General features: G+C 39.9%; 2 protein-coding genes across 3 annotated transcripts in view; both read right to left on the reverse strand.

Annotated features, from left to right (window-relative positions):
- Positions 1-22,894, reverse strand: part of LOC307119982 (tripartite motif-containing protein 16-like) — a 29,656-nt gene extending 6,762 nt beyond the window's left edge. The window contains exons 1-3 of one of the 2 annotated variants that reach the window (XM_079806798.1): positions 22,213-22,883; positions 12,992-13,087; positions 12,672-12,905 (exon numbers count right to left, since the gene is read on the reverse strand). In XM_079806798.1, the coding sequence (XP_079662924.1) occupies positions 12,672-12,905; positions 12,992-13,087; positions 22,213-22,785 (903 nt within the window). In that variant the 5' untranslated portion in view covers positions 22,786-22,883. Of the gene's footprint in view, positions 1-12,671; positions 12,906-12,991; positions 13,088-22,212 lie in introns of both variants that reach the window. The other variant, XM_079806799.1, reaches the window with a different exon arrangement.
- An 8,752-nt stretch (positions 22,895-31,646) lies between these two features.
- Positions 31,647-54,096, reverse strand: LOC307122524 (uncharacterized protein). Its single transcript, XM_079810522.1, has 3 exons — positions 54,038-54,096; positions 49,832-49,977; positions 31,647-34,258 (listed from the first exon to the last, which is right to left on the reverse strand). Exons 2-3 carry the CDS (start codon positions 49,914-49,916, stop codon positions 33,099-33,101), a joined length of 1,245 nt encoding a protein of 414 aa, XP_079666648.1. The 5' UTR covers positions 49,917-49,977; positions 54,038-54,096; the 3' UTR covers positions 31,647-33,098.
- Between the last annotated feature and the right edge of the window lie 6,852 nt (positions 54,097-60,948).

The following is a 60,948-nucleotide window of genomic DNA, read 5'->3' on the forward strand; positions in this document are numbered from 1 at the left end:
TCTGTTGACATTTGACAACTAACGTTATGCGTCGCTCGGTCGCTCCGCTGCTCTGATTGGTTGTAGGTCTATCCAATTGAGGTCTTTCCTGGTTCGGTTGAAACACGCCCCATAATCACAGCCCAACGGAGCAGAATCAGACTCATATTCTGACTAGAATTGAGTATGACGACGTCAGGCTATCAATAACCTGCACTACTATCAGATTTGATCTTTAGTAACTCTCCTCAATCCAGCACTTTCACAGCATCAGCTTCACTCTTCTCATATTCTTTATATCATGTTAGAGCAATACAAGGCTGTAACTATGTATTGAACATTGGTGGGGCCCAATGGAAGTTTTTTTGTTTCGTTTTTTGAGGGGGGATGGGTGGTCTTCTTATTTAAAGAAATTAAAGGAACACTCCACTTTTTTTTGAAAATAGGCTCATTTTACAAGTCCCCTAGAGTTAAATAGTTGAGTTTTACCGTTTTTGAATCCATTCAGCCGATCTTTGTATCTGGCGGTAGCACTTTTAGCATAGCTTAGCATCAGTGTTGGGAATAACGGCGTTATAGATAAACGGCGTTACTAACGGAATTACTTTTTTCAGTAACGAGTAATCAAACGAATTACTGTTTCTTCCGTTACAACGCCGTTAGCGTTACTGAGGAAAAAAATGCGGCGTTACTATAATTGAGCTCATTGAAGCGGTTTTCATCCGAACAGGCTCTCTGTCAGTCGGACCTGCAACGCGCGCGCGCGTGTGTGTGTGTGTGTGTGTGTGTGCGCGCGCCAGCCATGCGTGTTGGGGGTTGGGTTGGGTGGTACACATAACTGATGATGATTGGTGGGTTGGAGACAAGGTTGAGGTTGATGGGTTGAGTTCACACACACACCTATGACGCACACGCATATGGACAGTCAGCGATGGCAGTCCAACGACTTCAAAGGTAGCTTCGCAAACTGAAAGTATAAACGCTACTTTTCCCTCGTTGAGGTGAAAGGTAAGAATGTTTATGTAACGTGCAGCTTATGCCCAGGAAGAAAGAGTCTCTCCACGTCGGTGGCAAGTAATTCTATTTCTAATCTAATGAAGCCTCACGTCATCACAGCCACAACATTAGTGGCTAAAAACCCAGGTGATAACGTGAGCTCCACTACCAGATGAGTAGTAAAGAAGTACTGATACTATTTACACAATATTTACACTATAGTAGGTCTACTGATAATATTTACACAATATGTACACTATAGTAGGTCTACTGATAATATTTACAATAATATATTGAATTTGATAGGTGTCTCTCACATTGTCCCACAGCAACATTACAATAGTGTACATTAATGTACAATGTTTTATAATAATAATTTATTCTATTTAGTGTCCAATTCATTCATTTAACATATTTAATATTGGGGGCATCCAAGTTATTTGACATATTTGAACATTTGAAGAAAAAAAAAAGTAACACATTAGTTACTTTCCCTGGTAATTAGTTACTTTTATAATGATGTAACTCAGTTACTAACTCAGTTACTATTTGTAAGAAGTAACTAGTAACTATAACTAATTACTTTTTTAAAGTAACGTGCCCAACACTGCTTAGCATACATCATTGATTCTGATCAGTCCATTAGCATCTCATTCAAAAAATGACCAAAGACACTTTCAATATTTTTCCTATTTAAAACTTGACTCTTCTACAGTTACATCGTGTGCTAAGACCAACTGAAAATGAAAAGTTGCAATTTTATACACCTATATGGCTAGGAACTACTTTCTCATTCATTCCTGCGTAATAGTCGCGGATACAAAACTCAACTATTTAACTCTAGGGGACAAAAAAAGTGGAGTGTTCCTTTAAGTAATTAGAGGATTAAAAAGGATTTAAGGGAATAAAGAATTAAGAATGGTAAAAGTAGTTCCTAGTCTATAATTATATATTTATGAAGTAATCCATTTTAACTCTTTGCAAATAATATATTATTTCAAAAATATGGACACATTTACTCTTGTTTTTTTTGTCTAATATGTCAAAATGTAAAATAAATAGCATTTTCAATTCAAAATAGCAAAATTACATGAAAAAAGTTAAGTAGTTTGCATCACTGTGTTATTGTGGGTCGTTAAACATATCCATTATAAAACAGTTGTCAAATATTAAATCTCTAGCTATATCTTTTCATCCACATTTAATTACCTTTATTTAACCAAGAGAAAAAACTCACTGAGATTAAAATCTCTTTTACAGGAGTGTCCTGGCCAAGATAGTCAGCTGAGTTTGCATGTACAGTTATACATTAAGTTACATATAGACATAAAACATACAACCAATTAAAAACAATTACACACCATTAATTTACTCTCAAAATTATGTAGTAAAATTTTGAAATAACTACATGTCACCAGTTCTTTTAGTTTCAACTCAGTCTGGAGATAATTCCAAGCTGAGGTTGCGGCATATTTGAAAGACGTTTTACCAAGCTCAGTTCTGGCAAAGGGCACACAAAGATTATAATTTGATTCAGAACATAATGTATAATTGCCTTGTAGTTTCCGTTTAACCAAACAACAAAGATACGTTGGCAGATAACCCAATATAGCTTTGTAGATCAGCAAATACCAATGCATTTTTCTTCGGATGTTCAGCGATGGCCAAGCAACCCTTTTGTATAAATCACAATGGTGTGTTGAAAATGTACAATCAGTAATAAATCTCAGAGCACCATGGTACAAAGCATCCAAAGAGACGAGAAGATAAGAAGGAGCATGCTGGTCCCCATAATCTATAACTGGTAAAAAGGTAGCAGACACTAATTTCTTCCTCACATTGAATGAGAAGCATGACTTGTTTCTAAAATAAAATCCTAATTTTTTCTTGAGTTTTTGTCTCAAGTATTTGAGACAACTACTTGAGGCCGTAGTGGTACTGTGCCCTTTACGGAATCCAGATTGATTAATTGTCAGAATATTATGATTATTTAGATACTGTGTCAATTGCTCACTAATTAATTTTTCCAACAACTTTGAGACAATACATAGCTTGGATATCGGTCTGTAATTATCCGTTAAAGACGGATCGCCCCCTTTTAACAGAGGAACTACAAAAGCTGACTTCCAAATCCGTTGCATTTTGTTAGTTAATAGAGAAAAATTAAATAAATATGCTAACGGAGAAGAAATAAAATCAGCCGCTAATTTTAAAAACAATAAGGACAATTGTACAATAAACAATAATAACAACACACACTTTCACTGTAAAAAAAACAACAAAAAAACAACAACCCTCAAGACCCCCTCAATGCCTATGGGGGTTACGGCCCTAGAGCTATATGTGAAGTTTTGAACTTTTGCTATCTGGATGCTCAATATATCTTTCAGAAAAATGTTTCCCAAGAGATTTCCAGAGCTGAACTGCATTTCTGTCTCTTTTAACAGAAGATGAGAGCCTGACTGATTATTATATAAAAAACCGAACACACTTCAGTCAACGGCTCATTCTGCGAGACACGACCAACTGCAGAACCTCAGACTGCTCTGAGTGACGTATATGGGTTCTGCGGTTCTGCAGTTGGTTAATATTGCATTCTGCTCTCATGAAATGTTTCTCTGTGGGTCCCTTGTAGAGTCCTGCATTTCAGCCAGAGCCCGATGGGCCCCGACTTATTTACTTCCCTAGGGCCGGGCTTCGGGAAAATTTTTACGTCACACCTCACACGAGCCTGTTTAAGGCTTATCCTTCTTATATTAATTAATTAAAAGAAATTATGAGATATGCTGCGGTGGTGGAAACAACACGAGACCATGCTACCGTGACCGTCAAGACTGGACGGTCCCGCCAGCATCAGTGAGCGTTCCTTCAACGCAGCTGGAAGAGTTATGGTCTTTTTACAACACTTAACGTTTTCTCTTATCAGATATCTATGCGATCGTGAAAAGACCACCAAAATTCTTTTGAGATGGATTTAAATTTATAGGATTTATAGGCTATATGACAGATATGATGGCGCTATGCAACATGTGTCACAGCAAATGAGTAAAGCAAGTCAACACGCAAACTGCTGCAAGTGAAACTGAGGGTGCTTTCACACTTGGTTCGATTGCCTGGACCGAACCCGGGTTCGATTGCTCCTCCTCCCCCGCTGGACTGTGTTCATATTATATTATTTGGTTCCGAACAGGGGTGCGTTTGCGTCATCAAAGCAGCAGCTGTTTACCCGGTTGCTTAGTAACGACAGCGAGCGTGAAGGCGGCGAAATGCATAGTGTTGCTCACCTCACTTTTATATTTTAGTTTTTTAACCGTTGGTTTTGTTTCTAAAGCTTCAGTACGTAATGGCACTTGCGTCTATATGCCGCAAATGTACTGCAAATGCTCTAAAAAACGCTGAAGACGAGCAGAAATGAGATTTACAGCTCTCTGCTTGCAGTATGTCAGTCATGCGCGTCAGGAAAATGAGTGAAATACACACAAACACACATTTTTATCAAATCATACGTCATTAATAGCGGTTCACTTCCGCGCTTTAGTACGATTGCGTTCACATCAGCAGCGAACCGTACCGGAGTTCACATGAACCGTAGACCACCCTTTTTAAGCGGACTCTGGTACGGTACGCGGGTGCGCACCCGAGTTCGGAAGACCGCGTTCACATCATCCAAACGTAGCGAACTCTGACGTCAATCGAACCCGGGTGCGCACCAAAACTGCTAGTGTGAAAGCACCCTAAAAGTCAGTCTTAGATGCTCAAAAACACAATCATCTTCATTAAAACTAATGAGACTAAATGCTCTTAACACTGCTTAGCTCGCTCTTTCTCCTATTGCGGTCTTTGATTTTGAAATGAGCTGATGAATAAAATGCAGCTCATATCTGTTGCTTTCGTTGATGTGAACTCCATTAAATTTGCATATAGCATGAACATTGAAGATAGGATTTATATTAACTTTGCAGAGAGGTTTAAGGTAAGACAACCTAAATGTTATTTGTTTTAATTTTGTTTATTAGTTTAGATTGTATAGGCCGTTTCATTTGCGAGCGCAGTTGTGAGCAGCATCAGCCTGCTTCAACTTGACAAAAATGCCTTTTTACTGTGGTGGTGATAGTAAACATTTAAACTAACATTGTGATATGTTTGAAGTGTTTTATAAAAAACTTTAATTTAACAAACAAAAAATTGAAGGAAATATAGCTACGTTGACATTAAAAACAAAACTGAACTATTTTAATGGCTGCAACAATATGTAATAGGGAGAATAAATAAAAAAAAACACAGGCTCCAAAGTAATTTGATCCGGCCCTTCAAGTAGCCTAGTGTGAGAAAGACATCAATTTTGTTCAGTCGGACAACGGCCCTACAGTTATGAAGTGATGCGCGTCTGGTCCTTGCAGCAAGATCTGCAGTCGAAGAGCATGAGTCACGTGATGAGTGTAAAGAATATAACTTGAGAAGACATTTTAAGACTAGCCATGCTAACTTTGGGCTCAGATGCTCGGCAGCAAAACATTTTGGGCCTATCTTCGTGCTATGAAAAATTACGTCTTACCCTGAATGGAGCTTGTACAGAACAAGAGAGAGCTACGTCAGCATCCTTGCGAGTGGCGTGGATATTAGGGAAAAAGTAAAGGCCATTTACCGATCAGAAAGAGGAGGCGGTTACAGACAAGAAAACCCGAAACTGCTTGCTTGATTCAATCAAGAAAATTCCATTAACAGACACCTCAACTATAAGGAGAGTGGCAGCCCTTGCATCGGGGAGGTCTTTGAGACTCTCTTGGACGCACTGAGGAAGGCAATGGTAATGTCTCTTGCAGTAGATGAATCGGCTGTCAACAGTGAAGTTGCACAGTTGTGCCTTTATGTGAGATTTTTGACGGCAAATGCTTTCGGGAGGATCTACTTGGACTGCTTCCTCCTTCGGAGAGACATGACTGGTAAGGTGATATTTAATGCAATTGTTTCATTCTTTGAGGAGAACAAGCTGGATTTGGGACATATTAAAGGTCCCATGGCATGGCATTTTTCTATTATTTTATAATGTTTCCTGAGGTGTACTTATATTGTTAGTATGATTTTTACATCAAAAATATGTCATAATTTAGAAATAAAAGGCATTTTTTCTATACTGTTATTACCCCTCTGGCTGAATGCCCTGTTTCAAGGGGCGTGTCTGCTGCGAGACTTCAGTGAAAATGCCCACTGTTGTTATTGGCTGACATCTTTGCATTTGAAATGAGTGTTAGATTATGTTGTGGAGGGGGCGTGGTTTAGCGAGGCACTGCATGCATGAGAGAGAGAGACTGACTGGGCACTCATGAACCACGGAGAGCTGGAGGACGTTTTATTGTAACAGACTTCATTGTAATATATCTTAAAATTTGTTTTTGTGTACATTTTTTACATTTCTGTGCGTTTAAATAGGTTTTAGGTCTGTATTATCTGTGTAAATAAGTAGGGACTTTTATTTTGACAGGTTTTGCAGTCTACGGAGCGATATAAATAAAGAGAGAGCGCTAGTGAGAGCTCGCGGTTCATCATTCAGTGGGTTTAAGCTGATTTAAAATTTACAGTTTGTTTAGCACCCCCCGAAAAACAATAGGTGTGTATGTGCTTGTTTACTGTCATTTGTAATGAGTATGTTTGTGTATCTCGCTGTATTGTTTGTTATTGATAATGCTATGGAGAGAGAGTTTGTTTACGAGATTTTAATGCGCACTTATTTTTTGGATCGGAGAGTTCTGAATAAACAGTCCCAGTCATGTCGACTCTCTGTCTTCCACCTTTGTAACACATGTAATGTACCATTACAGACGTCGAGATGAACGAATCGTCAAAGTGTTGATTATAGTATTATTTTATGATCTATTCCTATCACATGAAAAGCTGCAGTGATGAGCATTGAGTACACAAGCAGTCTGTTGATCAGTGAATGCAGTGATCTCGTCATTGCAGTGCATTTTCTCTCACAAAATGCTTTCACCACAACAAACAGCAAACACGACATCGACATGAATACAGTAGCTTTGTGCAGCATAACAGTGTCATCCAGACATTATAAAGAGTGTTCTTATATTTATTTATTTTTATTTTTTTTTATGTCTGTTGTACTTCCCTACATGCTCCTTTATTCAAATATTTTTCCATCCCCACACCCAGTTACACACACACACACACACACACACACACACACACACACACACACACACACACACACACACACACACACACACACACACACACACACACACACACACACACACACACACACAAATCGTACTGGCCATAATGTATGTTTTGTTGGTCTATGTAATTTTCATCTAATTTCTCATTTGTAAATATTCTACTTGTCTGTTTGCATAATAAAAAAAATAAAGAGTGTTCTTTGATCGCTCTCTGTAGTTTAATCACTTAAAAAATGGATTTGTTTCATGCTACTAACAGAAACGATTGTTTTAGTCACTGGCTTGAGTCACTGATGCATTACGCTTAGGGCATCAAGATGGCGATCATTAAACGATCTAGAAAGAAAGTCTGAGTGAACTTGAATGATTAGCTACACATCATTAATGAACACTGTTACTCACTGTTTGTGGCGGTGCTGTCGAATCCATATGGTAAAGTCTGTTTGTAAAGCCTGTGCTGACATAAACTGAATCCATTTTCTCCGAATGCTCTGGGCGGGCAAAGCAGAGGAAGGGGAGGTAACGTTTCCCCATATGACGACATAACAGGAAAATCAAAGCTTTCATTTTCTCAAAGGCAGAGAAGGACAGCCAGAAATCGGTTTACACCTATCTACATTTCTAGCCACTTGGGGACCATATACAAGCTAGGGGAACTCATATTAATGTTAAAAAAAACTCATAAAATGACATTTTCATCTCATGGGACCTTTAACATGCTAGTAACTTATGGTGCATCAGCAATGGGCAGGCGGGACACAGGACTTATCTGCTTGTTTGGTGGCTGTGGCTCCACAGCTCAGATCGCTCAATTGTAGTTTTAATTTTGTCACCTATTTTTAATTTAGTCTTAAGGTGATGATACATAGGCCTGTCACGATAACAAATTTTGCTGGACGATAAATTGTCCAAGAAATTATTGCAATAAACAATAATATTGTCGTTCTGAGACCATTTTCATCTAAAATAATGATAATGGCATAATAATGCAGGTACACCTTTTCAAAGATCAATAAACTTTTATTTCTAAAGACTATTTAACACTGAAAACGGAAAGCATTTTAAATATCCACAATAAATGAACAAAATAACCAAAACAAAAAAGCAATGGACTCTCAGTCTGTTAACAAACAAATGCTCTTGAATAAACAGCTGGAAAACTGCAGCGGATGATTGTGTTTTAGGTTGTGCTGGGAATCGATTAAAAAAAATAACGAATTAATCACATTTTTTCTGTAATTAATCACGATTAATACGTTTTTAATGTTTTGATATTGTAATAATTTCAGTTACTCTCCAAATTAATGTAGAAACAACTTATTGACAGCATATTTTAAATATGTGTTGTATTGTCATATTTTTATGAATGAAGGCCAGTATCACTGATGTCTCTATGAAACATTAATGACGTTACATTACAGTATTACTGAATGCTCCCAATTTCAACATTTATTGGGCTTTAAAAAAAACAAAACATTTAATTTAAGTGAACTTAAAACAATCTTTACATAAACCCATTATAATAAATGTTATATTTACCCGTGCCTTCCCTGTTAGACATAAGCAGAAATGTAATAGTTATCAAACACCTTTCTTAACTGCATAAATAATAAATGAAATATAGATTAATCATCATTAAAGCTACACTTTCCTCTGTTCCTGTTGTTCTGTGATGACCATTAATGACAGGCATCATCAGTGCTGCTGTCACTTTAAGAACGGCCGCTGACGAACATGACGCGGATCTGACGGATTGTCCCGTGCATCTCATTTCCTCACAACTCTTTAAGTTCATTTAAGACGTTATTTAACTCATTTAAGACTCCTAATATGAGAATACTCAAAATTATCTGTGTTGTTGTTATTGTTTGTTCATGAGCAAAAGAGAACTCGATGTGACCAGGAGACGCGAGTCTGTCTGTGCGTCGAGAGAGTGTGTGTGAGGTTGTATGTATGTGTGTGTGTCAGAGTGTCCCTTGATTAGCTGACATGAGACGCAGCCACACAGACAGGACATTGACATACAGCGTGTTCTCTTGTGTCTTGTCACGCTTAGAAGCATTTACATGTATAAGAGCGTGATCATATAATGTAACGCTCGGCAAAAATGCTGGACGCTGGAAATTCTCTCGGCCGGAAAAATTATCGTGCAAATTTTTTTAAATTGTGCGATTAAAAGATTTATTGACTATCGCGACAGGGCTGATGATACATGGGGCAACTTTTTTGAGCAATGTTGCTGGGCAATGTTACAAAGCAATGTGTCACATGTCTGTCTCTGTGCTGCACATGTGGTATTTTGGGTTATTTCTGTCATGTGCGTTCCTGTCTTCAGTCTTGACCCCACCCCCCTTGTTATCTGATTATTGATTAATTTGCCCCACCTGTTGTTCCCCATTACCTCCCTTCTTTGTCCTCTATTTAATCTCCTAGCGTCTTCACGTCATGTTATCATTTGGTATGTCTTGTGTTCCTGATTCCTTGTATGTATTTCATTTAGTTTAGTTTTCCCCCTCATGGGTATTTTGTTTCTGTTTGTTTTATTTTATTATTTAATAAAAACCACCCTTTCTTCTTGCGTTTGAGTGCTCGCCTCTTCACTGCACCAGCAGCTGTGACAGAATGAACCACCCAAACATGAGGACTCAGCATGAGGACCGTGGCTAGGCCACGCATGAATCCATTATCCTTTAATGTACTAAAAACATGTTTAAATCAGTCCATGTGAGTACAGTGGTTCAATATTAATATTATAAAGCGACGAGAATATTTTTTGTGCGCCAACAAATCCTAAATAACGACTTCTATAGTTATAAGTCATACTTTTGTTTTTTTGGCACACCAAAAATATTCTCGTCGCTTTATAATATTAATATTGAACCACTGTACTCACATGGACTGATTTAAACATGTTTTTAGTACATTAATGGATCTTGAGAGTTTAAATTACATTGATGGCTATGCAGGCCTCACTGAGCATTCAAGAGATTTCATTGAGATTTCAACAAAAAATATCTTAATTATGTTCCGAAGATGAACGGAGGTCTTACAGGTGTGGAACGGCATGAGGGTGAGGAATAAATTACATTATTTTCATTTTTGGGTGAACTAACCCTTTAAAAGAGACAATGGACTCTACCATGGCTATTATTAACATTAGTCGTTGCACTTCCAGCTTGCAACACCGCCTTTCCAGCCAGTTGTTGTCAGTTAAGTCTGCTCAATATAATGACTTGCTTATCCACAATGACATTAGATGGCTAAGTAAAGGAAACGCATTTAAACTATTTTGCGAACTAGAGGATGAAATCCTGGCATTTCTCCAAAATTCAAAGCAGAAAAAGGCTCAAACTTTTCTCACGCTTATGGGGAATGGGGAGTTTTCCACTGCCGTTTGCTTTTTGAGTGACATCAGAGAGCAGAGATCAAGTCACGCAACTTGAGGAGAAACTTCACGCATAAAAAAAAAAGAATTACATTGCGCACATCAGGTCAACAAATCACAGATGTGATGACGGCTTTCATAGATGTTTTGAAAACAAACTTTGCTGATAAGTCCTTAGATGACCTATGACAATCATTAAAGGTGGCAGGTTCTGAGATGTTTTGGACACATGAAGTCAGCCTGGAGAAAGTCCCTAATTCAAGGGGTCTCGCCATTTTTGTCCTCACAATGTTTGGCTCTACTTACACCCCTCTGGGCATGATGTGGCTTCCGCAGCGGCCCTCCCGGACACGCTTTCCCAGCGTTATCCAATTGTCTGCTGAGCGGGTCTTGCGGAACAGCAGTGTGACTCTCCCTGCGTGAATTTCCCCACCTGGTTCAGACGGGGTCTGAGGGGCTTTCGCTGGGCGCTGGAAGTGGTAGTGACTGTGGAGTTTTCCAAAGGGATCCCAATTCGTCTGTGATGTCCGACGTACGTCGAACGTGACCGACTGAAAGGGAACGTCTCGGTTACGTATGGTAACCCTCGTTGCCTGAAGGAGGGAACGGAGACGTACGTCCCGTCGCCACAGTTGCTGTACCATCACAGCATGGCCGAGTCACTAGTTCGGCTCCTCAGTGAGAAACAATAGTGCGCTGCTCTCGCTTCCTGTCGCCCCCATCAAAATTCCAGAAATATACATGTATACAAAAATGATATAAAAGTGAAATAAAAATAAAATAGTTTACTCATACGATGTGCTGGCTGTTAGTAAGAGCCTCAGCTTTTAATAAAAACTGGCTTTGATTGGTTAACTATTTTATATGTTCTTCAATATGTTTCATGCGGTTTCATGCGTGAGGGACACCGGACAAATGTATGTCTATCTGAGTCTAAAAATACACAGGCAGCATGTGACCTGAAGCTGGTCTCTAATTGGTTCTTAAAGATCCTCCTCCGGACGCAGGTCGTTGTGTCCCTGGCGAATCAGAATTGGATGCGTGTTATTTTATCCAATCTGATTGGTTCTTGTCACCTGTCATTCAACTTTCCGTTCTTGGCCACTAAAGCGAAAGTGCGAGGGCGACACCGTCACTCCGACTCCGCCAAAACCTTGTTAGGATGATCAGTTTCGTAGAGATGGCAGCAGTTAAACCAAATTCTTTCACAAGGCGTTTGTTGGAAGATCCCGAACCGGACCAACGCGATTTACAAATCCAGCAGCAGGCCAGTGACAGGACGCAGCTGCACTCGGAGCTCCACGCGCTTGTTATGAGAAACGTAAGTGGCTGGCTGGATGTGTTGTTAGCAATGCCCTTTATTGCTTACCCTGTCTTTTATTTCAAAGTGTCGGTACTGAAGTTTTGTGGACAACAACGGGGGGTAAGAGACATCAAATATCTGACTGAATTATGCAAACGTCATGACACTACTGAGATGACTGACTTTAATCAGAGAGTCATAGAGAAATTTGCTGCCCAGAAAGAAAGGAGAGCAAAATGTATGGTCAAGTAGTCAACATGCTAGTCTGTTGTGGCTGTTTTCTTTTGTTTTTAATTTCCTCATTATTCAATTATATGTGGGAAATGAATGTGTAAAAAGATAAAAGTCAAGACACCGTTTTCTCTTTAATGCTTGAATTTAGTCAACATGCATCTTGATACTGCCCCGCCACCCCAAAAATAATTATCATCAGCCGCCACTGGATTGCGGTTGTAGTTTTTATATTTATGAACTTGTTTTGTTATGTGCACTTAAGTCTGTTAAATGAGTTAAATTCTAAATGAGTGCAATGTGGCTCTCTGATTTACCCATTTGAATGTAGAAAAAGCCTAGGCATCTTACAATGCACTGAAGTTATGCAGTTTCAAAATACAACATGAGCATGTTCAAATGTAGGGGGAAAAGGCTACGCTATGGGCTCCTGTATTGATGTTTTGTCATCACTCATATTGCAAGCCATATCTCTCCAGCCCCTCATCTGGCATGCTTTCATAAACTGGCCCCCATGACAAACTAATTGAATAGCCCTGTTCTAGATCTTCTGATCTAGTGTCTTGTTCTTCTAGATCTCTGTTACCTGCAGGAAATGGATGTGATCCTGTGTGTGTGAAAGCTGCTCCAGCTCAGCGTCTCTCCTCCTCAGATCATTGATCTCCTGCTCCAGTCGCTCCAGTCGTCCTTCAGCTCGACTCACTGCAGTCTTTTCCTGATCTCTGATCCGCTGTGTGGCCTCAGAGCGGCTTCTCTCAATGGAGCGGATGAACTCAGTGAAGATCCTCTCACTGTCCTCCACTGCTGTCTGTGCAGAGCGCTGTTAGGACACACATCACAATCACACAGTGGCTTCAGTGAGTCCTTACTGAGGCTTCTCAAACTTCTCTTCTTCTCCAGACTCACCTTATGAGACTCCACAGCCTCTCTCAGCTGCTGCCGATCTATCTCTCTCTGCTGGATTCTCTGCTGGAACCATCTCTGTGTCTTCTTCAGCTGGTGCTAAAGCACAAACCAATGACAGCAGAAACATCACATTCCAGTATCAGTGAAGTGCTGAGACTGAGGGGTTAAAGATCTTGCATGGTAAGATTATAGGTTCATTCATAAGTGCCAACATTATTTCATCAATGCCTAGTTTTATAGGGCGAGTTCACTCAGAAATATAAATTATTTCATTGTTTACTCATTCTTATGTCTTTCCAAACGTGAAACTATGATTTTCTCTTTCACAAACACAAAAGGTATTCTGAGAATGTATTTGTTTCTTGAGCCCAAATCAAATATGGTGACACGTCAATAACATCAAACCTCACAGGATCACAGAGCCGGCCCAAGGCATAAGCGAACTAAGCAGATGCTTAGGGCCCCTTTGGCCTCCAGGGGGCCCCCAAGAGCACATTAAATGACTTTTTGCTGCATGTTATTTTTATGATTGAAATCGCGAAATGGCCTTAAACAATTACTAAATAAACTGCAAAATGTTACGTTTTCTAATATATGCACGGATTGATTCTGACAGCGCTGCACAAGCTCGCGGCACCATCGGCTGGACACTATTCGCTTGTTAGCCAGGGTTCAAAGTCCAAAGTGTGAGAAAAATCGGCGCTAAAATGTAGGCTACTCGTCAGTTGCCCGGTAACCTTTTTTATGAATGGATGGATTTGCTAATGGATATGGTTTAGTGTGAATATCTTGTCTGACGTGCTGCATGTTTTTGACGGAGCAGGCAACACTAGCATAGCTTCCAGTTTCTCAGTAAATGTTTTTCTGCAAGTGCTATATCGTCCCCTTGGAATTATAAATTGTGTAGCCTAAATTTTGGAATTTTATATTTAGAAAATAAAAAGGTTCTTTCTACACATTCGAATGGAATGCAACAATTTTAATTTTATTTCCGGCAAAATAAAAGCTCTGTTTAATGTTTGAAAGAAATCAACATTTCTTGTTTTTAAAAGAAGTCTCTTCTGCTCACCAAGGCTGCATTTATTTGATCAAAAATTCAGCAAAAATATTAATTATTATTATGGAAAACAGCTGTTTTCTATGTGAATATATAGTACACTCCAAAAAAAAAGGTACTATTTAGCACTAAAAGTGGTTCTTGACTCGTAATCATAGGAAAACCTCTTTAAGTGCTATATAGCACCAATCTTGGTTTTTCAGTGGTTCTTCAGCGGTTCTTTGGCTGATGTGCTATATAGCACCGCTACCATATACAGAACCTTTTAAGATATGGTGCTATTTAGCACCAAAAGTGGTTCCCCATGATTACGACAAAGAACCACTTTTAGTGCCATATAGCACACATTTTTTTTTGTGTAAAGTGACATTTATTCCTGTGATCAAAGCTGAATTTATCATCATTGCTCCAGTCTTCAGTGTCACATGATCCTTCACTAATCATTCTAATATGATGATTTGATGCTCAACAAACATTTATGATTATCAGTGTTGAAAACAGTTGTGTACAATATTTTTAGGATTTTTTAAAAAGCTTTCTATTTCAGAGAAATGCTGTTCTTTTGAACCTTCTATTCATCAAAGAATCCTGGGGAAAAGTGAGCACATACTATGGAGACAGATTAGCCTCATTAATAATTCACGCAAAAAACAAGATGCACACATGTGTAGCCAATTTCACATGCATAAAACCAAATTCACGTGCGCAAATTAAAATGATACATTCATAAAATACATTTCACAAATGCAAAACACAATTTGTAGATTTACAACTGTGCACAAACTTCTGAATGTTTAAAATGTACACGCTCATCCTGTAATGTGAATGTGCAAATCGTCATTCACGTGTGAATTGCTTTGGATTTGTGCGTGTGTGTTTTTGAGACTTTCCTGGCAGGACTCTCCTCCCACCCGGATCAGTCGAACGCTTTAGCCAATCAGATTTAAGCTTATCAATCAGCCAATCATTATCGCGTGGGGGCGGGCCCGGCCCACCTGCTGTTACGTCATTAGCTTTCGACCACAAGCAGAGGTAGGCTATGTGCAGTGTGATCGGTTCATTTCTGTGTTTACTGAAACGAAGAAATTACAGATCAGTTGAAGTGATAGTTTATTAACTGCTGTGTGAAAATAAACATTTATGTAGCCTATTGATGGATTCTTATGTTTACTTCATAAAGAATTATTCATATGCATACCATACAATGCTAGGATTGTCTCCATAGAAAGCATTACAATGGTTTGAATGATGAGAGATGGTGTATATAAATAGACTATTATGAAAAGTATAAAGTTTTTGGATATTTTTCACTTGGTCTTGTTCTATTATTTAATTAGGAAAGAGCAGTCACAGCAGTGTGTTTGTACCTGAATGTCATGTCCACCACACATTCAACTGATGATGATCATTTATGGAATGAAGTGCATACATTGGAGACCATGTACGTTTCATCTATGCTTTGTTTTAAGCTGCATGTATACAGTTTTATTGTTTCAGATTTACAAGACAGATGATGTATGAAGTTGCAGAGACAACCAGTACCTTGACCTTACCATTCCTACTGTAATTCTTTCAAAACACTCATGTTGCATCCATCCATTTTGACTGTTGTTTCAACAAGAGGTTTAAAGTCATGCATTGTTACTGTATTAATGTACACACTGAAGGAATAAAGCCCTGCTATGCATTATTAAACGTTCTTGCAACTCAGAATTAAAAGATTCAAAGATATTTGCTACAGTTGATGTATATGTTTTATTAATTTGAAAGTTTCTGAATCCTTTGGGAATAAAACCAATATGAAATGACTTGGCCATGATTAAACCCAAAAAATTCACCCAAAACTTCTATCAATCCTATCAATGGTTGCTATATCTGCTTTGTTTCAAACATTCTTCCAAATATCCTCCTTTTTGTACAGCAGAACAAAGAAATTCATACAGGTTTGGAACAACTTGAGGGTGACTAAATGATGAACTTACAATATCAAGTATGAATAAAAAGTATAAAGAAGGACAACATGTATTACAGATATATGTGTGTGTGTGTGTGTGTGTGTGTGTGTGTATATATATATAGTAGATTGATAAGTAAATCAATATTTATGGCCAAATGATACATTTAAGTGCAATACATCAGGTGAAAAGTTAACAAATGAAATGTGTTTAATCTAGACCTCTCGCTGTCAGAACAGATAACAGATTTTGGTTTGATATTTAAAACAGTCAGCAGCACGTAGTATAATGGGTACAGGCAGATGAAGAGCAGGAAGCAGGAGATGAAGTGATGGTAAAATAATTGAATATAGTTTACCGAGTAATCTTAGTTGCATGATGTTAATTGCATCTTTTATCTTTGTCTGATCAGCATAAAAACTGCTTTTTTTTGCCAGGCAAAGTAAAATTTATGCTTCACAACATTTTCCTGTGACATTAAAAACCTTGAGATCACAATACAGCTCAGAACATGAAATAACATGTGTATTGAATAGATTAAGACATTAATACAAAGTATAAAAGAGAATAAAGAAACTGAAAATACAGGGGAACAATAATACTTTAACACTGTATACTGTTGCACAAATGGCATAATATCTGTCACTAAACAATGAGTGCTCATAAAAATAAATCTCGATGAGGTTAGTGCTAAGTGGGATTCGCCACTCAGATGATTGTTTTGCACTCATTTATGTGATTGTAACTGAGAGAGATGTCCGTCTCTGTACCTGCAGCTAAAATCCAACACAACAAGCATCATTTTCCTCTTCATATGGGACATCTGATTACCACAGCAGTTGCTTACATCTGTTAATATTTAATAAACTATCACTTCAACTGATCTGTAATTTCTTCGTTTCAGTAAACACAGAAATGAACCGATCACACTGCACATAGCCTACCTCTGCTTGTGGTCGAAAGGAAGCTGATGACGTAACAGCAGGTGGGCCGGGCCCGCCCCCACGCGATAATGATTGGCTGATTGATAAGCTTAAATCTGATTGGCTAAAGCGTTCGACTGATCCGGGTGGGAGGAGAGTGCTGCCAGGAAAGTCTCAAAAACACACACGCACAAATCCAAAGCAATTCACACGTGTATGACGATTTGCACATTCACATTACAGGATGAGCGTGTACATTTTAAACATTCAGAAGTTTGTGCACAGTTGTAAATCTACAAATTGTGTTTTGCATTTGTGAAATGTATTTTATGAATGTATCATTTTAATTTGCGCACGTGAATTTGGTTTTATGCATGTGAAATTGGCTACACATGTGTGCATCTTGTTTTTTGCGTGAATTATTAATGAGACTAATCTGTCTCCATAATATTCAGCATAAGAGACCTCTATAAAAAAAATTAACATCCCAGTCTGAACTGTAGTACTGTAAGACTTACTGTAAGGCTTTGAATATTAACACCTGAGCACTCTTGTGGGTTTGCTACTGGTACAATTAAAAACCGTATTGGGGTAAAAACCTGACAGGCAGACATGATGTAAGCAACACAGCTACAACTATTAACATTGATACTGGGTGAGTGAATTATTAAGAATTGACAATAGTCAATCGTATTGGTGTTACAGAGGGGCCCCCAAATCAAATTTTGCTTAGGGCCCCATAAGGGCTTGGGCCGGCCCTGCAGGATCATGCATGTCACATGACTAAACATGCTACCATATTTAATTTTTCTACCTTAATGTCCTTTTTGAAGATTGAAATAGAGACCTGCACTCCCGCGGGACTACCGCAAGTCTCATGGGTCCCAATCAAAAAGAGTATGGCGCGGAACTAGATTTGATGGCCGAGTGCGGGCGCGGGAAGTAAGGTACTCGTGTGTGGGTGTGTGTGTGTGTGTGTGTGTGTGTGTGTGTGTAGGTTCCGGGAGAATAAAACTATTTGTGGGACTAGAAATATCTAAACATAAAACATCTAAAAACAAATATTCATCTATTCATTGTGCAGTCAGCTTCATTAAGGAGCTTTGTGAGATCGCGATGAACAGAGATGTCAGGTTTTTAGAAATTATTAACCCCCTGGGGGTCTTCGGTCATTTCTGACCCGAATTCTTTTTTTTTTTTTTTAAATGTTAAAAATCGTAGCTTCATCGGAATGGTCCAAAACTTTGTGACTTTATTGGTACTTGGTATATGAACACAAAAAAATTGGGGACAGGATTTGAAAAGTCTAAGTTGTCGTAAAAAAAATAGTCACACTCAGGGTCTTCGGGTCAAAAATGACCCGCATAGGACATTTTTGTGCATACAATCTTCAAATCAGCCAGGATGCAGAAAAAAAGGACTCAACAGTGAAGGGGTGAATCTCTAAAACATCAAGAGTGCAAAACAGACAAAAAAAACTCACACACACACACACAAAAACACAATTAGCTTTTGGAATGGCACGCGTTAATTTGTGTGTGCGTGTGTTGTTGTGTGTATAAGTGTGTGTGTGTGAGAGTTTTTTTGTCTGTTTTGCACTCTTGATATTTTAGAGATTCACCCCTTCACTGTTGAGTCCTTTTTTTCTGCATCCTGGCTGATTTGTAGATTGTATGCAGAAAAAAACTAATTTCCCATTCATTTCCTATGGGGGTAATTTTTGACCCGAAGGTCCTGAGTGTGACAATTTTTTTTAACGACCACTTAGACATTTCAAATCATTTGGGTGTTCATATAACAAGTACCAATAAAGTCACAAAGTTTCAGACCATTCCGATGAAGCTACGATTTTAATTTTTTTTTTATAAAACGCAAGATCCACAATAGTGGTAAAAATGTGCTATTGCGTGATAAAAATGCTAAATGTGTCCACCTGATGGCACCGATCTAATTAAAAAAATTGCTTTCATGAGGCCTTGGCTTGACTCTAAAATGAAATACAGTTTTAATAAAAAAATTAAAAAAAATTATATATATATATATATATATATATATATATATATATATATATATATATATATATATATATATATATATATATATATATATATATATATATATATATATATATAAATATATATGTATGTATATATGTATGTATAAATGTGTGTTGTGGCGTCACAAATGCTTCGCTGCATACCCCGGTTGTAACGAGTGGTTATTTCAGTCAAAGTTGCTCTTCTTTCAGCTTGAATCAGTCGGCCCATTCTCCTCTGACCTCTAGCATCAACAAGGCATTTTCGCCCACAGGACTGCCGCATACTGGATGTTTTTCCCTTTTCACACCATTCTTTGTAAACCCTAGAAATGGTTGTGCGTGAAAATCCCAGTAACTGAGCAGATTGTGAAATACTCAGACCGGCCCGTCTGACACCAACAACCATGCCACGCTCAAAATTGCTTAAATCACCTTTCTTTCCCATTCTGACATTCAGTTTGGAGTTCAGGAGATTGTCTTGACCAGGACCCACACCCCTAAATGCATGGAAGCAACTGCCATGTGATTGGTTGATTAGATAATTGCATTAATGAGAAATTGAACAGGTGTTCCTAATAATCCTTTAGGTTTATCCTTTAATCCTTAAGTGTATAATGTTGAATATAATGTATAGTAATGCAATGGGAGAATATTTCTGTGTCCTGATAATATAATTACAATAATATAATTTAAATAATAATAATAAAAATCTCTTTATTTTGGCTTAAAATATAACAATAAATATTGTATCGTGACCTTAGGATCGCGATTTGTATCAAATGGTGACACGAGTGTATCGTTAAACCGCTATTAAATTACTAAGAAACTACTGAATTGAATAGCACATGTATAATTTTAAAGCTTAGAAACTTTTGAATGCATCTAACCATTTTGATCAACTCTTAAAGGTCCCATGGTATGGCATTTTTCTATTATTTTATGTTTCCTGAGGTGTACTTATATTGTTAGTATGATTTTTTCATCAAAAAATGTCATAATTTAGAAATAAAAGGCATTTTTTCTATACTGTTATTACCCCTCTGGCTGAATGCCCTGTTTCAAGGGGCGTGTCTGCTGCGAGACTTCAGTGAAAATGCCCACTGTTGTGATTGGCTGACATCTTTGCATTTGAAATGAGTGTTAGATTATGTTGTGGAGGGGGCGTGGTTTAGCGAGGCACTGCATGCATGAGAGAGAGAGACTGACTGGGCACTCGTGAACCACGGAGAGCTGGAGGAAGTTTTATTGTACGATTTGATTTTGTTTGTTTCAGAGTTCTGAATAAACAGTCCCAGTCACGTCGACTCTGTCTTCTTCCACCTTATTCTACGAACTTTGTAACACATGTAATGTACCATTACAGCCGTCAAGATGAACAAATCGTCAAAGTGTGGATTATAGCATTATTTTTTAGATCTTTTCTCATCACACGAACGGCTCCACAGTCTGTTGATCGCATGAATGCAGTGATCTCATCATTGCAGCCCGTTTTCTCTCACAAAATGCTTTCACCACAACTAACAGCAAACACGACGTCGATATGAATACAGTAAGAGCTTTGTGCAGCATAACAGTGTCATTCATTATAACGGCAGTTTGGGCAAGTGTGCGGATACACTCGCAACGTGTGATTGACAGATCCAGACATTAAGATCCAGAGTGTTCTTTGATCGCTCTCTGTAGTTTAATCACTTAAAAAATGGATTTGTTTCATGCTACTAACAGAAACGATTGTTTTAGTCACTGGCTTGAGTCACTGATGCATTACGCTTAGGGCATCAAGATGGCGATCATTAAACGATCTAGAAAGAAAGTCTGAGTGAACTTGAATGATTAGCTACACATCATTAATGAACACTGTTACTCACTGTTTGCGGCGGTGCTGTCGAATCCATATGGTAAAGTCTGTTTGTAAAGCCTGTGCTGACATAAACTGAATCCATTTTCTCCGAATGCTCTGGGCGGGCAAAGCAGAGGAAGGGGAGGTAACGTTTCCCCATATGACGACATAACAGGAAAATCAAAGCTTTCATTTTCTCAAAGGCAGAGAAAGACAGCCAGAACTCGGTTTACACCTATCTACATTTCTAGCCACTTGGGGACCATATACAGGCTAGGGGAACTCAGATTAATGTTAAAAAAAAACTCATAAAATGAAAATTTCATGCCATGGGACCTTTAAAAAGTGCAGAGTAATTCCTCTAAAATGGAGGGATACAGTTCAGACTCAAGGTCAGACTCGCGTTCAGACTCAGTGGGTGCCACCTAGCATTGAAAAAATATATATATATTTACTGCGGAGTTATTTGCTGATAAATAAATAAACTTTTCATAATTTATACAAAATACTTTTGTGTACAATGTACTGTAAAATGTCAAAAATGTGTCATGTCATTTAAAAGATCTCACAGAGTAGAATACAACAAGCATCATTGTTTTGGGCTTTGACTTAACTTCAGCTGTACGTGAAGCCCTGCAAAACCCATGCATAAATAATATCTGGATGCTGTATTTATGTCACATTTTCGCTCGTAACTTCATGAAACATGCACAGATTGTAGAAAATGGCACATCATTACTTAAAGTGGATTCTTTGAAATTAGTCTATTTAACATAACCCATTGTGTTGATCACAAGATATTCCTCATGGAGGTACAATTGTTAAAATGCCCATTAGGGGGTGTCAAGGGCTAAACAAAAAGGCTACCTTGGTTCTAAATGCTGTTGACTATGCCATCTTTACTTTTGACTATGCCATCACCACAAAATTTGATCCAGATGCTGCTCACATGCTGGATTTGATCCAGATGCTTTTCCTCCTACCTTCCTGAGTTATTGCATGTCAAGTCCCTGTTTAATGCTCGTTCAAAACAACCCGCAGATTGAAAAAAAACAAAAAGCACCCAACCAACAAACAGCAGCTGCTGGATGTATATGTGTGTGTGTGTGTGTGTGTGTGTGTGTGTGTGTGTGTGTGTGTGTGTGTGTGTGTGTGTGTGTGTGTGTGTGTGTGTGTGTGTGTCTTTTATCAGCAATTTCTCAGCACAAGAATGTCCAAATATAATGATTTTTTTCTGAATTGTTTTTTTATTTAGTTTTCTAAATAATACATTTACTATCAAACAATACCTACCTTTTGACTCCTTGCTATAGTTTTGCAGTTATGAGTCTTTACTTTTTGTATGTCACTCAGAAAAAAAACAACAACTCTAAAAATGCTTTCAGAGCTTAGTGGGTTTAGTTCATACCTGTTTCTCTGTCCTCTGAGCTGCAGCTGATACAGTGTCGTGGTTTTTGTGTTCATCCATCATACACAGCACACAAATACACGTCTGATCAGTGCGGCAGAAAACCTCAAGGAGCTTGTCGTGTTTCTGGCAGATCATCTCCTGCAGTTGTCCAGTGGCTTCCGTCAGATTGTGTCTCTTTCCTTTAAACCAACTCTCATGTTGTTGAAGGTGATTCTGACAGTAAGAGTTCAGACACACCAGACAGGACTTGACAGCTTTGTGTTTTTTTCCAGTACAGACGTCACACTGCACATCTCCAGCTCCAGCGTAACACTCAGCAGGAAGTTTAGTCTTCTTCAGTTTCTCCACCACTTCAGCCAGCATGGTGTTTTTAGCTAAAGCAGGTCTTGGACTGAAGGTCTGTCTGCACTGAGGGCAGCTGTAGACTCTCTTCTCATCCTCCTGATCCCAGCAGACTGTAATACAGCTCTTACAGTAACTGTGTCCACAGGAAGTGGTCACTGGATTCTTCAGGAGATCCAGACACACTGAGCACATGAACTCATCTTGAGAAATTCTGGCTTCTGCCATTTTACTGCAAGAATACAGAGACACAAACACACAACAGCTCAACTACACTTCAGTTTCTGTTTCCCTGAACTCATGTGATTCCTGTTTCCTGCTTCTGTGTTTTAGTGATGTGTGCAAAACAGGCGTGTCTGTAAAGCAGCTTCCTCATTCCAGGTCCTGAAAAGCCTCATTGCTGCCAAGTTTTCAGTTCCCATGTGTGTTCCCACACACATTGTTTAATCTGTCTCAGACACACTCAAGTTACAAAGAAGACGACACCCTTAAAAGTTAAAAGGTAATGTTGTATCCTAAACACTGCACTGGTAGTGCAGGACTAAAATCTATCCAGAATTACAGTTCCTCAAAGTCATCATGAAATCAAAATGGCCAAAACAAAAAGCAATATACTTTACATAATTTTTTAAGTAATGAACTAAATATGAAATATGATTCTTTCTGGTTGTTGTTGACAATGTCCCTTTCTGTAAGTTTTCTTTTGGAAAGGTTGTCACAGGTTGTGTCTGAGAACAGCTGCTTGCTTGCTACTACACCAACGGCAAGCAAGCAGCTGTTCTGACACAATCACAATTGCACAGGAGAAATCTCCCGTGGATGAAGATATTTGTTCCTTTTCCAATGGAACCTAACATTGCGTTATGGCATTGATGCTATGGAGGCACTTCCGAGAGAGCTTGTATCTGAAGCATGTGTGAAACACAGGAATTGGATTGGCCGAACATATGGACATTGTGATGAAGCTTAGCACGCCACCAAGTCAATTCAATTGATGCCAGAATCTAGGGCTGTACGATTAATCGAAAAATAACCGAAACCGACATTCAGAACCTCTAACCGACGTATTTTTCCCATGTCGGTTATTTCGGTTTTCACGTGACTCCGCCCCGTCAGTCACATCAAGTCCAGTTTGCAGGCACACAGAGATGCAGGAGCGGTTATCTGTGTTTATAGATGCCCAAAATCACTATAGTAACTGCATGTTTTACACATTTTATACAGGTCAGTTAATTGTTGTTCTTATAGCCTACGCGCTGCCACCGACACACACACACACACACACACGGCGCGCGCAAGCCCCGAAGCCAGATCGTTTTCACTTTCGTCCTCATAAAGTTTGTCAAGTATGCGTTTAAAGGCTTGCCAGTTTGAACATTTAAAGCGATTGTGCACTAATTAAAAAACAACAATATGGAAAACTTCTCCGTTCAGTGCTCAGCTTTTTTCTGGGACACAGAGAGCCGAGCCGTGTCTCTGACAACACGCGCGCCCTGAAGTTAGACCTCTTTCACCTGCGTCCTCACAAAGCTTGTCATTTGAATGTGGTTTAAGCCCTGCCAGTATGAACATTAAAGCGAGTTTCGACCATCAGATGTGTATTATGTTGAACTAATGCCTGATATATTGTGACAAACGAGCACTCAGACAGAAGCATCACGTGAAGATCGCGCGCAGAGGAGCGCAGAAACGCAGTGTCAACGCTGTCCTGTGACTAAAGTCACTAAAGGAGCTTAGAAACTCAACCGTTATAGGAATACATTTTAATACCTTTGCAGTAAGTACAAAGCTTCATAATGAATAGAGACGGTATGAGTAATTCACACACAATCACTCGCTCATTAAAGGATTAGTTCACTTTTACATAAACTTTTGCTGATAATTTACTCAACCCCATGTCATCTAAGATGTCCATGTCTTTCTTTCTGCAGTCGAAAAGAAATTAAGTTTTTTGATGAAAACATTCCAGGATTTTTCTCCATATAATGGACTTCAATGGGCTCCAAACGGTTCAAGGTCCAAAAGACAGTTTCAGTGCAGCTTCAAAGGGCTTTAAACGATACCAAACGATGAATAAGGGTCTTATCTAGCAAAACGATCCGTTTTTGAGAGAAACCGAGCTGTATTTATGCTATTATTTTACCTCTTATCAGACGAACGTGACCATCTTTGAGCTCAGCCATTACTTCTGCTAAGTGAGGTCAAAATACGAGCTTGGTCATAGATGTATACATAGATGCCTCATTAGCGCTTGCACGGATCAGTAGAATGAGGCATCTACGATCGATATATCTATGACCAGGCTCATATTTTGACCTCACTTAGCGGAAGTAATGGCAGATACAGAGATGATCACGTTTGTGATAAAATGATTTCCCATTTGCTTTCCCCCACCTGTTCTGGCATCCTGGCGCACATCAGCTGTCATTCATGCTGGAATAGTAAGATTTAAACAGTCCGGTTTTAAATTATTTTATAGATACCAATGCAACAGCCGCTCTAGCGCCCCCCTGGTTGCCTGCCAAAATGGTGGAGTTTAGGCTGCGTGACGTCAACCTTCGGAGCTCTATACTTCAATTTTTTTTTTAAATTTTTTTTTTAACTTTATGAGTTTTATGACAATATTACAAAAAATAAAAACAATACAAATATATATATATAAAAAATAAAAAAGTACATAAATATATAAAGTGTGGCTAAACAAGACAGTAGCAATGTACAATCTGCATGATGAAAGAAATTTTGACTGAAAACAACTGCTGGAAATGAGATTTAGTCTGGGTCAGACAATAAGACATGTTCCCTGACATACTGCTTAAAAGGGTCCCAAGCTTTGTTAAACTGGTTGGACGAGCCTCTGATAGAATGTTTCATTTTTTCTAACTTTAAGAAAAAGAGGACATCTCGAGTCCAGTGCGTTGGAGTTGGAGGCCTCTGGTCCTTCCACCTCAGCAAAATGAATCGTTTGGCTAAGAGCGTGATGAAAGCTATACAGTCAGATATTACCTTTGTAAGATTATAAGATTTCGAAGTGATTCCAAAAATAGCAATCAATGGGCAAGGGGAGATCGGTCTACCTAAAAAACCAGAGATGGTCTCAAAAATAGTGGCCCAGAAGTTCCTAAGCTTTGTACAGGACCAAAACATATGTGCATGAGAGGCTAAAACTACAGCGGGGTAAAGCTGGGGTAAAGCTACAGCAATCACAGGCAGGATATATATGCTGAAAGTGCTTGGATAGTTTCAACTTTGTCCAGTGTATGCGTGCACAATTTTGCACTACAGAAGCCCATGTCTTGCGCAGACTGAAGACTTGTGTATCCTGTATAAAACTAATTCCCAATCCTCATCTGAAATAGCCATACCCAAGTCATCCTCCCAAAAAGCTTTTATATGTGAAAGGGATTTATAGAGTGGGGTCGAAATTTTACAGTAGATTATCGATATAATGCCTTTCCATTTTAGGGGGTCCTCAGTACACCAAGATGTAAAATACTTATCCATTATTGAGGGATTAAAGACATGATTAGAATGAATAGGGGATTTAGGGGACATAGTTTGCCAACCAAAATGACGTCTCACCTGTTTCCAGATTTTAAGTGTAGATTTAACAAGTAGGTTTTTAGTAAATTTTCCACAAGGAAAGGACAGAGGAGCATAAACTAAGGCTGCTAGGGAAGAAGGCAAGCATGAGACAGAGTCAATGGCTACCCATGACAGGGCGTCAGCTCCAGGGTCTTCATAGAGCCAGTGCAATATAGGGCGAATATTTGAAGCCCAATAATAATATTGAAAGTTAGGGAAAGACATTCCACCCAGTGGTTTAGGATGTTGTAGAAGACTTTTACTCATTCTAGCAGGTTTACCATTCCATATAAATGAGCTGAGAGCACTGTCCAGCCTAGAAAAAAATTAGTTGGGAATAAACACTGGAATGCACTGAAACAAATAGGTAAACTTGGGCAGCACATTCATTTTGATAGAGTTTATTCGACCTGCGACTGATAATGGAAGTGAGGTCCAACGCTTTAAATCCTGTTCAACTCGCTCCAGTAAATAGGGGAAGTTTTCAGTAAAAAGTTTAGGAAAGATATTGGCTACTCGTATACCAAGGTATGTAAATGAGTGGGGGACCTTAAATGGAAAGGAAGAGAAAGAGAACTCCCGGGCAGCATTGTTAATAGGAAACATTTCACTTTTCTGTAAGTTCAATTTATAGCCAGAGAGCCTTCCATAAATATCAAAAATATTAAGGATATGGGGCAAGGATTTAGATGGGTCAGAAATATATAAAAGCAAGTCATCCGCATACAGTGAGACTTTATGCTCTCGCCCTCCTCTGATTATACCAGCTATACTTGTGTTTTGGCGCAAGGCAATAGCCAACGGCTCTATGGCAACTGCAAACAAAAGGGGCGAGAGGGGACAACCTTGTCTTGTGCCTCGATTAACCTGGAAATATGCAGAGGAAATATTGTTGGTACGAACAGAGGCAAGTGGGGCGTTGTATAATAACTTGACCCAAGATATAACTATACTTAACTTTTGAACGCGTACGCGAGGGTCAGTACAGTGCATGTGACATCAGAAGTGTATAAGCGTATTGTACTGTTTTTTTACAGCAATTAGTTTATCCACAAGGTAGCAACTGTGCTCTAGGGGCGTCGATTCATAAGTAGTCAAAATAAAACAGAACACATGCAAGCTACAATGGAGGGCTACTAGGGATGACACGGTAAGAAAATTTCATATCAGGATTAGAGTGACCCAAATTATCACGATTATCAATATTATCACCGTTTTTTTTCAAATGCGATGAAAGTATTCAAAAAGAACAGATGCACACACTGAAAACATTCCAACAAGTTTTATATTTGAAAATCAACAAACAACAAATAAATCAAGCAGCTCTATGCACTTTTTTAAAGCTACACTGTGTAACTTTTTTAGTTTATTCTTAGCTAAAAACACTTAGTTCTTTCAAAAATATATGTGCTCATTAATGTATATTTACTTATTTCAAGTAATAAAGTATTCTCGTAAGTTTATAATATGCCATTGAAAATACATACGTTAATGGGTTCGAATGCGGGTCGCCATGTTGCCCCTCCATCTTGAAAGTACATCAGCCAAAGAGGGACATACCGGTAAATTCAAGCTTCGCTTTTCGCGTTTTAACACTCGATGGCACCGTGTCGAATGTGGACGAGGTCGAACTGGAAGCCATGTTAAAGGGTTAGTTCACCCAAAAATGAAAATTCTGTCATTAATTACTCACCCTCATGTCGTTGGACACCCGTAAGACCTCCGTTCATATTCGGAACACAAATGAAGATATTTTAGTTGAAAGCTGATGGCTGAGAAAGGCTTCACACAGGCCTCCATTGGCATTCAGTACATTGACACTTCCAAGATCCATGAAAGGCACTTAAAACGTCGTTACAAAGTCTATCTCACCACAGTGGCTCTACAATAATCATACAATGCGACGACAATAGTTTTTGTGCGCAAAAAAAAATCAAAATAACACCTTTATCCAACTTGTTCTTGTCTTCCGTGTGCGCCTCCACGACGCATGCGCGAGAATATGACGCAGATCCGGCGTTCGGACAGATGACCCAGAAGCGATTTGTTTACGAGCAGAGGAAGACGCGCGTGTCTAAGCTGTTGGATTCTACATTGATCGTGCTTTAGGTCTCGGCGTAGTGCTCAAAATGGGGCTTAAGTGTGTATTTCATCGATTCCCGAACACCGGCGCTACGTCATATTCTCGCGCATGCGTCGTGGAGGCGCACACGGAAGACAAGAACAAGTTGGATAAAGGTGTTATTTTGATTTTTTTTGCGCACAAAAACTATTGTCGTCGCATTGTATGATTATTGTAGAGCCACTGTGGTGAGATAGACTTTGTAACGACGTTTTAAGTGCCTTTCATGGATCTTGGAAGTGTCAATGTACTGAATGCCAATGGAGGCCTGTGTGAAGCCTTTCTCAGCATCAGCTTTACACTAAAATATCTTCATTTGTGTTCCGAATATGAACGGAGGTCTTACGGGTGTCCAACGACATGAGGGTGAGTAATTAATGACAGAATTTTCATTTTTGGGTGAACTAACCCTTTAATCTTGGACTAAAACGGCCACCGTAGGAGTTAAAACGAAATCGGAATTGAGAAGAGAAACTAATATTCACTGGATGATCATATACCTTTTAACCGCTAGATGGGGGAAAATATCACACAGTGTAGCTTTAAGCAAGATTATGTTCTGTGGGATTTCCTTAATGGCCTTAATGAAATCAGAGTACTTTAATATTAATACTACTAGAATTATTACTATAACTTCTTGTGATCATTGTCTGGATGATTGTTTTGTACACTGTACAAAATGGATAAGATTTAAAATCAGGTAAGATTTAAAGATGTCATGAACTGGCTTTTTAATTTTTTTTATACTGTTATCTGAGGTCAACTAATGACATTCACATGGTTTTTTACATTCAAAAGCATCATAATGAATAAGTAATAGGCTATTTTCTGCTTTGGTTTTGAGGCTCTCTGAAAAACGCTCGGCTTTTATGGGCGTGCCGCACTGAAGACTTGGAAGTAAGATAAGGAAGTTGGATAAGATTTGCATATTTAATGAACTTCAGCTCCCCTCAGTACATGTGGAAATTGTTTTGCAATTGTCTGGGGAATCGCTCACAGGACTCGCAAAATATCTTTATCAAACAAACGCAATGATTCATCTCTCATCCACCCATGAATGATTGGAATGTTATTTCTGTATTACTTGGCCGGCCCGATCATCACTGAATATAACCGCAAACGTAAATATAACCACAAACCGTACACACACACGTGCAAGAAAGGAATGTTATTTCACTATAGCCCCTCGGCAGGCCTGTGATAGCCCGTCTGAAAAACACATAGCCCGAGACGTTGGGCTTTGCGAGCACTGCCGTTACAAGTCCGAGTCTGATCACGAATGAAGCAATAACTCCTTCTCCAGCCTGTGACAGCGTGCTACAGTGTGTAATCAATAGATTTCAATGCACCAATGCAAAACGAACACATATAAAAAACCATGTTTTACTCACAAAAGTGTGTGTTGCACCGTTCCTGTCGGATCCAATATAGAAGGCAGAGCATTGTGTTTTGGATGTCTGCAAATCCAGTCTCGACCTCTATCTTGTTTACAATCGATTCTGAGGTGAAATGAAGCGAACAAACACGCAATGTCTTACGCATGTGAGCTGGAACCGGCATGTTTACTGCTCGGTAGCGCGATCCGTTTAGCTCCACGAGTCGGTGGGCGGGCTTGAGGCGGGGCTTCTGCATCCTATTAAGTCAGTGGTCAACATATTCGGAGATCTCTTGTTTTCTGGGTCTGGGTTCAATAAAAGCTTTTCTTTGACTAACAAGGAAGTTTTCAGCTCTGAAACTTACAGGATATTCTTATATCACGATAAACTTTTATATATCAAAGGCTCAAAGGAAAGTTGATTTCTCAATTCATCACCCCTTTAAAACATTAATCTCAATTCAATATGTCCCCGTAGTTATTTATGTGGTAAAGAAAATCCGTGTACTAAGTGTACAATGAATATACATTATTGTCCCTTAAATGTAGGGCTGGGCGATATGGCTGAAAACTGTAACACGATATAAATGTTTCATATCGGTCGATATCGATAATTATTGATATTTTTTATGACCTGTTTAAGATAAGGACCAGGAGAAAAATATTATACATTTAAACATGTTTATTTTAAACGTAACCTTCCTCCGATTATAATACCCTCAGTTATAAAGGCAGAAATGTCAACACAACCATGGAAAACACTCTAATTAAAATATAAACACAAGTCTAAAATCACAATGAACACTTAACATTTGTCTCTTAACATTAAGGTGCAGTGCCTCCGTTATTTCTTTGTAACTGTTACCATTTAGATGCTTTGTCATAAGGCACTGATGCAGAGTAACATTACCTCTCCATGTAGATTCAAAAGCTGAATCTGAAATCGCCCCTATACCCTTAAATAGGGCACTATTTGAAGGGACAGCCATTTGTAGTGGTGTCCGAAACCATAGTGGACGTTTTTGAGTGCACTCATTCTATCCCACAATGCACCGCAATAACGAGTGTACAGCCGATGTACACACTGTCTGAATTCACTCACTCGTTCTCATTCACTCCTTCAAGTGAACTGTATCAGTTGACTAAAGTAGGGAATCGTGATTTGAGAGTTTAGGGGGCGATTTTGGATTCAGCCGAAGAATAGCACAACGGCGAGCGCGTCGAGTATAAACATGTCCCCAAACGAACGAGGTGCGCACGCTGTCAGCGGAGGTGGTCAACCAACTGATACAGTTACCTGATTGGCTGTTAGCCTGTCACTCCCTACGTTGCTTGGTTACCAGAGAGCGAGTGCCTTTGTTCATGCAACCAAACTTGCTTCGCAACCTCTGGTTTCTTCCGACGAAAAAAAAAAAGAGTTATCGAATGTTTTATCGAGCGCATTTTTTATTGATATCGAGTACGTGTCTATCGCGATATATATTGTTATCGTTTTATCGCCCAGCCCTACTTAAATGTCACCTTGTCGTTCACTTTATTATTTCCCAGTAGTTTTGGTATTGAGGTCAAAGTCCACTTGCATTGCGTTCACAGATTTGAAGTGTTCCCCCTATTACAGCGAGTTTCTTCTGGCATGTTCTGCAGACAGGGTGACTATCCTCGATTATGTTTCGATTATGTGACTTTTGTAAAAGCCAAAATATGACCACACCTCAGATTTGGTCCTTTAAAAAGGCTGGGAAATCTCCCGGCGATGTCACTAGCCACGTTTACATGCGCACTTTTTTGTCATTCCATTGTCATTGATTAAAATCATTCCGATTGAAAGATTCGGTGGACTGTTTACATGAGACGTTATCTAATCCGATCTGGTGTTTACATCTGCTGACTTTCAGTCGGGATCATTTTGTGACATGCACACACAATTTGTCTGCCGCCTCAGATTCGTAACGTTAGTATCATGGATCAATAGTTCTGTGTTGGTAATTTTTATATTTATTTATTTTTCTGTGGGCGGACAGTTTAACCTAATTTATGTCCTATACAATGGCTATTTCAACATCTGTGAATTGATGAATGCGGAATCAAAATGAATTCAATTCATTTATTTTGAAAAACACAAAATTAACAATAAATTGCACTCAAATTATTAATAAAAACATATAGGATATACGGTGAAACATGAATGAAAGCATTCAAGACGTGTTCAGCATCATTACTAGTACTAAACATAGATATTTCAGATGATTAAGGAAAGATACCATAATCACAAAGGTATAAATATTAACAAAAGTAATTAAAGTAGACTGTGGGTAATGTTACTTAACCAATTTGAAGCAGTTGTTGAACTTTTTTTTTTTATATCTAACTTACGAGAAACAGAGAAATGTCGACACGTCCTCTCCAGCAGCTTGAATGTTCCCCGTTGAAATGGCAGCTCTCAACGGCCACCAGGACTTGTACAGTTTTATAAAAGCTATTTATTATTTGTCGTAAAGTGTAAGAATCACCTCAGAAAACTATTTTTTTCTGTCAGGCGCAGTTGAAGCCTAGGACAAATGCTGTCAAGATGAGATGGTGTAGCCAGGCTATGTGTCATTATTCCAACATCATGTTCATAACATGTTACGAAATAAAAAGTTTAATACCTCAGAAAAATGAACTTTCCTCTCTTGTCAACATAAGCCTGGTGTGAGCGCGGCGTGCGCTCTTCAGTTGAGGAGGCGCGCGCTGTATAACACGTCACAGAAAGACGTGCTCTCAAAGTAATCGGATCAAGCCGTTTACATGGTGGAATTTTTCGTTTGATCGGTTCATGAAAAGGTTTATCCCACCCCTCTCAAACCAATTACAATTTCATTCGGTTTGGCCATTTTTATTCCGATTGAGGTGTTTATATGGAGCATTTTCATTCGGATTGGACTTTTAAACCGATTACAGTGCTCCATATAAACGCACCTACTGCCTTCAGCCATTTCTTCTCATTAAAAAAAACTGCGTAGGACAGACGCTGACTGGACAGGATTTACAGCGAGTTTTCAAAATCATAAACTTTTAAACGGTATTATTAACGTCTGTACATTTTATCATGGTTTATCATGAAACCGGTAATCGTTCCATCCCTAAGGGTTACACAAATGAGAGATTGTGCAAAGTGGTTAAAAAGTCCCTAATATTTACACCTCTAGCACGAAAGAATACAAAGATATTTGCATGGGTTGTAACTCATGGCGAGAGATTGCTCAAACTGCACAGAATGCCTATGTACACATACGGGTTAAAAGAAGCATACTTTGCAATGCTGTGCGTTTGACTGTGCATATGCGTAAAAAAACAACAACTATACTTTCGGCTTAAGGTTTTTCTGTCCGAGACTCATTCCAGACTGATGACTCACCAGTGAATGCTCATGTGGTGTTTAAAGGTTTCTTTATATCCGAAACTCTCTCTCCACAGAGATCACAAAATGAACGGCTTCTCTCCAGTGTGAACTCTCATGTGGGAATCAAGATTTCCTTTATGGTTGAAATCTTTTCCACACTGAGGGCAGATGTAAGGCTTCTCTCCAGTGTGAATTCTCAAGTGCCTGTTAAGGCTTTCTTTTCTGTTGAAACTCTTTCCACATTGTTGGCAGGTGAAAGGCTTCTCTCCAGTGTGAATTCTTAAGTGGCCTTTAAAGTGTCCTATTTGATTGAAACTCTTTCCACACTGAGGGCACGTGTAGATTTTCTCTCCTGTGTGAATTCTCATGTGGACATTAAGGTTTCCATGTTGTTCAAAACCCTTTCCACACTGTCTGCAGGTGTAGGAGCTCTCACCAGTGTGAATGTTCATGTAATATTCAAGACTTCTTTTTTGGCTTAAACCTTTTCCACACACTTGGCAAGCGTAAGGCTTCTCTCCAGTGTGAATTCTCATGTGACGATCAAGACTTCCTTTATGGTTGAAATCTTTTCCACACTGTTGGCAGGTGTAAGGTTTCTCTCCAGTGTGAACTCTCATGTGACGATTAACACTTCCTTTATGGTTGAAATCTTTTCCACACTGTTGGCAGGTGTACGGCTTCTCTCCAGTGTGAACTCTCACGTGTATGCTAAGAATTATTTTATTATTGAAACTCTTTCCACACTGTTGGCAGGTGTAAGGCTTCTCTCCAGTGTGAATTCTTAAGTGGTCTTGAAAGAGTCCTTTATTTTTTAAACTCTTTCCACACTGAGGGCATGTGTAAGGCTTCTCTCCAATGTGAATTCTCAAGTGCCTGTTAAGGTTTTCTTTTCTATTGAAACTTTTTCCACACTGTTGGCAGGTGAACGGCTTCTCTCCAGTGTGAATTCTTAAATGGTCTTGAAAGTGTCCTTTATGTTTGAAACTTTTTTCACAATGAGGGCATGTGTAGGGTTTCTCTCCAGGATGAACTCTCATGTGGTCTGTAAGATTTCCTTGTTGATTGAAACCCTTTCTACCCTGAAAGCGGGTGAAATAACGTATAGTTTCTTTCTTTTCAGTCTGTGAGCAACTAAAATATTTTTCTTCAGTTATGAAATCATGATAATTCTCATATTGATCTTTTTCTTCCATTTCCTTTAGTACTTCACACTCCTCTTTTAACTGCATCAGGTCTAAGGAAAAAAAAGACAAAAATTAACCCAATAGCACAGCACCACACAACAGGCATAAAAACCCCTAGAGGTCCGGCATGACCAACTCGCTTTTTTCATATTAGTGTGAAAGGCACTCCAAATACTCCATTGATTTTAGTCTTTCAGGCAAGTGTTTTTCTAGTTACTTCTAGTTTTGTTCACTCACAATAAAAACTAAATGTTGTGCTATTTGCAAAACAAAGAAAACAAACATGATGCGCGATCTGCAGACTCTCAGTCAAAGAAGTCCATTATGATACTCTTTAGAAAATGAACTGTAATTTAGTGAATACATGTCACACAACATGAGACAAGTCTAAAGAAATTATGAAATGTCAAGTTTTAGATAATGTAACTCTCTGTAATATCTCTAATGTAATATTCTCTGTTTATGTATTCTGTTTGAAAAGAAAGAGATGTCAGTCGTTTGTGTGCTGCCTCATCTGCTAATGGACCACACCCAAGGAGCATGCGCTCTATTCAAAGGCTAATTCTGAGGAGATTAGGGCTGAAATGATTTCTCAAGTAACTCAAGTTTCTCCCTCCGGCGCGAGGACAATCCGTTTAGATCTGCTCTGACGGATAGATCTGTATAGCCTTGGTGGTGAGAGGAAGGACCGTGTAGATCCGCTCTGACGGTCAAACAAAGTAGAGTTAGCCCTGGTGGTAATGTTAGGTAATGTTTAAATGCACAGTTACCTGACAAATATTTTTGAGTACTCCCTCTGGTGCGAGGAAGACCCGTTTAGATCTGCTCTGACGGGTAAAACATTTTGAGATAGCTCTCCAGTTAGGCCAAGGAGATTTGTCTGCAAGGGTACTGTTTAAAAGCACAGTTACCTGACAACTATTTTTAAAGCAAACCTGACTCTCTTTTCTTCCACTCCAGATAGGGGTTATACTATATATATATATTTATTTTATTCACTTAAATAAACCCAGATAGGGGTTATAATATATTATATATATATATATATATATATATATATATATATATATATATATATATATATATATATATATATATATATATATATATATATATATATATATATATATATATATATATATATATTTTTTTTTTATTCACTTACAAATATTTTAATTCCATTTCTGTGTAAAGCACTTTGAATTGCCATTGAAATGTATGAATTGTATGAAATGTGCTATACAAATAAACTTGCCTTACTCGAATGCAAAAAATCATTGAGGCAAAATCATTCGCCTCAAAGCTTCGTTTAGTCCATTTAACTACACTGTCATGTTCCAGAAAGACAATTATTGTGCAAGGACTCGGAGTATGCGGTTATATCCGCGGGCAGTGTTGGGGAGTAACGGAAAACATGTACCGGCGTTACGCATTCAGAATACAAATTATGAGTAACTGTATTCCGTTACAGTTACAATTTAAATAGTTGTTTTTAAAATACAGTTACATTGTTGAAATCAATGGATTACATTACGATACTTCTCGGTTTCACGTGTTTATTCACTCTATAAATAAATTAAACCAACTCCATGCATTTCCCAGAACGCCCCGATACGAAAACACGTGTTTTGCTGGATCAGTAACAATGGAGTCTGAAAAGGAGCAGTGGAAGCAAGAGGTGGACAACAGAGAACAACAGAGCCAGGGCAAGAACGCGTTTCTATCTTGGAAATTCAAACAGCATTTCACATTAAAGTAAGAGAATGGAGAACGAAATATAACTGTGCAGCGTGTCAGTGAAGAGTGGCTCTGTGATCAGTTATATTTAAAAAACCATCCCATGTCAAATATCTTCACCAACTAGTAAAACGAAGCGTTCATGAACCTGTTGTCCAACAAAATACGACGTTTAATAACACGTTTTAAATCACTTCATATAGTCAGTCGAGTGTTTGTGAGCTGATATGGCTTCTTATCACAGAATGAGGCACACAATTCATTATTTTATAGTATTCTACAGTGAAAAAGTCTATGTCATTCAGCACTTTATTATTATGAAAATACCCGAGAAGGCTTAAAGAACTAAAAAGCGTTTCTATATTTTACTATATCTCTTTACATAAATATTATTTTCTAATTAAAACTATAATTTCGTTAGGCTGGGTTTTAAAACCCAATATCCGCCCTCTAGGTTGCTTGTGAGGGGAAAAACGCAGCTTTCTTCCACTTAAATTTTTTATTTTACTGTATCTCTTTACAAAAATATTTTCTACTTAAAAAATTATAATTTCGTTATTTTACTAACCCAACTAATGACTCATACGGGCTTTCCAATAGTTTGCACATGAGAGGAAAAACTTAGCTGTCTTCCACTTAGAGTTGTGCACTTTTAAGCTATTTTTATTTTACTGTATCTCTTTACATAAATATTATTTTCTACTTAAAAACTATTATTTCGTTATTTTAATCACCCAACTAATTACTGGCTTTCCAATAGGCTACGCACTTTTCACAATCCATTACGGAGCTGATAAATTTCAATTTTGCATATTGTTCTTTAAACGTTCTTTCGTGTAGTTCATACAACCATCTTACAATATTTCAATAACAGAATTTATTTTGTAGCCTATGCTATGCTTTGCATAACAAAAAGTTAATTGTGCTGGTAAATCGCAAGTTTTGGTCTGAGTGTTGTTCCTGTTTTCTTGTTCTTGATTTATTGTTCTTCTGTGCTATGTGTGTTATCAGATCACCTTCATTCTTTCATTTGATTTGACATTAGAGCTAAGGCAAATTGTCTTTAAAAGTAATAACCAGAGGACAGTAATATGACGTTCGCTGAAGTCTGGGTTTATCTTAAACTGCCGCTTCAGCACAGGAGAGTTGTGTTACAATGAGCACGATCTCATGAGACACTACAATAGGCTTGTATAGCCTTCTAATAATTCATTAATAAGGACTGTTTTCTTGTACAACATTTTATATTTTAAGTTAAATACACAGTGTAAGATAAGAGGCTAACAATGTCAAGATCAATATATATTGATACAAATATTTGACTAACATCTCTGGCAAAGACTACAATATTTAAAATATGCTTTAGTTATATTCTCACTTTAATTTACAGAGTAAATTAGAATTAGACTAGGATTAGTGTGTGTCGCTTGCGCAAGACTCGCAACGGGGGGCGGCACTCCATCATCGTCACAACCCTAGTGGAAGTAATCCAAGTATTAAGAATACGTTACTCAGATTGAGTAACGTAACGGAATACATTACAAATGTGAGATGAGAGATAAATCATTAATGTGTTGATTTTAATAGACGCGGAACTCATTTCACGGTAAAACACAATGAATGCGTGTCATTCTTTAACTTTAGTTGTCAGCTCATCTCAAGATCAGAGACTGCAATGCGAGCGAGAGCGGCATCAGCACTGGTGATATATATATAATCTAGTCTGGTTATTTTTAAAGGAAGACAACTGTGTGTTGAGCTTCAGGACGCGACGCTGAACATTTCAGTTTAATTTGCGGCAGTTCGCATTTCAGCTGAAGAGATACGAGCACTCAAAATGCATGAAGAGCATGAATGGAGTTTGCACATAACCATCATTGTGATGTGTGTGAAATGTTTAATGGGACTTTTTATACTTGATATCTACAAAATACATGTTCTCAAAGCAAAGCACAACAAATAGCAGAACAAGCTGTATCTGTTGTGCGCGTGTGATGCACAGTGCTCATGCTTTCAGAGATCCATGCTTTGATTTGTGTAATTTAAATCTCACACTTTAATCTTATAGTTCCTAACTTAATAAAACAATCTGTGTTACTATGATGAATGATGAGCTCAAAATGTAGATCTGTGTGTGCAATGTACTTTATCTGAATTAAACACAAACACATCTCTCGTGTTTCCTCATGTTCCAGCAGTTACTCCTCCATTTGCTGTATAGGTTGTCAACCCTGGTTTAAGTTATTTAAGAAATGAGAAACGCACTTCAGTGTAGCTAATATGTAACAATAGCATCGCAGTTACCACTGAGAATTTGAATAATTGTAATGTGATGTTCAGGTGAGGATCTAAATCAGAGAAAATCATGTGCGGGTGGAGGGTTTGTTTTTAACAGCGGATTCGATGACGTTACAGCTGATCTGCCCATCTTTACTCTTCTTCTTGTTCCAAGTTTCCTTCCTGTCCAATATGTTTTTCTTATTACAAAAGCCCCAAAGCCTTCAGAAGACAGTAAAGCAGTCTCCGGTTACGTATGTAACCTCTGTTCCCTGAGAGCAGGGAACGAGAAGCTGCATCAGAAAGACGCAACGGGGAATGCCTCCAGCGTGACAGGTGTCTGAACTACTATCAAATCACGGCAATCCTATTGACCGGCAACAGCCAATGATGTCATCAAGGTGCGACCAGGAAGTAAATAAGGGCGCCTTGCAAACATGACACCGCTTTTCATATGAAGGGATTGTTTAGCAGGCAGGCTCCAAGGCATGGCAATGAGACGCAGCGTCTCGTTCCCTGTTCTCAGGGAACAGAGGTTACATACGTAACCGGAGACGTTCCCTTTCGAAAGGGAACTCGTGCTGCGTCAGAAAGACGCTACGGGGAACGATATACCCACGCCGCCATGTCGAGGGGAGTGCATGCCTACTGGCAGTGACAACTGTCAGGACAAGCAAATCCCAGTGAAATGCCTGAACCACTCCCCCTCTGGTCACACAAGGCTGTCAGTGATGGCATTCCCTATTATACTCCCTATAAGCCTGAGTAAGAAACTTCGAACACTAGAGAAGTTCTACCCAGGCCGCTCAAAGGCCTGGATCCAACCAATTCAACAGAAGGGGCTCCTTTAAGGTAATGTGGCTAAGGGGCCCTAGGGCGCCCCAGCCAGCCACTAATGCCACCAGGGAGGCCTGGCCTGGTGTCGCTTCCGTGGGACACTTCGGCTGGGCCACCCCTGTCTGTTTCAGAACAGAGTTTTCTGGACATTTGCCTCCTGGAGAGGCATCCAGCCCAAGGTACTGCAAACTGGCAATGTCCTCCTCAGACCGGATCTCAGAGACGGGCATCCTGGAGAGCAATACTCAGCATATCGCTTTCAACCCTTGCTAGCGAGGGGAGTTAATCTGCTCCATCCTAGGATCTACTGAGCTCCTATCTTATAGAAACACTCAGGAGGCCAGATTGGCCTACAAGCTGATCTAATCGGGAGGCCTCGCGAGGGGCCTACGACTGTCTGATCAGACCCCGGCAGCTTCGGGCTCACAGACGACCCTCAAAGAGAGGGGAGCTCAAAAAACAGCCCGGTAAGTAAACCAGGGTGTAGGCTACATTCCCTCACTTGGGGACCAAGTAGCAGATGTGACAATAGTCGCGCTAGGGTAAGACCGTCCTCAGACGCTGCCGGCTAAAGGCCAGATTACTGATAGCAGGTCCCGACTAGCTGTCAGCGTTATGCCAGTTAACAGTTCCCAAACTGAGAACCCAACCCCTTAGGGAGGCCTAGTGAGGCTCATTCTCTGATAGCAGTACATGCTAACTGCCCGAGAATCCAAACTCAGAAACTCGCCTAAAGGGAGGCCTGGTGAGGCCTACTACCTGATGGCAGCCGAAGCCAACTGTCAAAGTAGCTGGAAAACAGAACTTGTTTTCTCAGGGAGGCCTACTACTGGATAGTCAAGCTACGCCAGCTAGCCGAGCGTCCTGACTCGGGAACTCACCTTCAGGGAGGCCTAGTGAGGCCTACTACCTGACAGCAAGCCTTTAGGGAGGCATGGAGAGGCCTACTACCTGATAGCAAGCTATGCTAGCTACCCGAGCATCCTAAATCGGGAACTCGCCCTCAAGGGAGGCCTAGTGAGGCCTACTACCTGACAGCAAGCCTTTAGGGAGGCATGGAGAGGCCTACTACCTGATAGCAAGCTATGCTAGCTACCCAAGCATCCTAAATCGGGAACTCGCCCTCAAGGGAGGCCTACTACCTGATAGCGGGCCAGCAGGGAGGCCTAGTGCAGCCTGCTACCTGCTAGCGACTCATGCTAACTGTTTCTCAAGTTAATGAAGCCCAGGAACATGCCCTCGGGGGAGCCCTGGTGAGGCCTGCTATCTTATGACAAGTCTCCAGAGAGGCCTAGTGAGGCCTACTTTCTGATAGCAGGCTTTCAGGGAGGCCTGGTGAGGCCTACTACCTGCCCATTACTCATTCAAGCTGCCAAGTGGCTGAAGCCCGAGAACATGCCCTCAAGAGAGGCCTGGTGAGGCCTCTCACCCCTAGGGAGGCCTGGTTTTATTGAGGCCTGCTTCCTGCAAGCAATTTATGCCTGCTGTTAAGGTGGCTGGGGTCCGGGTACTCGCATCCAGGGGAGGCCTACTACCCGATAGTGAGCCTATTGGGAGGCCTGAAGGGGCCTACTACCTGCTAGCAATCCATGCTGACTGCCACGGCGACCGGGAGCCCACCTTCAGGGAGGCCTGGTGGGGCCTACTACCTTATACAGTGGCATGAAAAAGTATGTGTTCCCTGGATGATCCACGGCTGTTTTTTTGTTTTGTGATGGTTGTTCACGAGTCACTTGTTTGTCCTGAGCAGTTAAACTGTAGCCTGGATGCCAGCCGAACTTAGCCCCACCCAACAACATTTTAACTCGGGCAGTTTGGTTTGGACTTGATCCATAGAGAAGTAATTATGCCCGAACAGAAACTGTTCGGACCAATGAAATTGTCAGGGCGGGCTTTATACGATGATGGACAGATGATAAACAGTAAAGTAAATCTGTTCTAATCCTAAACGAGAACTTGTTAAAAATATGTTTATTAATAAAAATACTTTATTAATAAAATACGTTATTTTGGCAGGGCTGCCTGCTAAAATTCGCATTCCTGGGTCTGTATATCACATAATTGGGGTCGCTTCAACCCGCGGACTTGGCAACACTGAGTGCAGTTGAGTTCTATTGACATTTGACAACTGACGTAATGCGTCGCTCCGTTGCTCTGAATGGTTGTAGGTCTATCCAATTGAGGTCTTTCCTGGTTCGGTTGAAACACGCCCCATAATCACAGCCCAACGGAGAAGTATCAGACTCAAATTCTGACTAGAATTGAGTATGACGACGTCAGGCTAGTTAAACTGCCCAATGTTCTTCAGAAAAATCCTCCAGGTCCTGCACATTCTTCAGTTTTCCAGCCTCTTTTTCATATTTGAACCCTCTCCAGCAATGACTGTATGATTTTAAGATCCATCTTTTCACACTGAGGACAATTGAGGGACTCAAACACAACTACTAAAAAAGGTTCAAATATTCACTGATGCTCCAGAAGGAAACACAATGCATTAAACGCCAGGGGGTGAAAACCTATTGAATTTGGAAATCAAGGTAAATTGTACTTAATTTGTCTTCCGGGAAACATGAAATTATCTTCTGTTGCTTCTAAAGAGCAGTACTAAATGAAAAAATATATATATTTAAACAAAAGAAAAATGTGGACATCTTCATCCTGTTCAAAAGTTTTCACCCCCTGGCTCTTAATATATGCAAAAGAGGCTGGAAAACTGAAGAATGTGCAGGACCTGGAGGATTTTTCTGAAGAACATTGGGCTGTTTAACTGCTCAGGACAAACAAGGGACTCGTGAACAACCATCACAAAACAAAAAAACAGCTGTGAATCATCCAGGGAACGGCCCACAGCACTGAGAATCAATGGTTCATAAACTTTTTATCAGGGTTATTTTAATAAATTCAGCTATTTTTTTGTCTTGTGGACTATATGTAAACATTTTTTTTATGTAAAATATCTTATTCAGGGCAGTACTAAATGAAAAATAACATGCATTTTGTATGATCCCTCTTATTTAGTTAAAATTATTCCCATTTTCACAGATTCTGCAAGTGGTTCACATACTTTTTCATGCCACTGTAGCAGGCCTGCAGGGACGGCTTCCTGGTGGCAGGCCTGAAAAACTAGCTGCTATAACCCTGGACTGACAGTAGCTTCTCTGCTGGCTGACAGAAATAACATCCAATTACTAAGTAGGGCTATTAGTTGGGAATCCTGCTACTTGAAGCCGACATCGTTGGGGAGTAAACACATATCGCAATACACATGGGGCCGATTTTGCAACAGACCTACCAAGGCTGATCTAGGTTGCAGCTATGAGGAGTGGGATACTCAAATCTACCCTGCCTTATCAGAGGAGTACTGCCACCTGGCCAGGACATATATACAGGGCCAGGACATATAAACAGGGCCAGAGCCTGCCAAAAGCTTGCAGCTTTTCAAAGAAACTAGCTCTGGGGGGCGGGGTTGAGCTACGCATACAATCTCTTCATATTTGAACGAAAGATGGCCTAAATCCCGCCCCACGGCAACTGGCTAAGTCGCTATCAATTCTGCACAGCACCAACCTGCATTACTAGTGAAGACCCCAGAATGCAGAGAAGGGGGCGGGCCTTGGCCTGAAGACTCTACATGAGAGGAGGCTGACATTAGGGCTACTAAAAAACTACATTCACTCAGTGAAGTTGCCCGGGGTGCAAGCGCTTTTAACGGATGCCTCCGTAATCCCTAGAAAGCCTAGGCCAATATAGATCTATACCCGAGGGCAACTTTTAACCAGCACAAAGGCACTCGGGCAGATGTGCCAGTCATATACTAGAGCTGGCTCTAGATCTAACTGTAGTTCTAGGGTTAGTCTGAACCTGCATTCTCGAAAAGCTTATACTGAGAGAGGATACAAACCGCCTTACCCCGAGGTGGCTACCAGTCACCAGCTTAAACTAGGAGAAAATATACGCCTAGCAATACACTACATACCGGCAGGAATGAGCAGTGCCTACCCAGAGCTATTCTCACATTTTTAAGGTCTTGGGCGGTCTTTAAACTGTTCTTCACCCACAGTGAGCATATAGGCTCTTGGAATTAATCTAGATTAGATTAGCACCAAAACGCTATTTATTGTTTGAATTTCGTATTAAAACTTTAAAAAATGTAACACACACCGGGGCGATTTTCGCACGCGATTTTCGCACGCGTTTATCGCCGACGTTTAACGCCTCGGGACTAAACAATGGGCGCCAATGTGAGTGTTCACACCGACGCGCAAAACGCCAGCCGTAAAAGCGTCATTTTTAAAAAAACGCCTCGGGTTCGTTTTTTTATTTTGACGCGGCGCGTCAAAAACTGTCCGACCAATGAGATCGGCGCTTTTGTTCACGTGCCTGGAGCTGCTGAAGTGACAGTAAAACACGACTTGGTGGCGCTCAAGCACAAAACGGTCTTGCCGAGCACACATTGATACGACGAAGAAGTAGTAAGTAGACAAAGAAGAAGATGAACTGCTAATGCTGCTTGCCAGTTAGCAAAAAGTGTGTGAATGGTTTTGTCCATATACATAATATGTCTATGGTTTTGGCAAGCACGTAAATACTGTCTCTCTTCTCCTTCTGTGTGACAAGCGAGTGTCAGAGGCTTAAAGTGCCGCAGCACCATCTTGTGTACCGGGAGCGCATCGACTGAATGTGCACGTTCACTCGGCGCAGCGCCAGTGAAAATCGCTTGGGTGTGAACACTCATGACGCGCCGAAAAACGGCACGAAAAACGGCACGAAAAACGTTGGCGATAAGCGCGCGCGATATTCGTCCCGGTGTGTACAGGCCTTTAGACTTTGTTTAATAACAAGAGCAGGTTTGGCAATTTGAGAGCGAGAGACGCGCGTGAGTGACAGAGAGACAGAGGGAGAGCAGGGAAAGAAAGTGCAGCTGAACGAATACGCTGCATGTTTTAAACAGGGTAAAAAAAAAAGAATAACGACATGCAATATGTGGCGGCCGGTGTTGATTCTGTGGCGCACCACCACGAATTAGTCTGTGTGGGAAACACTGTATAATTTATACAGTGTCTGTCATTTTCATGACAGATTTATTTAAATATACATTAAATAATCAAGACATCACTAACAGGTTAAGTAGAATATAATGAATATATAGGCTAATACAGTGCATTTAGCGATGGAGTTGATTTCTGTAGTGAACTAACAGCTCTGGACACTGAATGACTTCTGAGGTAAATGTAATGCTACCTGCGTGACATTGTTCTCAAGCTGTTTTATTGTGATGTCTTTCTGCGGTTGAAACACTGGTTGAGCGATTACATGACATATGATACGTTTCAGTAAGTTGTAATGTATCCTCGACATACCTTCATTCATGTTTATTCTTTAGGAAGAGATGATTTGCTTATTTCCTATTTACTTGTTTGTTGGAGACAATCCAGAATTACTGATCCTCTCAAAACCTCTTCGGATCTGCACGATTCACACAAGTCACCCAAACTGACGTGAAATAAGCGGGAGGCGCCGAAAAGCACGCTGTGTGCATCCCTGACAAAGGCACTCAGGCAGATGTGCCAGTCATACCCCTTTTCCACCAAGGCAGTGCTAGAGCTAGTTCAGAGCCAGAGCTAGTCCCAGTTCATAGTTGGTTCGACTGAGGAGCTTTCTAAGAACCGTTTGCTTTTCCACGGGCTGAGAGCCACAACAGAGCCAGGTCTTACGTCACTGTATACGTCTCATCTCTCTCAGCAATGCTAGCGGGGTGTTGCCAAGTCTGCGGTTATATATACATATGCTCTCGCTGTACTCGTTATCATACGGCGATCGGTCTCTGCACAGCACCGCTGCGAACAAGCCTTACATCAACAATGCAAACATTGCGTTACTATTGATTCACATGGCTTTACGATCCTACATCGGCATCAAAACACAACGAATCCAACGCATTCGTGCAGCTCGCTGTCATTTGTATAGACGGATATTACAGACGAGCAGCAGCTGTTAGCTCCATTAGCTGCTATTTCAATGGCGGATCTCAAGTTTGTGTTGGTCTTGTTGACCCCGCCCCCAGCGCCTGACGTAATCAGTTCTTACTTCTAGCCCTGTTCTAGCCCAGCAATGTTTTGGTGCTACTTAAGAACCACTTCTCCTGGCTCTGAGCTAGGGCTTTGGGTGTGGAAACACAAAGAACCGATTTGAAACTAGGCTCTGGCTCCGATCTAGCTCTAGCTCTGCCTTGGTGGAAAAGGGGTAACATTTACTAGAGCTGGCTCTAAATCTAACTGTAGGTCTAGGGTTAGTCTGAATGTTTTTTTTTTTTTTTTCTTGCTGGCTCTCTACTAGCAACACTAGCTCACCATGTAGCCCGAGCAACTGGTGTGTAATGATCGTTCTAGCCAACTAACAGAGGAACTACAGGCCCTACAGAAATATCCAAACTAGTGGTGGGCATAGATAAAAAAAATTTAATCTAGATTAATCTCACTGTTATCTTGGAATTAATCTAGATTAAAATGGCTCATTTGAATTTTGCAGAAGGCATTCAGAATACGTGTGCTCGTAAGTGATCGTTTGTCTTTTTGTAGTTTGAATAATAAATAACTTCTGTCCCATTAAGACCTGACCCACGCATGGATCCCACTGTTCCTGTGAGCTGGTTACAACTGTTTATGTTAAAACTCACCAAGATGGGCATTGAGACATTTTTTGAGTGTATTTGACCATTAATAAACTGGATAAAGGAGCTCATTTTTGCACCTGTATGTCAGAGACGGCTTTATTGCGGTTTGTGTGTGTGCGCTTCAGATGCGAGCGCGAAATCTGCGGGAATTACTAGAATTAACGTTATGTGCAACCCCGCGCAAAATTAAGGCCGGTCACACCAATACGAACATGCTAAAGAAAAATCCAGCAGAACATGCGTTCTTAATGTTCAGAGGATTAAACGGACTGAATGAGAGGAGGAGGGTGTGTGTCAACTCGCTGTCGGTCGGAGAGGAGAGCGCAGCTGATATTGATACTGTAGAAAATGAGTATCGTATCCTTGCAGATATTTCAGTATCAATAGAGAAATATGGATATTTTTGACAACTCTAGTAGGCATACACACAGGTTCGTTCTCTCGCCCCCTACAGTGCAATTCGGCTAGGTGTACATCCGCGCTAAAATATCAAGGTGAAAGTCATCATAGTTTGCGTAGTATAGACCCAGCTCCCAACCCAACTTTGAGAATAGATAAACGGCAATATTTTTTTTATCGCCCGATAAGAGTCTCACGTTAACGCAGCACGTTAACGCCGATAACGGCTCACCACTAATCCAAACGATCCATAGCGATCCCCGAAGCCCTCTACAGGGAGCATAAGTCTTAAAATATATTAATATTTTTCCCTTTTATAGGGGACATACCCGCTCGCCATGATATCCACCCACAAGCTTAATTCACAATATGTATACTTAGGTGCACCACTACCATGGGCCTTAGGGGGGCGCACTCACAAACCAGCTAGGCGGGCCCTAGAATACCATCATCATGGGCCCACCCAGGCCGGATGTAAGAAGCGCCTGGGGAGATGATGAAGAAGAGGAGAGCGGGTCAATGTAGCTCCCCCTCAGGGAGGAGACTTATCATCAACGCTGACTGTGTTTTGTGATACACAGCTCCTACTTCTCTCAGGAGTCCACCACCTGGACACCTGGAGTCTCCGCCTGTTGTGCAACCACCGCATCAGGAAAACAACCCCTTATCGAGATCCCTCAGCAAACCTGTCTGGTGCGTCTGAAACACCGCCATGACGATCTCAGCGAGCTCTACCCGAGAAACCTGTGACGTGCGTCCACGCTCAGCCTCGGCATGAGCGGGACCACATCATCAGTCTCGGATGCCAAACCCTCTTCCCTCAGGAAGAGAACCAGACGAGAGCAGAGCGATCTCGAATTGACAAACGCTCACATTATACAAACAAACAACTCCATAAGCAACATGACATCGTGACTTTACGTAAACATACAAGCCACTTTCTAAAGCCAAATGCCGTGTTATCTGTACGCATTTTGAGCTATCCGCGTGTAGGGATGAAACGGTATGGAAATTTAACATCACGATTATAGTGACCCAAATGATCACATTTATCAATATTATCACGGTTTTGTTCAAATGAGATGAAAGTGTTCAAAAAGAACAGATTCACACACTTAAAACATTTAAACAAGTTTTATATTTGAAAATCAACAAACAACAAATAACTAAAGCAGCTCTAAGCACTTTTTTAAGCAAGATTCTATTCTGTGGGATTTATATCTATATCTATATCTATTATATCATATATATCATACCATATATGATATATATGGCCGTCGTCAATAGCAACGCATAACGCATAAATAATAATTTGTCGTAAATATAATCTCTAATATTATCTCTGTAAATATATTCAAGCAATATTCTCATCAGTGTTCAGCAATGATGCATTTAAATCAGCATATTTTGTGTAAGAGCCCAAACAGTATCCTAGTGAAATGATGCATATTCATATTTTCATATGATTTGACATGACATGGTTTATTTTATTAAATATCAAAATGTGTGCATCATACCTGACACCTAAATGATCACTTTACAGTCAGTTTTATGACTGTCATTCTCTTCAAATGCTATTGAAGTCAGAAACGTGTATAACGTTACCAATGTTGTGTGTAACTTTAGAGACGGTCCCTAAATTCGCCAGCGTTATGCCAGTCATATCAGATGCGCTGTGGTTCTGCTGTGTTTTTTTAAACCATTTTCGCTGCTGAAATAGAACAAAAACAGTCAACCACTGTATGATGAATGAATCTCCTGCGTACATCGCACGTTTATCTCAGCTTTGAGAGATTTCATCGAGTGAGAGCGGCGCGCGCTATGAACAAAACTCCGGCTAATCTGAACGCCTCTGATTGTGAGACGGCATCGCATTCATAAACTCAATAGAAACACGTGTAAGTGGTTATAATGTGCAACGCGATTATAACAGATGGCTTTTGAGAAGACTATAATAAGTTCAACCGCCAGCGTGGCAAGTGTGCAGCCGAAATAACGTTACACCCGCAAATGGCGGTTATTAATGTCAAGCCCTGATTATCCCTTAAATGTCACCCAGTCTTGACTGAATTTGTTAATTCGCTTCACGTTATTATTTCCCAGACGTAGTTCTGGTATTGAGGTCAAAGTCCACTTGCCTTGCGTTCGTAGTTTTGAAGTGTTTACCCCATTACAGCGACTTTCTTCTGGCATGTTCTGCAGACAGGGTGACCATTTTCGATTAAGTTTCCCTCAGGACTTTTGTAAAAGCCAAAATATGACCACACCTCAGATCTGGTCCTTTTAGAAGTCTGAAAAATCTCCAGGCGCTGTTACTGCCTTCTTCCATTTCTTCTCATTAAAAAAAACAGTGGTGCGCTGCGCCTGCGTCAGACTGACGCTGACTGGACAAGATTTACCGCGAGTTTTCACAATCGTGATAATCACACGCGGTTTTAATGATAATTACATTTTATATGATATTACTAACATCACTAAATTTTATCGTGGTTTATCGTGAAACCGGTAATCGTTTCATCCCTATCCGCGTGTATGTCTACGGCGTGTGATTCTGCGTGTATGTGTACGCCGAAACGAACATCATCTGCGCGTGTATGTGTACGCCGTGTGATTCCGCGTGTATGTGTACGCCGTGTGATTCCGCATGTATGTGTACGCCGCGTGATTCCGCGTGTATGTCTACGCCGTGTGATTCCGCGCTGTATGTGTGTGATTCCGCGTGTATGTGTACGCCGTGTGATTCCGCGTGTATGTGTACGCCGTGTGATTCCGCGTGTATGTGTACGCCGTGTGATTCCGCATGTATGTGTACGCCGCGTGATTCCGCGTGTATGTGTGTGATTCCGCGTGTATGTGTGTGATTCCGCGTGTATGTGTACGCCGTGTGATACCGCGTGTATGTGTACGCCGTGTGACTCCGCGTGTATGTGTGTGATTCCGCGTGTATGTGTGTGATTCCGCGTGTATGTGTACGCCGTGTGATACCGCGTGTATGTGTACGCCGTGTGATTCCGCATGTATGTGTACGCCGCGTGATTCCGCGTGTATGTGTGTGATTCCGCGTGTGATTCCGCGTGTATGTGTACACCGTGTGATACCGCGTGTATGTGTGTGATTCCGCGTGTATGTGTACGCCGTGTGATACCGCGTGTATGTGTACGCCGCGTGATTCCGCGTGTATGTGTGTGATTCCGCGTGTATGTGTGTGATTCCGCGTGTATGTGTGTGATTCCGCGTGTATGTGTACGCCGTGTGATACCGCGTGTATGTCTACGCCGTGTGATTCCGCGTGTATGTGTACACCGTGTGATTCCGCGTGTATGTGTACGCCGTGTGACTCCGCGTGTATGTGTGTGATTCCGCGTGTATGTGTACGCCGTGTGAATCCGCGTGTATGTGTGTGATTCCGCGTGTATGTGTACGCCGTGTGATTCCGCGTGTATTTGTACGCCGTGTGATTCCGCGTGTATGTGTACGCCGTGTGATTCCGCGTGTATGTGTACGCCGTGTGATTCCGCGTGTATGTGTACGCCATGTGAATCTGGTCATGTGATCTTAACATGTCTGACCTGCTTCATGTCATATAATAGCACTTTAATCGGGACACTCGTATGAAATTCTTCCAAAATATCCTTCTTTTCTGTAGAGCTGGAGATTTGAATACGGATCAAATGAGTTCAGCTTTGAGAATGAAACCAACCTGTTTGTTCCTCAGTCTCTTCATGTTTCACTCTCAATGTCTCTTCAATCTTCATGTCTTCAGTCTCCTCTTTAATAAACTCCATCTTTATAATAGTGTGCCACGTGGATCTCAGTCACTTCACCACAAGTTTTTCTGTATTTGTCCTGTTTAAGATGAGAAAAATTAAAGGGTTAGTTTACCCAAAAATGAAAATCCTGTCATTAATTCCTCACCCTCATGCTGTTCCAAACCTGTGAAACCTTCGTTCATCTTCGGAACACAAATAAAGATATTTTTCTGATTAAATCCGAGAGCTCTCTGACCCCTCCATAGAGAGCTATTTAATTAACACATTCAAGGGCCAGAAAGTAAGTAAACACATGGTTAAAATAATCCATGTGACTCCAGTGGTTCAACCTTAAAGGTGCAGTATGTAGTGCTTATGAGGATCTATTGACAGAATATAATATACATAACGTCTAACCCTCGTTCCCTGAAGGATGTCGGAGGTCACCGCGTATTGGGATCACTTCTGGGAACCCCTCTCAGCTTTGAGTCTATACAGAACAAGCCAAACAGGCCTACATTTGATATTTAATGAATTACAGATTTTATTTAAATGATTTACACTTTCAAGGAAACATCAGCAGTTTGTTAAAGTGGTCATGGGACATGTTAGTGTTTGTTGTTCTCGCTCATTTAAACTGTTTGAGCAGCACGAGTTGTGAATTGAATCACTGAATAATTTTACAAAGTATTTGAATCAATTGACTCGGGGGTCCGACTCAATCAGCTCTAGTTCAGTAGTCAGGGCAATGATCAGGGAGTCAGCCCATTGACTTATGTCCTTATAAGTAGGGTTGCCAACTGTCCCGAATTAGGCGGGACGTCCCGTATTTTGAGCCTAATTGATTTGTCCCGTACGGGACCTCACTTGTCCCGTTTTTTACTACTACGCTGATCTAACCACTGATACAACAGCAGCGAGCAGGGCTGATCACGACACTTGAGAATGATCACCGTCGCTGACAGACACACACACCCAACACCTCACACGTCACACCTAACCTATCATGATCATCCAATCACAGCCCCCCTCCTCTCACGCGCATCAGTATACGTTGTAAATGCGCCAATTCCTCCACACACACACAAAAAAAGTCGATAATCGATTTGGCATGTGGATAAAATATGGATAAACCTGCAAAAAAGAAAAGACTGTGCAGCTACAATAAAAATTGGGAGGTAAAAAATATATGGATTAAGCCAGTCAGCGGTGACTCAACAAAAGCCTTCTGTACTTTATGTCGCAGGGAATTTTCAGTTGCCCATGGAGGTGAGAATGACTTGACTAAACATGCTTCCACAGAAATGCACAAGAAGGCCACACTAGCTAAAGGTGCAAGCAATATCTGTGGATTCTTCGGGGTAACTACTGTGGAAACTGACAAAATAGCGGCAAGCGAAGCCTCATACGTGTATCACACCGTCAAACATCGACTCAGTTACAACAGCAACGACTGTCTTGTTAAGCTAAACGGTGCTTTGTTTCAAGACTCAAATGTTGTGAAGAAGATGCGCTTGGGGAGAACGAAAGCAGAGATGATCACAATGAATGTTTTAGGACCAAAGACTGTGCGGGATATCCTGAATGATCTGTCTCCATCTGAAGGTGAGCCTGTGTTTTACTCTGTTGCCACCGATGCCTCAAACAAGGGAAATAGAAAAATGTTTCCTGTGTGCGTGAGATATTTTTCTGTCTCTGATGGAGTGCAGTGCAAGTTACTTGACTTTTACGAAGATAGTGATGAAACTGCAAATGGTATTCATCGAGCTCTGATGAACTGCCTGGAAATGTATGAACTGGATATAAAAAACATCACAGCATATGCGGCAGATAATGCGAATGTTAACTTTGGAAAACACCACTCTGTTTACCAGTTATTGAGCAGTGCCAACAGTCGCATTTTGAAAGCTAATTGCCCGGCTCATATAGCTCATAACGCCTGCAAGCACGCCTGTGATCAGCTCTCAGTGGACATTGAGTCACTGGTTTTAAAGGTCTACAGCCACTTCTCAGTATCTGCTTCCAGAAGAGAGGAACTGCGTGCATTTTTTGCCTTTGTTGACATTGAGTGGCGTGAAATTCTGCGTCATGTGTGCACGCGATGGTTGTCTCTTCATCCAGCTGTTGATCGTCTCCTGCAGAGCTGGCCAGCTCTCACCTCATACTTCAGGTCCCTTGGGGAGACCTGTCCTTTGGCACTGAGGAGGACTTTTGAGGACGAAGAAAAAACTGCAGCTGCTGAGATTTATCTGTGCTTTTTCCACAACGTGGGGTGTGTGTTTGACACACTCGTTAGAAAGCTGGAAGAAACAAAGCTCTGCATCACAGATGTTTACGAGGAGGTGGAAAAATTCAAATTGAAGATGCTTCAGCGGAGAGAAGACAGCTTTTTTGGATACCAGACCAAGCAGCTGATGGACAAACAAGTGTCAGCAGCACAGAGATCAAAGCAAAAATGTGACTTTCTGAAGTTTTATGACTCTGTCATTGCATATATTGACAAATGGTTTGATTTCTCACCAGAAAATGTAATGATGAAACTGAAACCAATTGGCCTACATAAGGAGCTTTCCTTCACTGACCTGGAGCAGGTGGTGGTTGCCCTCAAAATGACAGAGACTGTGAGTATGGACCAACTCTATGAAGAGTTTTGTGCTAGTAAGGAAGAAATAAAGAAAGCCTCACAGGATACCACAAAATCCACCAGTGAGAAGTGGGTCACAGTTTTCCAAATTCTAGGGAAAGCCAACTTGATCAACATGTTCAGGATTGTCTCATTTATCCTCAGTGTGCCAGGCTCAAATGCCTTTGTAGAGAGGATTTTCTCTCTGATGACCATTAAATGGTCAGACTCAAGAAACAGATGCAGCACAGAGCTCATCAAAAATGAACTTCAAATATCTGTGAACTGTGACCTGTCATGTAAGGACTTTTCTCTGACTGCACAAAAGGACAAAAGACTGCTTGAATCGGTCAAGGGCAGCCAAAAAGATCCATGGAAAAAGTAGACTTAGTGAGCAGAGGCATGCCCCTCTTTTCTTCTTTTGCATTTACATTATTTATTTTGTAAAGTTTTGTTTTTCAACTCATATATAGTTTGAATGAAATAAGAATGTGAAGCATTTATTCATAAGCATTTATTCCCCACCACTGTTTCACGAGTTCACACTTACATATAATTTATGGAGAGAAGTTTAACTGCGTATTTGGCGTGCTGTCCGGGGGAGGGCTTCGAGCTCGGAATTTGGCCCGAACCCAGAGTACCCCCGTATATGAAAGTGGTTGATAAAATAAAAGTGTGGAGAAGGAGTGGTGGAGGGATGCTAGAAACTGTCAATGAATGGAGGTAAGACTGCTGCGTGTATATATACCTCTTATTGATGATTAGCTGAGTGCTCTCCACCTGTGTCAATTATCTGACGTGCTCCTCCCGAACTATGTTTATAAAACATTATTTGTGTGCACAGAAGTTGCATGTTCTGAGTCTGCTATTTGATTCCTATTTGATGCTGCAAAAATACAGCATACAGACGCTATGTTATTTTTAGTTTGTCACATGCAAGATTAACATGAATTTTTCTAACCTATAGTGAAGGAGTCACAAGTGTTTTGTCTTAGTCTTTTAATTGAACCATTACCTATTACCTTTACTATTTGTATGTGTTAACACTGCTGTAAATGAACAAACTAAGATTAAACCTACTGTACTTGCCATGGCACGAGAGTTATGTATTAATATTTTATTAAGTTAGCTATCATTATGACAAATGGCTAAAAATCATACACTGTATTTTCGCACAAAACCAGCCCACCTTTTGTCCCTCATTTCATAGTGACAAAGTTGGTAACCCTACTTATAAGTGCCCTGAATACTGAACTAGGGAGCTGATTGTCGAAAAGTTCAGTTTCTCCATCATTTGCTAGAACTCGTGTTTATGATGAACTGATTCATGATAGAGAGAGATAAATTACACACAGCTTTTCTGTTACTGGTGTGGATGTGATTGACTCTCACAAAATATACTTCATTAAAGTTAGTTAAAGCATTACAATGTTATATTCAATGGTGAATAAACTATTTTCACGTTGCTTGTAAAAACTGTAAATCATTGAACGGGTTATATCGATTTAAACAAGGTTAAATGCTTAAAACGAACCTTTCTCCAGCTCAATCACATCAGATGCAGGAGCAGGCGCAGCCTTATGACGTCACATCACCACACCAAAATAAAAGTCCCGTTCACACTCAGCTGTCTACAATCACAGAAGTGCAGAGAAATGTCTGTCTACTATTTTTTTTAACAGATAATCCCTATATTAAACTTAAAACAGTGTCAGATGTGACGAAACAAACATGTTTCAAAAGAGTGTATGAGTTAATAAAGCAAAGTTCATACATGTGTCCGAATTGAAACACATACAGTCAGTGTGGTTTGACAATATTAAAAATGTGAATCGCCAACAAATAAAGTTAATTTGAGTCTACAAATGTGTAAAAAAAAAAAAAAAAAAATTATATATATATATATATATATATATATATATATATATATATATATATATATATATATATATATATATATATATATATATATATATTTTTTTTTTTTCAAGAATCAAAAGTAAAAGAAGCAATAAAATGTTATACATGTAAATTAAATTTCTTAAAAGCCAACTATTATTGCTAAAAGGTTCGACCCAAATACAAAATGTAATATTTCACAGAATTGTAATGAAATCAAAAGTAAGTCTTCAATGTCAAGGGTCATTTGTGTGAGTTGTTGCCTATGTAGTGACTGAAATCGCTCACTAATGAGTGAACACAGACCCCATTCACACCTGCTCCAGTTTCTATTATATATATTAAAATCTGCCAGTTCAATAAATGTCCTGTTTATATACACAAATAAATAATGATTTCTTCATATTGTATTGTATTAATGTGTTTCCCTGAAAGTATATTTTAAGATTAATTTATTAAGTGGTGATTGCTGGTTGTTGTTTTATAAGACTACATTAACATATGTGGTCCTAATAAATGATACGACACACACATTAAGTCACTATACTCATTGTATTTACTATAAGTCACCCATTGTATTTACTCACAAAATAAGTAAAATCTGTAATTTCCTCATCCTCACATTATTCCAATCTAAACCTGTATGACTTTCTTTCCTCTGTTGAACACAAAGGGAGGTGTTAATGTTAACATCAGTCTTTCTTTGGTTCAAAGGTGAATAAGAACATTATGCTTAATATCTGTTGTTCGCCCAATGTCTAACAAAGGCAAACAAGTTTGAAATCACAAGAAAGTGTTCAATGATAACAGCTTTTTCATTGTTTTGTTACATGTCAAATGAAATTCCAGGACTTTCAAGGACTTTTCAAGATTATTTCCAAGGACTACAATCAGAGATCTCATTAATAATAATACAGATTAATACAAATATGCCAATAAAACAAAATGGTACAAATAAAGTACAGCACATGCAAATCACGCTATGACAATGATTAAATATAAGACAAAACATTAACAAATAAAAAGCATTTCAATTGTAAAATGTACTTCTTTTTTTTATTTAAACTAGTTACAAATCATTTTATTATAATTTTTATAGTTTATATTTTTATTAGTGATACTGAAAACTGATTGGTGTAGTATTAATATCTCATAGGCTTGTGAAGAAGTTGTTTAGGGCCGAGTTGGTTATAGTTGGTTCAACTTCTGTCTTGAACGTCAGGAGTCCGCTGCATGTGGTGATGTAGCTGGGGCTTTTCTGTTCATCTTGCACTCTTGGCAGCGATGGAACGTTTGTTTGAGGTCTAAGTTTTGTGGACTGTTGCATTTTGGGCACCTCTCTGTTATATTTCCCACAGCTCCTTCAACGTCTGCTGTTATATCAGTAGAGGAGGCTGTTGTAGCTCACGGTTCTGTGGAGGATGAATGATATGGGGTGTGCAGCAGTGATCTTTGTTTGTGGTGTTGTTGTCAATGTAAGGATACTGTTGTATGTGCGGGTAGGGTTGGTAAAGTTGTATGAGTGTTAATCCCACAGTGAGATTGGGATAGCAGTTTTTGACTTCTCATCCCGCTCTATATGCAGTTGACTGCTTTAGGTTGGTGTAGTTACACATATACAGCACTGAAAATATGACAGAAATGGGCAATCTGTAAAATTTGTCATCTGCTTAAATAGAAGGAAAACAAAGTGTAGTATGTTTAAGTGCAAAATACATTTCAACAGTTACTTTTACTCAAAGGATCATTTGTGTTTTTAAGTATAAGTCATAACTGCCTGTTCTGCAAAAACATTTTCATGGGTGGTAAATAAAATTTAAATTTAAATCATGGGCTAAACTATCCCTTTAACAGCAAGATATCCAAACAGTTGCTTATTATTCACTGATCTCAAATATACTTATCACTAGAAACATGTCAGTAGTAGCAAATGAAGTCTGCTTCCTCTAATGTTAACTAAAGTACGCTATTATTATGCGCATAACTGTGTTTGTGTTGAGAGACATACAGACGCCGGCACGATATAGAAAATACTCTGTCATTTTACTCTTACAGATAAGAGTAATGCAAGGGTCAAGTTTTTATTTCTGTAAACTCACAATAACAAAACTAAATGCCTGTGATATTGTAAAATAATGAAAACAGTTAGCATGCGCTTTCTGCAGTCTCAATATTTAACTGAAACTCAGGGTATACTTTCCTAACAAACATGAGAAATCTATCAAATACTTGAAATGTCTGCTTTTAAATGTACAAATTCAAGTGGAAAACAATATTCTCCGATTACGTAATCAGTATGAAATGTGCATATGTGTGTCCACTGTAGAGAAGATGAATCGTAATCGTCAAATTAATCTCTGCAGCCGAAAACACATAAAACATTATCAATAGAAAAAATGTAATGTCTAGACAGTGTTTTTACACAACACAGTCAATCATTGTTTGCTAATGCACTCTTTATGTGTGCACTTGAGCGATGATTAGGCTGTATTTAGGCCATTAAAGGCTCAGTATTTGATGGTTTATTAGTACAGGTGAAACTCAAAAAAATTGTGGTAAATTAATTTCAGTAATTCAACTTAAATGGTGAAACTAATATATTATATAGACTCATTACATGCAAAGTGAGATATTTCAAGCCTTTATTTGTTATAATTTTGATGATTATGGCTTACAATTTATGAAAACCCCAAATAAAAAAAACTCAGAAAATTAGAATATTACATGAAATCAATAAAAAAGGATTTTAAATACAGAAATGTCGGCCCTCTGAAAGGTATAATCATGCACATGTACTCAGTTGGTTTGGCCCCTTATGCATGAATCACTGCCTCAATGTGGCGTGGCATGGATGCTCAGCCTGTGGCACTGCTGAGGTGTTATGAAGACCAGGATGCTTCAATAGTGGCCTTCAGCTCTTCTGCATTGCTCAGTCTCATGTCTTTCTTGGCAATGCCCCATAGATTCTCTGGGGTTCAGGTCAGGCGAGTTTGCTGGCCAATCAAGCACAGTAATCCCATGGTCATTGAACCAGGTTTTGGTACTTTTGTTTAAATCTCAATAAATGTGGTTTAGGGTTTCATGACCCTTTAATGGCTCAGGAACCCTTTGCAGGTGTTTTGGATTAATTATCTGATGAGCGTGTGACACTTTGAGTCGACAATACTGAACCTTTTCACAATATTCTCATTTTCTGAGTAATTACATTAATATATTAGTTTCACCTTTTAAGTTGAATTACTGAAATAAATGAACTTTTCCATGACAGTGTAATTTATTGAGATGCACCTGTATATAGGGATGGGTAGTTCCACACGAGCAGCACGAGTCGCGATTCAAATCAATCACTGAATCATTTAGCTAAGTATTTGATTCAATTGACTCAGAGATTCGAAAAGTTCAGTTTCTCCATCTATACTCACCAGAGACTGAACTCGTGTTTATGATGAACTGATTCACGATAGAGGGAGAGAAATTAGACTTTTTTTGTTACTGGTGTGGATGCGATTTACTCACAAAATATCCTTCATTAAAGTTAGATAAAGCATTACAATGTTACATTCAATAGTAAATAAAAGAATTTCACATTGCTTGTAAAAAACGTAAAACATTGAACGGTTTCTATCAATTTAAAGCTACACTGTGTAACTTTTTTTGTCTATTCTTAGCTAAAAACACTTAGTTCTTTCAAAAATATATGTGCTCATTAATGTATATTTACTTCTTTCAAGTAATAAAGTATTCTCGTAAGTTTATAATATGCCATTGAAAATACATTAGGTAATGGGATCTAAAGGTGGTCGCCATGTTGCCCCTCCATCTTGAAAGTACATTAGCCAAAGAGGGACATACCCGTAAATTCAAGCTTCGCTTTTCGCGTTTTAACGGGTTTTAATACTCGATGGCACTGTACAAAATTCTCTGCCTCGCGCATGTGCGCGTCAACTTGTTCAGACTTGTCTGGTGCATGTGCAGAGAGTTTTCATCTCAGCAGCTCCAGTAACAGAGTTATAAGGAGTTTTCCTGGCTTGTTTATTCCTCAAAAGTCTGTTTTTCCTTGTGTGGTATTTCTGTGCGTTAATAACTCCGTAAGTAATAATAGTTATTGTCATTGTAGTTGTGTTTCAGAGTGTGTCATCGCGTAATTCAGTTGATGTCACCTCAGAAGTATTTTTGTGTCAGCATACAATAGCGTAATGCTCACCTATTTGAATAATCATTCAGTTATTTTGTTATCAACAATGTTTATTCGTTTATAGAAAATATTTGCTTGTAATGTATGTTGATGGAAATATGTATCAGGTCTGATCGGCATATTAACAATTGTTATACAGAGCGCACTGCAGTGCTAACGTTAAAGCGCCGCACACACTTTTGGAACCCGACACCGCTTGTTAGCAGCGGCAGCTCCGCTCCTTTTAATGCAGCTGCCTTTAGCGCCTATATATAGTACAATAAGCTCTGGTTTACGGTTACATTATACAAATGTATAAGTATAGTTATACAGTTCTTAACTGTGTATGTATATTTACCATCCTTATTTGTTCTCTCACAGAAACCACATTTATGTACATATCCACGCAAACCTGTTTATGCCTTGCAATTGGATGACTGAATAAACATTACTAGCATCAAAGTTCACTCTGGATTAGCTGCAGTTCTTTCTAGCCGAATAATTAGGCCAGTTGAGTTCCAACCATCCCACTGCGCACAGAATATCCCACAGGCACCGTGTCGAATGTGGACGAGGTCGAACTGGAAGCCATGTTAATCTTGGACTAAATCGGCCACCGTAGGAGTTGAAACGAAATCGGAATTGAGAGGAACAGAAACTAAAGTTCACTGGATGGTCATATACCTTTTCACCACTAGATGGGGGAAAATATCACACAGTGTAGCTTTAAACAGATTAAATAAAATAAAAAAACAACAGATGCAGGAGCGCAGCTTCATGATGTCTTCTTCTTCTTTTTTATTTGCGGCAGACTAGACGCATCATTGGCGTATTGCTGTCCTCCTCAGTTCATTTAAAGAATTGATAGAATTATTATATTATGTCCTTATATATAATTCAGTCCGGCGCAAAAAGTTGATAACAATTTTTGTTTGTCATATTCCTTATTACTAAGTAATGATTTCTTTATGGACGTCACATCACCACACCAAGAGAAATGTCTGTCTACTAGTTCTACCGCAGGTCTGAGATCGTCAAAAAAAAAAAAAACACCTTGTCACGATTCATGAATTCACTGTCTCATATCTTGTTTGTGTGTGTGTGTGTGTGTGTTGTGTGTCTGTGGATGGGGCGGAGCCACTGCTTTGCTGCTGATCGTACACCTGGCGCAGCTGATCAGCACACACTATTTAGTCTCCCTGTGTTCTCTTTGTCTTTGTCAGAGCGTTGTTGGATGTTCCCTGTGTTCCCGCCTGTTCCTGTGTGTTCCCTCTGTTCCCGCCTGTTCCTGTGTGTTCCCGCCTGTTCCTGTGTGTTCCCTCTGTTCCCGCCTGTTCCTGTGTGTTCCCGCCTGTTCCTGTGTGTTCCCTCTGTTCCCGCCTGTTCCTGTGTGTTCCCGCCTGTTCCTGTGTGTTCCTGCCATTGCCTGTGTCCTGCCTGTCCGTCATCGTTCCTTCACCATCTCCCTTCTCGCGTCGGAGATCTGGGCTACCTGCAGCGTCCCTGTGCTACTGAGTGTTCTCTGCTCTGGACTATCATCTCGCCTACTGTCATCGTCTGTGTTGTCGTCTTAATAAAGACATTTTTACTTGCATTTGAATCCTGCCTTCATCGTATCATTACACACCTGGCCTGCACATGTGTGCACGTTGTGTCTAATTCCATGGATTCATTGATTGTAATGACATGGATTGATTAATGACATTCAAGATTTTCTAAACAAATCTTCATCAAAAGATGGAGCAAATCCAACCTTTTGCGAGTTGGGGAGCGCAATGTTCCATTATAACATTACATTTGTATCGACTATTAGGCCTATATGCGAGAGTACCTGTGTAATGTCTTGTAGCCTATAATTTGAATTTCATTTTACAAAAGCATAAAACATAGGCGCATAAGCAGGAGCTCAGTTTTTAATTGCACGTGCTTAACACAATTCTCTCGCGTGGTTGCGCAGCCGACAATAGCGGGTAGATAGATAGGCTACTATTCCATCAAAACATGGCAGAGAGGGCTAACTTGGTGGCAAAGCCAAATGTCACGTCGCTAATATGGGCACATTTTGGCTTTGAACCGAATGAAAAAGGACTTCCAGCTAATTTGGATGAGCCCATTTGTAGAATTTGCAACAAAAAGATAGCGGTATCACGCTCAAATACTTCCAACCTCAGGACGCATCTTTGAATCCATCATCGGGCAACATTTGCTGCCCTTGGCAGCACCACAAGTGCTTCGTCTGAAGATCGGCCTACAACCTCAGGCCAGGGACGACAGCTGAGGATCGCAGACTCGTTTGCTAAAGGGACTAAGTACCAACGCGACAGCCATCAGTGGCGAACCCTGACGGATAGCGTGACCCGCCTTCTGGTGGA

Source organism: Gobio gobio, assembly GCF_949357685.1.
Source record: "Gobio gobio genome assembly, chromosome: 1".
Taxonomy (NCBI): domain Eukaryota; kingdom Metazoa; phylum Chordata; class Actinopteri; order Cypriniformes; family Gobionidae; genus Gobio; species Gobio gobio.

Bases quoted from the DNA above. Each gene is read 5' to 3' on its own strand.
- LOC307122524 (XM_079810522.1), bottom strand. From the start codon at position 49,916: ATGGAGTTTATTAAAGAGGAGACTGAAGACATGAAGATTGAAGAGACA. The intron at 34,259-49,831 runs GTTGGTTTCATT...TTTTTTCCTTAG, and splicing joins AGAGACTGAGGAACAAACAG to ACCTGATGCAGTTAAAAGAG.